This window comes from Zea mays, chromosome 2 (assembly GCF_902167145.1).
Source record: "Zea mays cultivar B73 chromosome 2, Zm-B73-REFERENCE-NAM-5.0, whole genome shotgun sequence".
NCBI classification, from domain to species: domain Eukaryota; kingdom Viridiplantae; phylum Streptophyta; class Magnoliopsida; order Poales; family Poaceae; genus Zea; species Zea mays.
Genome location: NC_050097.1, coordinates 161,958,174 through 162,030,262, shown reverse-complemented (window position 1 = coordinate 162,030,262; position 72,089 = coordinate 161,958,174). Strand labels below are relative to the sequence as shown.

Here is a 72,089-nt window from a genome sequence, read left to right as displayed (position 1 = left end):
TGACTGGCTTCGTCTGAAACCCTTGGAAACTAGTTATCAGCATATCCTTCAACTTCTGCCAAGAAGTGATTGTCCCTGGCCGAAGAGAAGAGTACCAAGTCTGGGCGACGCTCCTGATGGCCATGACGAAAGATTTTGCCATGACTGCCGTATTGCCACCATACGAAGATATGGTTGCTTCATAGCTCAATAGGAATTGCTTCGGATCTGTGTGACCGTCATACATGGGGAGCTGGGGTGGCTTGTAAGACTGTGGCCATGGTGTAGCCTGCAATTCTGTTGAGAGAGGAGAAGCATCATCAAAAGCAAAGTTTCCATGATGGAAATCTTCATACCAGTCATCCTCATTGTGGAAGCCTTCCTGATGAAGCTCTCTGCGTGGAGGCCTTCGGCTTTGATCATCTTGAACAAGATGACGAACCTCCTCAGAAGCTTCGTCTATCTGTCTCTGAAGATCAGCTAGACGAGCCATCTTCTCCTTCTTGCGTTGCACCTGTTGCTGAAGGATCTCTAGGTTTTGGATCTCCTGATCCAGGTCATCCTCCAGAGGTGTTGGACTAACAGCCTTCCTCTTCTGGCTTTGGGCCTCTCTGAGAGAAAGGACATCCTGATTGGGATCCAGCGGCTGTAAAGTACCAGCCCCTGTCGCTGAAGCTTTTTTCGGCGGCATGACGAAGGTGATGCTTGCCGAAGTTGTTCAAAACTCAAGAAATGGAAGTGAGTTCACCGGAGGTGGGCGCCAATGTTGGGGACTTGTTCTCAAATGCTATGAATTAAGAACAAGGCAACATAAAATGTTAAATGTTAATGTCCTTCGTCCGTCGAAGCATTATTTCCTCAAGGATTTAATGAACTTCGGACGAAGGTTAAAACGATACAATTACGAAGGTTGAATTTTCATAATTAAATTCTCAAAGATTATATGAAACAATGTGAGATATAAAGCATTAAAAACAAGTAAACTATAAGCAAGCAACATCATTTACATATCATATAAACCTGATGTATTCAAATATAATATTAGGGACATTTATACCTCTGCCTTGACAAGGAATAATTCACGAGTGATGCGATTGTAATTACCGGAATGCGTGAATAGTAAAGGAATACTGTTCACTATTTATAGACACAAGACACAGCCTGTGAGGAATTACAATCATGCCCCTCATAAAAGTTTACAACAATGACTCAAACACTTGTGGACTAAAAGGTCATTCTACTTTTAAGTCGGTTTGCAATTCCGAAGCTTCATGAACAGCAACCTTCGGTCATCACGTGCCGACAGCTTCAGCCGAAGTTGTTTCTTCCTGCAGGACCTTCGACGACGAAGCATGGTCCCAACAGTATACCCGCAATCTAACTTCGAAGGTACCTGTTTGCATATTTCTCTTGGAAAACATTGTTAAATCATGTTTTTGAGGACCTTCCAAAGCCGAAGGCCCCCAACAGACCCCAAGAAGAGATTATGCCCTGTAGTCTACCACCTCCCGTTATTTGTGGGCTTCACCGAGGGCGGGAAACATTTGGTGACATCAAACGACCTTCGGGCTAGGGACGTCTGCGAGCTTGTTAAGGGGCCAGACGATGGTGAGCCGGTGTACTCTGTCCGGATGTGTGGTCACAAAATTTAAAGCCGCCCCGGCTTCATCTGTGCGCTTCTCTTCTCTTATGTCGGCTACTAAGATCACTTAGCACCCCACCTAAGAGAAGAGAAGCACACACATGCAGCCGGGGCGACTTTAAATTTTGTGACCACACATCCGGACATAGTACACCGGCTCACCATCGTCTGGCCCCTTAACAAGCTCGCAGACGTCTTCAGCCCGAAGGTCGTTTGCTATCACCAAATGTTTCCAGCCATCGGTGAAGCCCACAAATAACGGGAGGTGGTAGACTACAGGGTTTAATCTCTTCTTGGGGTTCTTCAGCATTATAACATCACAGCCATGCCTTCTCTGTCTAACTGCATTGGAAAGTGCACTTCTATCTGCGAGCTTGCTTCCTGACCCGATTCAGGCATTCCGCCGATGTCATTCTCCATATAAGTCCCAAATAGAGAATAGGGATGAGGTAGTCAAGATTGTAGGCGCTAGTGCTCAACTACTAGCATCTATAGATATGGACACAAGTCCAAATTTGGTGCTACTCGGCACCATCGATATCACTAGAAAAAAAAATACATCAAAGAGATCCACTTCCCAATAGTACTTGAAGATAGTTCATTGACTTGACACTCTCTAAGAGGTTCATACAAAATACATTATCTCTAAGAGTGAAACCTACGATACTCATATCGTGTTGTTTAGGACTAAACATCAACAACCCCTTGACTGGTCGCTATCATACTCAATTCCAAAATATTTTTCCAATATGTCGGCTTGAGTAAGGAGATCTGGGCTTGGGAGTTCCTCCAAATCATCTGCAGCTTCATCATCTTCAGCATATTGCAGGGCTTCATCTTGAATAATTTTAGCACTCTTGGAGTCAGCATACTTTTTGATGGACAGAGCACACTTCTCAAGCATGTCGCATACATTTCCAATTTGAAACAAAGTGGTCTTAAGTGTGTACACTGATTCCGGTTCACTAGTATCCACAACCCCATCAGTCACTAGACTGCGAATGATGTCAACATGTGTCTCGATGACTCGAACTGAGATCTCAACCATGTCAAGTGGCTCCTTTTCCATCTCTAAAACTGAAAATGGCCAAGTCTCACAATCAAAATTGAGATCGCAACAAAGGCAGGGATCAGAGGGAAAACAAGGATGTGGCTTATAGGACAAAAAGAGGGGCCCAAATAACATTGTCATGGCTATGAACAAGTCAAAGATGAGAGATAAGAACAAGTCTTATAACATAGGGTTGGGAAGCAAAGATAGGTAGTCAAAAAACTAAGAAGGGAGATAAGAACAAGTCTTATAACATAGGGAGATAATAACATTGTCATGGCTATGTACTTCCATGATGTATGTGGCCATAAGCACATTTGCCCTAATGATTATCAAACAAAGATAGGTAGTCAAAAAACACTAAAAATAGACTTGTTGCCCCAATCACTATAGAGATTTTCTTATAACTGAATATGTAAGTGAAAAAACATTTAATCAGAAGGGATAAAAATAGATCCCAATCGATGGAGGGACACAAAATTCTTCATTCGAAGGATACTAACACCTTAATGGTATACAAACATTTAATCAGAAGGGATAAAAGAAATAAAAAAATTGATACATGAGAAGTAATTGACAACCAAGCAATAAGCATATGATTCACGGATAGCCAAACAAGTAATTGACAACCAAGCAATAAGCAATAAGCATATTGACAACCAAACAAAATATGTAAGTGAAAACACCAACAATAATTAATCTAAGAACTGATAATCAGGGATAGCCATTGATTAACACCTTAATGTGTTTGAACCATTGATTAACCTAACCATTTGATTAACCTAACCATTTGATTAACCTAAGCTATGATTCAAACACATATATATCCAGCTGTGTATTCAAACACATATATGATTCAAACACAAGTAATCTGCCATCAATTAACATATATGATTCAAACACATATATGATTCTAGAAAATTCGAGCCATGAACTTAGAAGAAATGAACCTGAACTTTGACCTTACTACGAGGACGAGGACGGCGGGGCTCGAGCTCGGGCTCGGGGACGGCGGGCGCTCGGGCTCGGTGAAGGGGACAGCGGCGCTCGGGCTCGGTCTCGGGGACGGCGGCGCTCGGGCTCGGGGACGAGGACGGCGGGGCTCGAGCTCGGTGAAGGGGACGGCGGCGCTCGGGCTCGGTGAAGGGGACGGTGTTGCTCGGGCGCTCGGGGAAGGCGGCGCTCGGGCTCGGGGACGGCGGCGCTCGGGCTCGGGGACGGGGACGGCGGCGCTCGAGCTCGGGGACAGGGACGGCGGCGCTCGGGTGCTCGGGGACGGGGACACAGCGGCAGCCTGGCGGCGCTCGGGTTCGTGCTCGGGCGGGATCAGAGTTAGGGTTCCTATCGCGAGCCTTTTATATATTGTAAAGAATTCTAGGCGGATATTTAGCAAAACCGCCTGTGATAGATAACATCACAGGCGGTTGTTAATTCCGACCGCCTGTGATAAATTAACTTCACAGGCGGTTGACGTAAAAAATCACCTGTGATGTTATCTATCACAAGCGGTTTTGCTAAATATCCGCCTGTGATGTGTGTACACTATAAAAGGGCTAGCCCCTGACGGGTTCCAGAACCCTAATTCACAGGACTAGCGGCGGCGGGTTTTTTTTTGAGATCTACAGGGAGAAGGTTTTGTTTTTGAGTTTATTGATTGATTTCAATAGTTTATGCATATATATGATCTCCATTTGTTTTCTTTCTCATTTTGATGCGATTTTTGCCTCAATTTTGTAATATAGAACAGATTTGAAGAAAAGCTTTGGGATTCAAGATTTGGACTTATAATAGTTGATCTAGTTTAAAGATTCTTTAAAAACACAATTGTCTCACCTCAAGGTATCTATTTTTGCAATGTTTGTTTTATTTTCATACATATCAATTCGTTTCATGTTTTATGGATGAAATCAATTAATTAATGATTTTATTGATGTTAATCAATTTAAGGATAGGTAATGGACCGAGGTTGGATGTACAATGTGCCAAGACCACATTCGTTGTATATTCGAAATTTGAGAAGCTTTATTGAAGCGGCCAACAAGCACGCGAATTTGCGAAAGAGCAAGGAGATATTATGTCCGTGCATCGACTGTGATAATAAGATAGCTTGGAGAGATACAGGAGTAATCCAATCATATCTGCTAAAAAGAGGGTTTAAAGACAATTACACGATATGGTCAGAACATGGTGAGTTGGATCCGTGTGAAGTGCCTGGTAATGACGAGAGAGTTGTCGGAATTTTAGATCTTAAAGTTGATGGTAAAGTGGATAATGTGGATGCTAATCAAGATTTTGAAGAATTTGATTGCGTAGAGATGTTGCGCCATATGGAACCAGAAATGTTGAGTTCTGTGGGATCGCAGAAAGGGCTATCTAAAATGGAGGGACTGGAAAGTGCTTCAAAAGAAACTTTATATGATGAATCAAAGGGTTGTGACAAAAAGTTTACTACATTGCGTACAGTTCTAGAACTTCTGAAGTTGAAGGCTAGCGCCGGATGGTCTGATACTAGCTTCACAGATCTTTTGAATTTTCTGTCCCAATTACTACCAAAACCCAACAAACTACCAACAAGCACTTATAAAGCGAAGAAGCTTATATCTCCCATAGCTCTGGGTGTGCAAAAAATTCATGCATGTCCGAACCATTGTATTCTGTATCGTGGCGATTTTGAGAACGCATCAAGATGCCCAGTTTGCGATGTCAGTCGATACAAGAAGAGCTACAATCAAGACTATGTAAAAAAGTTCCCGAAGAAAAATAAAAACAAGAAATCCACTATTGGACCTGAAAGTGACGATGACACTTTGGATGACATGGATGGGAAAAAGAAGTCAAAGAACCCAGCTTTGGTGATGTGGTATCTTCCAGTAATTGATCGCTTAAAACGTTTGTTCTCAAATCCTAGGGAGGCTGAGCTTATGCGTTGGCATGCTGAAAATCGCAAGCAGAATAACAAACAGATTCGACACCCTGCTGATGCATCACAATGGAAAAATTTCGATCTTATGTATCCTGAGTTTGCCAAAGAAACCAGAAATGTAAGATTTGCTTTGGGTACAGACAAAATGAATCCATTTGGTGAAAAAAGAAGTGTACATAGCACCTGGCCCGTGACTTTAACGATGTACAACCTTCCATCATGGCTGTGTCACAAAAGAAAGTACATTATGTTGACTATTCTTATTCAAGGTCCGAAATCAGCTGGTGTTGATATTGATGTGTTCCTAGAACCTCTTATGGAAGATATGACAAAGCTCTGGAATGAAGAAGTTAGAATATGGGATGAGTATTGCCATGAGTATTTCAACTTAAGAGCAATTATATTTGTTACCATCCATGATTCTCCCGGTGGCCCCACACTATCAGGGCAAAAGACTAAAGGAAAGAATGGTTGTGTAGTGTGCGTCGATGGAACTGCTTCCATGTACCTTAAATCATCCAAGAAGTTGGTGTTCATGGGACACAGACGGTTCTTGATGAAGCAGCATAAGTACCGAAAGATGAAAGCGGAATTTAACAATCAACTGGAAAGTGAAGGTGCACCAAAGCCTTATAGTGGGAAACTTGTTTTTGAAATTGTAAAGAACATTCATGTTGTATTCGGAAAGGGAAAAAACAAAGGAGAAAAGAGAAAGAGAACTGACCCTTCAACTTACACAACTTTCAAGAAGCAATCAATTTTTTTCAAGTACCTCCCATACTGGAAGGATATGGAAATTTGCCACAGCATTGATTTGATGCATGTAACAAAAAAATGTTTTTCACAGCATCATTGGAACCTTGTTGGGCATGCCGAGTAAGACAAAAGACGGACTCAAATCACGCAATGATCTAGTAGATTTTCAAATCAGACCGGAACTTCATCCAGTGGATAGTGGCAAAGGGAAGCCTTACCTCCCCCCAGCTAGCTACAACTTGTCAGTTGAGCAGAGAACAAAGATTTGCAAATGTTTGCGTGGGGTCAAAGTGCCCACAGGTTTCTCATCCAATATCAGCAGACTAGTCAGGATGAAGGACTTGTCTCTATTTGGCTACAACTCTCATGACTGCCATGTGATGATGACGGTGTTCCTCCCAATTGCGGTAAGAGCCCTCGAAACAGAGCATGTCAAAGTTGTCATCACACGCTTGTGTTACTTTTTCAATGCGGTTTCACAAAAAGTAATAGCTTTAGAAGACTTGGACTATCTAAAGGCATACATCATCGAGACTATGTGCAAGCTTGAAATGTGTTTTCCTCCATCATTTTTTGATATGCAAGTACACCTAATCATATATCTCGTGGATCAGATAAAAATATTAGGGCCACTATATTTACATCATATGTTTCAGTTGGAGCGATACCTGGGAGTATTAAAAGGTTATGTGCGAAATCGCGCTCACCCAGAGGGTTCAATCATGGAGGGATACACTACAGAAGAAGTGATTGAGAGCTGTATAGATTACATCAGTGACGGAACAATGATAGGTGTGCCTGTACCTAAACATGAGGGTAAACTATGTGGGAGAGGGAGAATGGGCAAGAAAACTTTTCGCGTTGAGGATTACAAGCTAGTACATTGTGCTCATGGTAGTGTACTACAATATCTCACGATAGCCGAGCCTTACATAGAGGAACACCTGGATGAGCTTCGTAAAGAAAATCAGAACCGCACAGAGGACTGGATCATGAGGGAGCACAAACATCGTTTCAGCGAATGGTTAATGGACAAAAACATCCCATTCGGAGACTCTTTGGAAGAGAAAACAATGAAGAATTTGGCTTCTGGGCCATCGTGTTTTGTGACATCATGGCAAGCATATGACATCAATGGGTACACATTCTACACTAAATCAAAATACATGAAAAGTGTTGCACAAAATAGCGATGTTCGTATCGATGCTTTTGACCTATATGGACAGAAGACCACAAATTTTGGATTCATAGAGGAAATATGGGAACTTGATTATGGCCCAAGCATGAAAATATCCTTATTTAAGTGCCAATGGGTACAACATCCCGTGGGGGTGATAGTGGATAACTACGGACTCACACTGGTAGACTTAAAGAAAGTAGGATATAAAGATGACCCGTGGGTTCTTGCCGAATGTGTTGCACAAGTGTTCTATATACTCGATCCAGCAGATGAGAAGATGCATGTAGTTATTTCTGGAAAGCAAAAAATTGTTGGAGTTGAGAATGTGGGAGACCAAGATGAGGAATACAATAAGTATGAAGAGATGTTCGTCTTTAACGTTCCAGAGAGAATCAAGCGTGTGGAAAAGAAAATTGATAAGAACTTAAAGCCATACATGCGAAAAAATGGTAGTTCATGAAAAATTGTATGAATCAAATTGTACTTGTTATCATGTATGATCGACTATGAATTGTGGTTGCCAATTAATTTAAAATCTCTCTAGTTATCTATGTGTGCTATTATAATTCATTTAAATTGTATTTGCATATTATTGTTAAAAATTAAATATTAATTCATTTAAATTGTATTTGCATATTTCTGTTAAAAATTAAATATTAATTCATTTAAATTGTATTTGCATATTTCTGTTAAAAATTAAAATTATTTTCATATTTAAATTGTATTTTCATATTTTTACAATCACAGGCGGTTTTTTCTTAGGGTCCGTTTGTGAAAAGGATAGAGCACCACAGGCGGTCCTGAACAAAAACCGCTTGTGATACTATTACATCACAAGCGTACTGAACCGCCTGGGACATCACAGGCGGTTTTCTAACCGAACCGCCTGTGATGTAAAAAGTCTACCGCTTATATAGAGTCAAATTGTACTAGTGTATTGTTAAACCATCACTGTCCAAACACAACAGGAACTGCATATTACTGCCAGGCCAGCATGGTGGAATAACCAACATTGTCATGGAGGAATAGTCAGTATTGGCATCTGCATAGTAGAACAGAAGTAGCTAGGCGATAGACTAGATTTTGTATAGGAGGGGATAGGCCACTCCCATGTTGTGCATGGTTTCATGCTAATTATTGTCACTGTTGAATGGTCTACAAGCAGCATCAGTGACCGACATGTTGTTTGTCCAAAGCATTAACAGCTATTGAATGTCAATATTCCATCTATCTAATATTTGCAGAGTGCTTGTTTATTTCAGGGTTTGTATATGTGCTAGCAAGGATTTGCCAAAGCACAAACAGCTCTGTTCACTTGGCTTTAATCCGTACCGGCTTCTGCTGCTTCTATAATGTTTTATCTCTATGGATTGCAATGCAACAGTCTGAACAGCTGGCTTTAATTCAAGTCGAACAACAATGCATCTCATTCTGTGGAATGCTTGCGGAATGCTTGTTAATTTTGAGGCCTTGTATATGTGCTAGCATGGATTTGCATTGCGTTTAGCGCCACGTCGTTGTTAGGGGTATTTAAGCTATGTGATCGAAGGTGCTAGGAACTGTTGAGCACCAAAAAGGGACCGGACGGTCCGGCCCTGGGGTCGGACGGTCTGCAGTGGTGGTGCGGACGGTTCGCGCGCGCGCAGATCCAATTAGGGTTTCGAGTTTCTTGCTACGGTTGTTAGCTAAATTCGTGGAATTAGCTCAGCAAATCTGTTTATAACGGGTCCAGCCCCCCTCCTCTATAAATACAGAGGAACACGATCGATTAATCATGATCAATCGAATCAATAACCAGTTTATCTCGTATTTATTTCTTGTACATTTAGAAGTAGTTCTAGTCTAGTTCTAGTTTAGCTTTCCAATCCCCAAATTTTCCGCTTCTCTTCGACTCTACGTCGATTAGAGGAGTCTAGGTTGGTCTGCCGAGCCTAGACAACACTTAGGATCTCTCCTCCCCGATGGGGTCCCTCCCGGGAGCGAGATTCAGGCGCCGCCGGCGACCTCCGTCGCCGCTGCGCACGCGCGGATCGTCTGGCCGTCAAGCAGGAAAACCTAAGCCCTGCTCTGAGTCGTGGACCGTCCGGCCCCTGGCCGTGGACCGTCCGCGTCTGTGCAGAGAGCACCGCCGCCGGTTCTCACGTAGTGATTGGCGCCCAAAAAGGCACCAACACACTTTTGGCGACTCCGCTGGGAAACTTTCATATAGACCTATCAAGATCGACCCTCAATGGTCGGTTCAAAGGATAGCTTTGAAGTTTCTGCCAGCAATATCATCAAGCCGACATGGGAAACCTTACCGGCTGAAGAACGGCTCCTATTCGAGGAGCACCAGGAGCAACTGATCCAGGAAGCAAAGGCGAAATTCCTGACCGACTTCAAAGTGGACAGGAACAACAAAGTCTTTCGGCAACAGGCGACAGATCTGGCTTCGCTCCGACCTACTACGAATATCCCCAATGTAAGTAATACCAATGAGCTCCAATCTCTTAAAGCTTACATAGACGAACAGCGAGAGAAAATGCAACATATCGTAGGGGGTATACAAAATAATTATAAAAGGCTAATGTGTGCATTTGATAAGTCTACTATTGCAAATTTTCCTTCACACGAGGTTAAACTGGGGGAAAACACAAGTGATTCATCGGTTACAGGTTGTCACGACCAGTCACAACCCTTTTATAGGATACCGATAGACATGTACCCTTGGCAACAACAGCCTCCCACGCACATCAACGATAAATTTACCGATCTGCGTATGTCCTCGGACCGACCGCACGTGAGCGCGGACCGTCCGGGCCAGCAACGGTCGGTCCCATTTTTAATGAGTTACCGAGATATGCGTCCGAGCCGCCACTTGCTACGCGAGCCCTAAACTACCCAGTCGGACCGTCCGCATACAACGACGGACGGTCCGCATACGATCACGGACGGTCCGGCCATATGGCCGGATAGTCCACACACGCAACCGGACGGTCCGTGTATCCGACCGCATGGTCCGGCACAGGGTTGTTTCAGGAGGATTGTTGCCTAAATTCTCATCCATCCCAGCAACACTTCCCATCGCACTATACAATGCACCAGCACCATAATTTACCATTTCAAACACATGGGGGAGAGTACTTTCCGGCCCATAGAAGGTCGGGAAGAGATGACTAGTCCTATGAACCACATAGGGCAAATATTAGTACACCACCAAACTCAAGCCAATGGGGGGAGATGACATACCAACATTCAAACAACCTCACCCATATTGGACCAAAGAGCCGGTGGTCTCCCACCGGCTGCCATCGATATAGTAAGAGAGGAAATAGCTGGGGCGTTCCGAGATAAGCTCGGAGTTAGCATAGTCCCTGGGGGCAGTCATATCGAAAACCTTATGATAGCCAATTTGACCATCTCCCATACCCACAGGGAGCACGCGTGAGTACATAGACCAGTTCTTAGCACAATTAGGAGAATTTGGCCGACACCGAAGCATTCCGTGTGCGTTTATTTTCATTATCTTTAACAGGGACTACATTTGCGTGGTATGCCACGCTCCCTTCTAATTCCATTTTGTCGTGAGGAGACTTAGAACAAAACTTTCATGACCATTTCTTCTCTGGTGATTACGAGCTAGATTTAATAGACCTAGTAACCATACGACAAGGGAAAGATGAATCGGTTAATGATTACATCCGAAGATTCTGGGATACAAGAAACCAATGTTTTCAAATTCATTTAGCAGAAAAACAATTGACGGGATTAGCCTTTGATGGATTGTACTATTATTTAAAAGAGAGATTAGAAGGCATCCAGTTCTTTACGCTAGCATAGTTACATCAAAGAGCTTTAGCTTGTGAAAGCCGAAGCAAAGAACTAGCCAAAACGGTTCGTCACGATGTCCAGATAATAGAATGCGATCTAAGTAGTTCGGACGACGAATCAAAGGAAATTTACGCTACCAAAATGGTTTGGCCCAAGCAAGCCAAATCTTCAGCTTGTTCCTCCTTGCAGCCGGTTCAAAAGAAACGGCAAGAGGAGGTTAAGTTTATATTTAATTTTGGCAAATGCGATAAGATATTCGACGAATAACTAAAAATGGCAACATTAAGATAGATTATAATGTTCCACCCGCCGATGAACTAAAACGTCGTGCATATTGCAAGTGGCACGACTCCGACTCATTTTCACATGCCACTAATGATTGTAATGTGTTTCGACGACAAATTCAATCGGCCATTAAGGAGGGACGATTGAAATTTCAGAAGGACACGAAGCCCTTCCCAATGAATGTGATCGACTTCGAGGGCAAAAAAGTCATAATTCGGCCCGGCGCGACCGATAAGGGCGAAGGCAAGGAAGTCATCATCGGCAACGCACGAAAGGACGATGAAAATAATAGAACTTTTGCAGGAAGGTGGTTGCCGAGAAGACTCCTGATGGAGGGGAGACTCTGAAGGTTACCATCACAAACGCTGGGGGCAACCGCAAACAGGTGGCTGAACGCGGGAACCTGTTCTACGCATCGCGGATGGTCCGATACAAAGACACGGACGGTCCGAGACCTCGCCGGACAGTCCGGGTCATTCCAGTAGACGGTCCGGCAACGCCAAGGAGCCACGGCAACCACGTACCATCAAACCACGACGACCAGAAATAGGTACGTGGAAAACTAACACGTTCAAGGCAGCTGGTCGGTTGGTCAAATCCAGCCCGACCTTTGATCAATTATTGTCTAAATATGTGAAAAAGGTCGGCCCCAGTGACCGGCCACCAAAGCAACCTCGCTTACCCACCCAGGAGCGATAGCAGGTTAGGCCGATTGGACCACCTCACCCATCGGAAAGGACGAGAGGTCATAATGTTCAATTAAGACCTAGCACACCTGCGTGGATCCCTCCACCTCCACATACACCCATATCATGTCATTATACATACATACCACTGCCACCATATATTCTGAATCAGATGTGGGGCGCGCCACCATATCCATTTGGGATACCACAATACCCCGCCTGGGGGCACCTCAATCATCTATTTTTGACAGGTTGAGGCCTCCAGTACAAGACCGATTGAGAGCCCCTCAATCTGGTCCACGAGCACAGGCCTAGCAAGATTGCCGGACGACTCGGCCCCAAAGGCTGACTAATCCGGCAGGGGCATATAACTACAGCCTCCAACAGTACAATAAAAGGGGACATCATTAAAATAGGAACAACAGATGTCGTCGTACAACAAAACAACGAAGGGTCGATGATTTTTGGTGAATCGGCCAACACAAACAAAAAGAAGATATGGCTGTTAACAAAACAGCCGATCCAAAATACTCCATACCCCGATGGTGCCCATCGGGATTGACACGATCGCAAAAACGAAAATTACAGCGCCTCAGAGCAAAGGAGAATCAGGAAAAGGAAGCAAAAAAATATTCAATGACACACATCCGCAGTACCCACCATCATAAACGAGATGGAGACCAAAGGCCATTGAGGAAAAGCAAACGGCCATAAAGACAGAAAATAAAACAACAACTGTGCAGCTCTCTACAGGTATGGCAGACGGTCCGGCTATAAAGGCCGAACCATCCGTACAGGGCATGGACCATCCAACCCCTAAGGCTGGACCATCCGCACTACACCAGGACACCTCCAACGACATACCGACACCCATGGAGGAAGACAACCTGCTAGGAGAAGACCTGGTCGGGTACGGAGCTACGCCAGAACACTCAGAAAATTAGGAAAGCAAGATGATGAATTGGTCAGGACCAGTATAACACTCGGCGGTGTTGGGACTGACAGTTCGATCAAAGCTAAAGGGGTCACGTCCATTGAGTTAACCATCGGGACCAAGATACTTGCGTACCATCCTAGTATGTGACAAGATGCCTAAGAAAACCGATGTGATCACATCGAGTTAGTTGCTTTTGGTTCGCTCGGCTCCACCAAAAGACAGGGGGCATATGTTGAGCACAAAAAAGGGACCAGACGGTCCGCACTGGTGGTGCGGACGGTCCGCGCGCGCCGCCAATTAGGGTTCCGAGTTTCTTGCTACGGTTGTTAGCTAAATTCGCGGAATTAGCTCAGGAAATCTGTTTGTAATGGGTCCAGCCCCCCTCCTCTATAAATACAGAGGAATACGGTCGATTAATCATGATCAATCAACTCAATAACCAGTTTATCTCGCATTTATTTCTTGTACATTTAGGAGTAGTTCTAGTCTAGTTCTAGTTTAGCCTTCCAATTCCCAAATTCCCCGCTTCTCTTCGACTCTACATCGATTAGAGGAGTATAGGTCGGCCTGTCGAACCTAGACAACACCTAGGATCTCTTCTCCCCGACGGGATCCCTCCCGGGAGCGAGATTCAGGCGCCGCCGGCGACCTCTGTCGCTCCTGCGCACGCGTGGACCGTCCGACCTGTAGGCGCGGACCGTCCAGCCGTCAGGTAGGAAAACCTAAGCCCTGCTATAGGTCGTGGACCGTCCGGCCTCTGGCCACGAACCGTCCGCGTCTGTGCAGAGACCACCGCCGCTAGTTCTCACGCAATGATTGGCGCCCAAAAAGGCACCAACAGAAACACCATGCTTTCAACACTAGCCATCCCAGTTAAGGCCAGAGAGTCCGAGTCCCTCGTGTGGACTGCTTGACTGCATAGTTGCATGTTGTTAGCGTCTCTCAGGTGGCTCGGAACCTGTTTGAATGGCACAGTTTTCAAAAACTGCAGTATCACAGAACTGTGGTTTTATAAGCTGATGAAGAGACAAAAATATGGTTTCGGAAAGAGTTGACAAAACGGGTTCCAGCGGCCTTCACAAACCAAACCAAATTATTTTGTGAAGCCGTAGTTACTTCTCCAATTCTTTATAAACACTCTGCATCCATTGCTACTGGCAGCCTGCCGGCACTGACAAGCTCGCTGGATTTTCCTCTCAAAAGTTTTGCTTCCATGTAGGATCGGCGTAAATTAAGCTTCAACGCAGTTCCTCGGCTCCAAACATTAGTTGGATTGGTGTTTCATTGATTCTGCATAACTTGGCCGGAAAAATTCAATGCCGTTGAACACAAGCTTCTACTCCAGCTCGGCAAGTCCGATCGAAATCAGACATCACAAGTGAAGTGTTGACACCTTTTTGGAGGCGCCAATTACTCAAGAGAACCAGCGGCGGTGCTCTCTGGTCAGGCACGGACGGTCCGCGGCACAGGGCCAGACGATCCACGACCTGGCGCGAGGCGGCGGTGCTCTCTGGTCAGGCGCGGACGGTCCGCGGCACAGGGCCGGACGGTCCACGACCTGGTGCAGGAGCTCGGGTTCCCTGCCTGACGGCCGGACGGTCCGCGCCCTAGGGCCGAACGGTCCGCGCGTACGCAGGGGCGGCGGAAGATCGCCGGCGGCGCCTGGATCTCGCTCCCGGGAGGAACCGGGTCGGGGAGGAGAGATCTTAGGAGTTGTCTAGGCTCGGGTAGGCCGACCTAGACTCCTCTAATCGACGTAGAGTCGAGGAGAGGCGGAGAATTTGTGGATCGAGAGGCTAAACCTAAACTAGACTAGAACTACTCCTAGGATAAAATGCGAAATAGAAGTTGTATTGATTCGATTGATGATTACAAATCGGCCGTAGACCTCTCTATTTATAGAGGAGGGGGACTGGACCCTTTACACAATTGATTCCAAGCTAATTCCGCGAATATAGCTAACAAATGTAGCACAAAACTCGGAACCCTAAACTGCTCTGCGCATGCGCGGACCGTCCAGCCCACAGGCGCGGACTGTCCGGACCGCGGACCGTCCGGCCTCAGGGCCGGACCGTTCGCCAGCTCAAAACGGCGCTCAACATATGCCCCCCTGCCTTTTGGTGGAGCTGAACAAACCAAAAGCAACTAACTCGATGTGATTACATCAGTTCTCTTAGGCATCTTGCCACATACTAGGATGGTACTGTTTGAGGAAACGCCCATTCAAAGCCTTAGGCAAATCCTTGCCTTGTAATGTTTGTAGCAAATAGGCGTTGCCAGACATTACCTGTTTTACTTTATAAGGACCCTCCCAGCTTGGCGACCATTTCCCAAACTTTCGGTCTTTATTCCTTAGAGGCAGAATGGTCTTCCACACCAGGTCCCCTACTTGAAATGATTTTGTTTTTACCTTCTTGTTGTAGGCCCTGGCTACCATGATCTTGTCCTTTTCTATTGCTCCCAAAGCTATCATCCTCTTGTCGGTCACCTCATCAATATTATCCATCATTGAATTATAATAATCAGTAGCAGTTAGATCATTTTGTCTGGCGAACCTGACAGCATTCAAACTTATTTCCACAGGCAACACTGCTTCCTGCCCATAGTCAAGCTCAAAAGGAGATACTTTAGTAGCCCTATGTTTAGATATTCTATGAGCCCATAAAGCTTCAGACAAAATCTTATGCCAATGTTTAGGATTATCAGATATCTTCTTTTTTATCAAATTAACCAATGTCCTATTACTAGACTCGGCCTGTCCATTGGCCTGAGCATAATATGGAGATGAATTAAGTAGCTTAATTCTGTATGATTCAGCAAATTCACGTACCTCCTTTGACATAAAAGAAGTACCTTGATCTGTAGTCAAGGTCTGGGGAATGCCGAATCTATGAATAATATGCTCGGTTATGAACTCAATTACCTCCTTGTGTGTCATGTTCTTCAGAGCAACGGCTTCAGTCCATTTGGTGAAATAGTCAGTGGCAACTAACACGAACCGATGCCCCTTTGATGATGAAGGATGAATTTCTCCAATAAAGTCTAATCCCCATCCTCTGAAAGGCCAAGGCTTGATGATAGGATGTAATTCAGCTGCAGGGACCAGCTGTAGGTCGCCGAATTTTTGACACACCTGGCAACCCTTGTAGTACTTGAAACAATCAGCTATCATGTTAGGCCAATAAAAACCAGACCTTTGCAACAGCCATTTCATCTTTGGAGCCGATTGGTGGGTACCACAAATTCCTTCATGTACTTCGGCCATGGCCAATATAGCATCATCCGGGCCCAAGCACTTAAGCAGGACATCGTTGACTGTTCGGCGGTAGAGTTCATCACTCATCAAGACATACTTGAAAGTTGTTCGCCGAATGTTCTTATCTGTCCTGATATTGGGATTTCTTAAATAATTAAGTATAGGTGTCCTCCAATCACCTGCATCGAATTCATTATCAGCCGAATCAATTAAGAGAACATTTCTAGTAACCCTGGACGGTCCGGCATCTCGACGCGGACGGTCCGTGACCTGGGGAATTGGCCCTGCACTGGTTATCAGATTTTCAGTGTTGTGAAATCTCCCTCGCTTTATCCGATAACCTGATGCGTCTTGTGCCAAATTGTTAGCTCTATGATTCTCAACTCTAGAGATATGCCGAATACTGAATTCGTCAAAAGAATGAATTATACCCCAACATTTTTCAAGGTAACTATTTAGAGTACCATCAAAACATTGATATTCTTCTAACACTTGTTGGACAACCAGCTGAGAATCACCAAATACCTTCACATGTTTTACTCCCATACCATTTAAAAGTTCTAAGCCGAATAGGAGGGCCTCATATTCGGCTTGATTATTAGTGCAATAAGTTTTCAATCGGCTAGAGAAGTCGAAGGAGACATTACTTGGTGAAACAAGTACGATGCCAATTCCTTGCCCTTCATTGCAAACCGATCCATCAAAATATAAAGTCCAAGGAGTAATAGTGAGGTATGACATGTCTAGTTTATGAATTCATTAATTCGATGTTCTACAATGAAATCCGCTACGACTTGGCTTTTCATAGATTTCAATGGTTCATAGGCCAAGTCATATTCTATGAGTGCATAAGCCCACTTACCAATTCTACCACTCATAATTGGGTTATGCAACATGTATTTGGTCACATCGGCTTGACCGGAAACAGTGCAATGACTAGACAGTAAATAACATCTACATTTGGTGCATGCATAAAACAAGCGTAAGCATAACTTCTCAATAAAAGTGTACCTTGTTTCAGCATCCACCAACCTTCGGCTTAGATATGTCACCACATGCTCCTTCCAGTCAGTTTCTTGTGTCAGAACAGCCCCAATGACCTTATCTTCAGCTGCAATGTATAATCAGAATGGTACTCCTGCTCGTGGTGCTTTTAATACGGGAGCCGAAGATAAATATTTTTTGATGAGATCAAATGCTTCTTGTTGTTCTGCCCCCCAAGCGAATTCGGCATCATTCTTAAGCCGAAGAATAGGGGTGAACGCATCAATCTTCCCGGCTAGGTTAGAAATAAACATTCGTAAATAATTCACCTTACCGAGAAACTTCTGTACCTCGACCTTACAGGTCGGAGGTCCCACATTCCGAATAGACTTGATTCGGTCAGGGTCTATCTCTATCCCATGTTCATGGATGACAAATCCTAAAAACTTACCAGCCGACACTCCAAAAGCACATTTACGTGGGTTTATTTTCAAACCATACCGACGCATTTTATCAAAGGCTTTGCGCAAATCAGCTATATGAGAACTAAACTCAGCCGATTTGACTACAATATCATCAATGTAAACTTCCACAGTGTTTCCTAACAATTCATGGAAGATCAAATTCATAGCCCTCTGATAAGTAGCACCAGCATTTTTCAGACCAAATGTCATGACAACCCACTCAAATAAACCAATGAAACCTGGACATATAAAGGCCGTTTTAAACGCATCTTCTTCGGCCATGAAAATCTGATTATATCCGGCATTACCATCAAGGAAGCTAATAATTCTATTTCCTGATGCATTATTGATTAATGTGTCGGCTATGGGCATGGGATATTCGTCTTTAGGAGTTGCTCTATTTAAATTGCGAAAATCAATGCATACTCTAAGCTTACCTGACTCCTTCTTCTCCACCGGCACAATATTGGAGACCCACTCTGCGTATCTACACGGTCTGATAAAATCAGCTTCTAGCAGGCAGTGGATTTCGTCCTTAATGCGTGGGAGAAGATCTGGACGAAATGTTCTAGCTCTCTGCTTGAAAGGTCTGAAACCAGATTTAATAGGCAGCCGATGCTCTACGATCTCTCGGCTTAATCCAGACATCTCAGTGTAATTCCAAGCAAAGCAATCTGAATATTCCTTCAATAGACCGATCATCTCATCTCTAGGATCGGTCTCCAGGGTCTTGTTTACAAAAGTCGGCCTTGGAGTTTTACCATCTCCTATGTCAATCTCCTCCAAAGGATCGACCGATGTAAACCCCTGTCCTAGTTTATCAAGATCTCTGAATTCCTCTATCATGTCCCCCACAGAGGAATCAGATGATCTTTGTGTGATGGCGGACTTTCCGGTCTCGGGGACCGGATCATCCGTAATACTGTCTTTTTGCTGCGGTAGATGTTCGGTATTAAAGTCCGAACTGTTTTGTGACAGACTAGACCATCCGGCTTTGAGAGCCGAACTGTCCGTGATCAAAGACTCATGAACTTTGTGTGTATTCATCATTTAAACTTTATTTAGGATTTAGCCGATTTTCCATCGGCTCTAGCATTACCGGAATGAAACCTTTCTTATCTATACTTATGAACTGATAATCAGAAAAATCTACTCCTGTGAGACATGTAGCAGTCTCATAAGTCCAGAGTACAGGGGCAGCGGCCACAGCGATGCAGGCCGATACATCAGCATGTACTTGTTCTATATCATCGCCTACCCATTGTATTAACATTTGATGTAATGTAGAAGGTATACATTGATTGGCATGAATCCAATCTCTGCCTAGAATTAAACTGTAATTTCCTTCTACATCAGCGACGAAGAATGCAGCAGCAAGGGTCTTAGTCCCGATGGTTAATTCAACGGACGTGACTCCCCTGGCTTTAATCGAACTATCCCCAACACCGCTGAGGGTCATGTTGGTCTTGACAAGTTCGTCATCTTGTTTCCTAATTTTCTGTATAATGAATAAGGCATTAGATTTACAGCCGCCCCTCCATCTACCAACATCTTAGCAATCGGTATTCCATCAATGTGATCGCGCACGAAGAGCGGCTTTAAATGATTTACCGATTCCTTTGGTTTAGTAAAGGCGGCTTCTTTAGGACCGAAATCAAACTGGGCAACAGCAGGTTCATCGTCGCCGATAATAGTACAATCGGCAGAAAATGTAATAACATTTACATCCATACCTGGGCGTTCTGGAGAAGCCTCGTAGTCGACCAAGTCTTCTCCCAGCAGGTCATCTTCTTCCATTGATGTTGGCGTGTCGTTGGAGGCTTCCTGGTGCGGTGCGGACGGTCCGGACTCCGGGGGCGGACGGTCCGCGCCTGGTGCAGATTGCCCAGTCTTGCTGGCCAGGCTCCCTGCCATACCTGCAGGGTGCTGTACAAGTGTTGTTTCATTTTCTATTTTTGTGACCGTTTGATTTTCCTCAACGGCCTTTGGTCTCCATTTCTTTTGCGGTGGCGGGTACTGTGGGTGTGTGTCATTGAATATCTTTTCCGCCTCCTTTTCCTGGCTCTGCTTCGCTCTTAGGCGCTGTAATTTCCGCTTTTGGGACCGTGTCAATCCCGCTGGGCACCATCGAGGCATGAAGTATTTTGGATCGGCTGTTTTGATGGTAGTCGTATCTTCTTTTTTGGTTATGTTGGCCGATTCACCAAAAATCATCGGCCCTTTATTATCTTCTTGCATGACGACGTCTGCAGTACCTATTTTAATAACGTCCTTCTTTGTTATCCTTTTGGTTGCTGCAGGTACATGTCCCCCTGCCAGATTGGTCGGCCTTGGAGGCCGATTAGTCCGGCAATCCTGTTGGGTCTGTGCTTGGTGACCGGATTGAGCAGTGCTCAATTGGTCTTGTACTGGTGGCGTCAACCTGTCAAAAATATATGTTTGGGGTGCCCCCCAGGCGGGGTACTGTGGCAGCCCAAATGGATATGGTGGCATGCCCCCACATTTGATTTGGGACATATGGTGGAGGTAAATATGTGTATGAATATGGCATAGGCGGATAAGGGGGTGGAGGTGCCCATGTCGGTATGTTAGGTCTCAATTGTATAGTATGACCTTTCATTTCTTCCGATTGGTGGGGTGGTCCAATCAGCCTGACCTGACGTTGCTCATGAATGGGTGAGCGGGGTCGCTTTGCTAGCCGGTCACTGGGGCCGGCCTTCTTTTTTACGTATTTAGACAATAATTGATCAAAAGTTGGGCCAGCTTTGACCAACCGACCAGCTGCCTTGAATGTATTTGTTTTTCACGTACCTATCTCTGGTCGTCGTGGTTTGAAAGTACGTGGCCGTTGTGAGTCTTGAGCACGGCCAGACCGTCCGCTGGAGTTCTCCGGACCGTCAGGCGGGGTCCCGGACCGTCCGCGCCTATGTGTCAGACCGTCTGGGATGCGCAGCACGGGTTCCTGCATCTGTCTCCCTCTCTGCGCTTGCCCCTCAGTGCTAGAGGCTGTGATGGTCACCTTCAGGGTCTCCCCTCCATCGGGAGTCTTCTCGGTCACCACTTTCCTGCAAGAAACTTTACAACCCTCATCGGCCTCTTTAGCATCGCCGATGACTGTCTCTTTGCCTTTGCCTTTATCGGCTGTGTTTGGCCGAACCAGGACTTTCTTGCCCTCGAAGTCGATCATGTTCATCGGAAAGGGCTCTGTATCTACCTGCATTTCCTGAAATTTCAATCGTCCCTCGTTAATGGCCGATTGAATCTGTCGACGGAATACATTACAATCATTAGTGGCATGAGAAAATGAGTTATGCCACTTGCAGTACGCACGACGTTTTAGCTCATCGGCTGATGGAACAGTGTGATTTATTTTAATGTTGCCATTTTTGAGTAATTCATCAAATATTTTATCACACTTACCAACATTAAACGTAAACTTAACCTCCTCTTGCCGTTTCTTTTGAACCGGCTGTAAGGAGGAACAAGCTGAAGATTTGGCCTGCTTTGGCCAAACCATTTCAGCAGCATACACTTCTGCTGATTCATCATCTGAGCTACTTTGGTCACATTCTACTATATGGACATTGTGACGAATAGTTTTGGCAGTCTCTTTGCTTCGGCTTTCACAAGCCAAAGCCCTTTGGTGTAATTGCGCTAGCGTAAAAAATTGAATGCCTTCTAATCTTTCCTTTAAATAATATCGCAATCCATTAAAAGCTAGTCCTGCTAACTGTTTTTCTGCCAAATGAATTTGGAAGCATCGGTTTCTTGTATCTCGGAATCTCCAGATGTAATCATTAACCGATTCATCTTTTGCCTGTCGCAATGACACTAAATCTACCAAATCCAACTCATAGTCACCGGAGAAAAATGATCATGAAATTTTTGTTCTAGATCCCCCCATGATGAAATGGAATTAGGAGGTAGAGTGGCATACCATGCAAACGTGGTTCCTGTTAGAGATAATGAAAATAAACGTACGCGAAATGCCTCTGTGTCGGCCAACTCTCCTAATTGTGCTAAAAACTGGCCTATGTGCTCGCGTGTGTTCTTTCCTTGATCACCCGAAAATTTTGCGAATTCAGGTATCCTGGTTCCCTGTGGGTATGGGTGGTGATCAAATCGGTTGTCATAAGGTTTCCGATATGACTGCCCCCCAGGGACCATGCTTACTCCGAGCTTATCTCGGAACGCCCTGGCTATTTCTTCCCTCACTATATCAATGGCAGCCGGTGCGAGACCACCGGCTCTTTGGTCAAACATAGGTAGGGTTGGCTGGATATTAACATGTCGTCTTTCCCCCCATTGGTTTGAGTTATGTGGTGCATTGCCACTGAAAGGGAATTAGGCTTACACCTAGTCCCTAATTAATTTTGGTGGTTGAATTGCCCAACACAAATATTTGAACTAACTAGTTTGCTCGAGTGTATAAGTTATACAGGTACCAAAGGTTCACACTTAGCCAATAAAAAGACCAAGTATTGGGTTCAAATAAAGGAGCAAGGGTCAACCGAAGGCACCTCTGGTCTGGCGCACCGGACTGTCCGGTCTGCCACCGGACATGTCCGGTGCACCAGAGGACTCCAACTCCAACTCGTCACCTTCGGTAAATTCCAGAGGCGACTCCGCTATAATTCACCGGACTGTCTGGTGTACACCGGACAGTGTCCGGTGCTCCAACGAAGAGCGGCCTCCGGAACTCGCCAGCCTCGGGAATTCATTTCGGCTGCTTCGCTATAATTCACCGGACATGTCCGGTGTACACCGGACTGTCCGGTGTAACTGCGGGGCAACGGCTACTTTGCGCCACCGGACATCAAGGCGGGCCCAGAAGTCAGAGCTCCAACGGTCGGAACCCAATGGTCTGGTGACGTGGCTGTCGCACCAGACATGTCCGGTGTGCACTGAACTGTCCGGTGCACCATTCGACAGACAGCCTTTTCCAACGGCTAGATTTTGGTTGGTGGCTATAAATACCACCCCAACCGGCCACTTCAAGGTGTGGGAGCCCAAGCAACATTCCAAGTCATCTAGTTGACATACTCAAGCCCTCCCAACCTCATATATTTATTGATCCATCCTATACACAAGATTTAGACCACTACAACCAACACAAGTGCCACAAAAGAGAGAGCAAGCAAAAGAGAGCTACTCATTTGAGTTTAGCACTAGTGCCTTGTGAGATTCATCGAGAGATAGTGTGTGCTTCATCTTTGCGTTCATTTGCGCGTGGAGTTTTGACTCCCATTGAACTTCCTCCAAAGTTTTGGAGGCTTGTAAAAGCTAGCAAGAGACACCAAAGATTGTGGTGGTCCTTGTGGGATCGAGAGTGATCCTTGAGAAGAAGAAGAGCTCACCGATCCTTGTGTGATCGGGGGAGAGAGGGAAAGGGTTGAAAAAGACCCGTCCTTAAGTGGACTCCTCAACGGGGACTAGGCTTTCGAGGGCCGAACCTCGGTAAAACAAATCACCCGTGTCCATTGTGTTTATTGCTTGTGATTTGTTTGCTTTCCCTTGCTCTAAGTTTTCTTGCACCATTATTTGCTAATATCATTTGGTGTTGCTTCAAGTTAAATTCCCATTTAGTGAAGCAACACGTTGAAAGAAAGAACTTGTCCTAGTGCTCTTCTCATCTAAGGCTTCTTGCTTTGTTATTCTATAACTTATTAGTTGTATTGATTTATCACTCCCGCATCATTTAGAAATACTCTTTTCAAGCAAGAACTTAGTTTGTATACTCCTATATTTGTATATCTTGTTCTAACCACTAATCAAGGGATCTAGTTGGGGGATAAAGTTCTAATTTTCAGGTTTCGCCTATTCATCCCCCCTCTAGGCGACTTTCAATTGGTATCAGAGCTAGGCACTTCATCTTGAGTCTAACAACTCGAAGTGATGGCTCGTAAAAGATCCCAAAAGAACAAGAAGACCCAGGAGACCAAGGAGGTAACTCTTGAGATATTACTTTCCGATTGTTCTAATTATGTTTCTTGGTCTACTAGAGTAATAAATGCTTTTAGAACAATAGATTCACAATTAGAACAAATTTTAGACAAGAGTATCTTCCCTCCTAGTTTTAATGGAAAAATTATCTCAGAGGAGGATCAAAAATGTTTTCGCTTAAACTACCTAGCTTTTGACATCTTAAGCAATTCTCTTAGCAAAGAAGATTATCGTGCCTTCATATCAAATTATGACGAATCCGTCCATGATGCGCATGATATTTGGACTAGAATTAGAAGCAAATTTAATGAGTCCAAACATGATAGTTCATTTTATGCTTCTACTTCCTTTAATATTTGTGATACTAACCCTTGCAAGGAAGAAGAAGAAAATGAACGATGGAGACCAAACGATGAATCCACCTCTTCAAAAGGTTTCCCATTTCAATTCCCACATATGTTGTATGGCTAATGAAAATGATAGCGGAAGGACAAATGAGGATGAGGAGGAAGAAAGAAGCTTCTTGCATCTCTACGCTCGCCTAAGCCAAGAAGATAAGGCGGTCATGCTCAAACTTCTAGAAAAAGCAAAAGAGCAAAGCGAAGCTCGTCAAAGGCTAGAAGATGTTCTCTCCATGAAAATGCTACACTTTGACGAGTTGACTAAAGAACATGAGGAGCTAAAGTGCTCTCATGTTGATTTGGTCCAAAGGTATGAAACTGTTTCAATTGAGCATGATAACGCTTTACATTGTATCGCTCAATTAGTAAATAGGAATACCTTGCTTAAGGACCAAGTAGAAAAGCTAAAAGTTGAAAATCTAGCTTTTCAAGAAAAATATGATATGCTTCTATGTTCTAATGAAAATCTTATGGATGATCATATCATATTAAACATTGCTCATGAGGTTGTGGTAGAAAACTTAAAATCCCAACAACCTCACTCGTGCACATGTATTCAAATTGACACTACATTACCATGTGCTAATGCTTGTTGTTTGTCGACAAGCAAATCTTCCTTTGAGCTAGAATTTGCAGGAACAAATGATGATTCATATTAAAAGCTCAAAGAAGAAAATGAGAGGCTAAAGAAGAGCTTGACACAACTAAAAGGGAAATGCATTGCCCAACCTTCTCAAGATAACTGTGATCACATGGTGAAGAAGCTTGAAACGGGAACAACCGTGGCATGCACTACATCCCTTGAAGAAAATGTCAAGGATTTGAGGATTGCCAAGAGGAAGAAACAAAAGATGAAATTCACCACCTCCTCCAAAAGCCTCAACCACGCCTCCACAAAAGGTAACATCCAAGGTAATGATCAAGCCACACTTCACATTAAGAGGTGTAGTGAGTGCTTTGAAGAGGGGCACTTGATTAGGTCATGTCCCTACATCAAAAATGGCTTGATTATTAACAAGGATGATAGACTTTGTTTTAAATGCTCCAAGAAGGGACACTTGCTTAGATCTTGTCCCCATTTAAAACAAAAAGGCATAGGGTTAGAAAAGAAAGTTTTTACTAACCATGTAGCAAGCAACAAACAAGGAAAGAAGAAAACTTCAAAACTTGAAAAACGCCTATGCTACACATGCCGAAAAAGGGACATCAATGTAAGGATTGTCCCATTGGTAACAATTCCACTCCTAGCTTGTCAATTAATTCTCATATAACTAGGCAACCCAAAATTGCAACTTGTGCTAGAAAGGTAATGAGTTTACCTAGTGCTAACACAAAGGACTTTTGGGTTCCTAGATCTTTGTTGACTAACCATGATGGACCCATCAAGCGATGGGTACCAAAATATGCTTGACAAGCTTTGTAGGAAAAAGAGATGGTATGAAGCCTTGGGGTGCTTGAGAAAGTTAATTCAAGCTATCAAATCTTCAATGATCTTTATCCGTGATTGACCCAAGGTTATTCTTCAAACTACTACATCTTAAACTCATATCATCTCGAGAAAGTTATTGATGTTGTAGGAAATAAAGAATTATCTTATGCGGAAAAATCAAGGCCTACAACATGGAGGAAAGTCAAAGGATGGTAACCTCTATGCTTTTAAGAGCAAGTATTTTATTATGTGTCTTGTGTAGTCACATAGAAAAATTGAAGCACTTCCAATGTCTTTAAATTGATATTACCATTCTTTGAAGAATTTCCTCTCATATGGTAGATTGCATACTCATCATTTCCATCCTATGGCAATCTACATGCTTTAAAATGTTGCAAGTATCTCATGGCATGTTTTTCACTAAGTTGTCTTATTATTGCCATGATTCTAGAAATAGAGAGATATTTCATATTCTTAAAAGGATGAGGTGTCATGTAAGGAATTCAAATCCTTAGGACACTTATCAAAAGAAAAATTCTCTCTATAACTAGAACAGTGAGACTAATGATTTTATCTAAGTAACCCAAATAGTCTCACTTGTAGAGAATAAGTTTCTCTTTGGAAGCATGTAATCTAACATGAAAAGAAAAATCAATCCAAATGTTTTATGATGTATTTTTACTTGCTCAAATTGGATATGATTCTTTTACATTTATCGCTTTCCAAATCATGAATTAGATTTATTCCTATAATCTCAAAGGATTATTTATGCTTGTTTTATGAGTTAGAATTGAGCATAACATCATCTATGGATAATCTAGTTCATGCTATGGAGTTTCCATGTTTTGGTAATCTAGCTTCTCATTCCTTATCAAAATGATTACAAAAAAATGGAAACTAGTGCTTGTGTTGCTACTAACATTTCTCTTGAGTTCAATTAAGAAAATCTACAAGAGAGAAAGTGCACAAGCCTCATGGGTTGATCTTCACCCAAAGGAAGAAAGGTAAAAGCAAAGGTATGGGAACTCATCTTCTTAAGTTTGGTTCCCATCTCAATGGGTATTTAATCTAAACTATCATATTCTACCCTTGTGAGGAATAGATTCTTTATTGGACCAAAATTAACTAAATGCGCTTGTCCATTAGAATCTAATTCATACCTTTGCTATATCCATTCTCATATTGATGCGCTTCTAAGTCATGATAATAAATTCAATATGAAAAAGTAGCATTCCTTTGATTGATCAAAAATGATTAAAAAGGTGCTCATTCCTCTTTTCTGTTAATGTGCACTAACATTAAGGAATTTACTTCATGTCTATGTGACTCATGGATGATGAATTATGCTTATTTCCTATCTAAAAGAAATCATCCATCATCATATACTCCCTTGTATTACTAACATTCTTCTTGAGTATTTTCAATAAGTTTGAAAGGAAAAGGAAGCCACTACAAAGGGAGGACTCTCAAATGAAAGAGGAGAACATCAAGAAGAACACCACCTACTTCTACGAAACAATCAATGGTGTGGTTGTGAGTATTCTAAACCCTTTCATATTGAGAATACTAGGCTCAAGTTGTTTATTACAAATTTAATGAGCCTTGATCAAGATGTATAATGCTTCTCTCTATTTATGCATCCATTCAATTCATTCAAATACTTGATGCATATCTTTAGGGGGAGCCTTTTATCTTGATTATGTTGAGACTATTGCTTTATCTCAGTAATTTCATATAGTCTCTTGCATGAGAATAAGTTCCTCATGAAGTATGCTACTACTTTAAATTCTTGTCTTTCACTCTAAAGTAGCATATTTGCTGGATTATCCTACTCTAAGCTTAATTGATAATCTAATGTGTATGTTGTTCTTTTGATCACATCTGTTATTTGTTTGATCATTGAATAACTTCAATCAACAATCATACTTCTTAGTGCCGTATATTCTATCAATCGATATCTCTCTTGATATGCACTAAGTCAAAAGGAGAATTCATGATACATTTATGCAACTTGTGATCCATTTGATATATGCTAACAATAACTTGAAAAGATCACTAGTTGTAGAACTCTCTCTTGTGCAAAATATTTCCATATATTGTCATTAAAAATTGGTCTTAAGCATCTAAGACTAAGGACAAGCACAATGAAGAGAGTGTCCCTATGTAAAGGTACATAAAGGTAAAACTATCTCCTTTCATTTAAACTTGTACCTAAATCTTCCTTTTCTATACATTCTTTGCATATCTTGTATAAAAGGAAGAGAAAGCATGTCCATGTATTATCCCTGCTTCATACCTAGTTTAATTTCCCAAAATTCATTCCTGCTTTAGTGCATCTTTGGTAAAACTAGATGAAGTGCTTTTATTGTCAAAGAGCTTAAAGCTTAACCTTGTAACGAGGATAAGCTGCCTCTGTTTCAAAGGTGGATGGTCCTTAAGTCTCTTTGAAATCCTTAAGGGAAAATGCTTAAATTGTTTACAACATGCTTTCATAAGTGCATAAATTGTCATGAGCATCACACTTATACTATGACACAATGCACTTCACATTCTGTATGATATAGATATGTTCTCATTAACCTAATTATGTGCAATTGGCATTTAAGGCCAAAATATGTGTTCCTCTCCATGCACATACTTAGGGGGAGAAATCTATGTTATATAGAACTATGATCATGCTTAATTTGATATATCCTCTTGATCATATCTCTTTTATATGCTATGACTAATGTGTTTTCAAGTGAATTTCAAACCAAGTCATAGGTACATTGAAAGGGAATTGGAGTCTTCGGCGAAGACAAAGCTTCCACTCTACTCTATCGGTATTATCTATCCTTCGCCATCACTCCACAATGCCTCTCCATCTTTGGTATAATCTTCACTCATATGTTTTCTTTGCCAAAGGGGAGAAAGTAGTTAGAAAAAGGGCCTATATTTCATTCTAAGTATCCGTTTTTGGCGATTCATGCCAAAGGGGGAGAAAGTATTGGCCCAAAGCAAAAGGACCGCACCACCACCCTAATTTTAAAATTAATGGTTTTCAATTGGAAAATTTCAAATTGGTATCTCTTTGTGTTCTAAAGGGGGAGCAAGTAGTATTTTTTCAAAACTTGATATCTTAAAACCCTCTTGAACTCTAAGAGGAGAATTTATTTGAGGGGGAGTTTTGTTTGGTCAAAGAAAAAGCATTTGAGCAAGGGGGCAAAATTTCATATCTTGAAAATGCTTCGCAAAAATCTTATTCATTTACCTTTGACCATTTTGCAAAAAGACTTTGAAACGGTTTTACAAAAAGAATTTGCAAAAACAAAACTTGTGGTGCAAGCGTGGTCCAAAATGCTAAAAATAAAAAAACAATCCATGCACATCTAGTAAGTAACATTTATTGGCTCAATTCCAAGCAACCTTTGCACTTACATTATGCAAACTAGTTCATTTATGCACTTTTATATTTGCTTTGGTTTGTGTTGGCATCAATCACCAAAAAGGGGGAGATTGAAAGGGAATTAGGCTTACACCTAGTCTCTAATTAATTTTGGTGGTTGAATTGCCCAACACAAATATTTGGACTAACTAGTTTGCTCGAGTGTATAAGTTATACAGGTACCAAAGGTTCACACTTAGCCAATAAAAAGACCAAGTATTAGGTTCAAATAAAGGAGTAAGGGTCAACCGAAGGCACCTCTGGTCTGGCGCACCGGACTGTCCGGTGTGCCACCGGACATGTCCGGTGCACCAGAGGACTCCAACTCCAACTCGTCACCTTCGGGAAATTCCAGAGGCGACTCCGCTATAATTCACCGGACTGTCCGGTGTACACCGGACAGTGTCCGGTGCTCCAACGAAGAGCGGCCTCCGGAACTCGCCAGCCTCGGGAATTCATTTCGGCTGCTTCGCTATAATTCACCGGACATGTCCGGTGTACACCGGACTGTCCGGTGTAACTGCGGGGCAACGGCTACTTTGCGCCACCGGACATCAAGGCGGGCCCAGAAGTCAGAGCTCCAACGGTCGGAACCCAACGGTCTGGTGACGTGGTTGTCGCACCGGACATGTCCGGTGTGCACCGGACTGTCCGGTGCACCATTCGACAGACAGCCTTTTCCAACGGCTAGATTTTGGTTGGTGGCTATAAATACCACCCCAACCGGCCACTTCAAGGTGTGGGAGCCCAAGCAACATTCCAAGTCATCTAGTTGACATACTCAAGCCCTCCCAACCTCATATATTTATTGATCCATCCTATACACAAGATTTAGACCACTACAACCAACACAAGTGCCACAAAAGAGAGAGCAAGCAAAAGAGAGCTACTCATTTGAGTTTAGCACTAGTGCCTTGTGAGATTCATCGAGAGATAGTGTGTGCTTCATCTTTGCGTTCATTTGCGCGTGGAGTTTTGACTCCCATTGAACTTCCTCCAAAGTTTTGGAGGCTTGTAAAAGCTAGCAAGAGACACCAAAGATTGTGGTGGTCCTTGTGGGATCGAGAGTGATCCTTGAGAAGAAGAAGAGCTCACTGATCCTTGTGTGATCGTGGGAGAGAGGGAAAGGGTTCAAAAAGACCCATCCTTAAGTGGACTCCTCAACGGGGACTAGGCCTTCGAGGGCCGAACCTCGGTAAAACAAATCACCCGTGTCCATTGTGTTTATTGCTTGTGATTTGTTTGCTTTCCATTGCTCTAAGTTTTCTTGCACCATTATTTGCTAATATCATTTGGTGTTGCTTCAAGTTAAATTCCCATTTAGTGAAGCAACACGTTGCAAGAAAGAACTTGTCCTAGTGCTCTTCTCATCTAAGGCTTCTTGCTTTGTTATTCTATAACTTATTAGTTGTATTGATTTATCACTCCCGCATCATTTAGCAATACTCTTTTCAAACAAGAACTTAGTTTGTATACTCCTATATTTGTATATCTTGTTCTAACCACTAATCAAGGGATCTAGTTGGGGGATAAAGTTCTAATTTTCAGGTTTCGCCTATTCACCCCCCCTCTAGGCGACTTTCAGCCACTTGCCCTATATGGTTCATATGTTTGATCGTTCCTTTCCAGCCTTCTAGGTGGGCCGGAAAGTTTTCCTGGGCTCTAGATCTCGAATTAATGAGTTGATGCATTGCATAGTGCGATGGGAAGTGTTGCTGGGACGGGTGAGGATTCAGGTAACAATTCTCCTCAAAAAGGTCATGCACGGACTGTCCGGACATTGGCCCGGACCGTCCGTGATCATATGCGGACTGTCTGTCATTGTATGCGGACCGTCCGACTGGGTAGTTTAGATTCTGTGCCGTGTGTGGCGGCTCGGGCGCATATCTAGGTAACTCATTAAGAATAGGCCCGAGTGTTGCCGGTCCGGACGGTCCGCGCTCACGTGTGGACGGTCCGGACATGTGCAGATCGGCTGATTTGCTGCCGATTTGCGGTTGCTCAGGGTATGTGTCCATCGGCATCCCATAAAGGGGTTGTGACTGGTCGTGACAACCTGTAGCCGATGTACTACGCGTGTTACCCCCTAACTCAACCTCGTGCGAAGGAAAATTTGCGATATTAGATTTATCAAATACACGTAATAGTCTCTTAAAATCGCTTTGCATACCTCCTATGATGTTCTGCATTTGTTCACGTTGCTCTTCTACATAATTTCTAAGAGATTGTAGCTCGTTGGTATTACTTACATTGGGGATATCTGGTGTGGGTTGGAGCGAAGCTGAATCCGTCGCCCGATGTCGGACGACCTTGTTGTTCCTGTCCACTTTGAAGTTGGCCAAGAATTTTGCTTTTGCCTCCTGGATCATACGCTCCTTGTGCTCCTCAAACTGGAGCTGTTCGTCAGCTGGCAAGGTTTCCCAAGTCGGCTCTATGATGTTGCTTAGGGAAATATCAGAGCTATCCCTTGAACCAGCCATTGAGGGCCGATTTGATGTGTCTATATTTGTTTTCCCCAGTGGAGTCGCCAAAAAGTATGTTGACACCTTTTTGGAGGTGCCAATTACTCAAGAGAACCAGCGGCGGTGCTCTCTGGTCAGGCGCGGACGGTCCGCAGCACAGGGCCAGACGGTCCGCGACCTGGCGCGAAGCGGCGGTGCTCTCTGGTCAGGCGCGGACGGTCCGCGACACAGGGTCGGACAGTCCGCGACCTGGTGCAGGAGCTCGGGTTCCCTGCCTAACGGCCGGACGGTCCGCGCCCTCTGCGCGTACGCAGGGGCGGCGGAAGATCGCCGGCGGCGCCTGGATCTTGCTCCCAGGAGGGACCCCGTCGGAGAGGAGAGATCCTAGAAGTTGTCTAGACTCGGACAGACCGACCTAGACTCATCTAATCGACGTAGAGTCGAGGAGAGGCGGAGAATTTGGGGATCGAGAGGCTAAACCTAAACTAGACTAGAACTACTCATAGGATAAAATGCGAAATAGAAGTTGTATTGATTCGATTGATGATTATAAATCGGCCGTAGACCTCTCTATTTATAGAGGAGGGTGACTGGACCCTTTACACAACTGATTCCGATCTAATTCCGCAAATATAGCTAACAAATGTAGCACAAAACTCGGAACCCTAAACTGCTCTGCGCATGCGCGGACCCTCCGGCCCACAGGCGCGGACTGTTCAGTCGCGCCTGTCCGGACCGCGGATCGTCCGGCCTCAGGGCTGGACCGTCCGCCAGCTCAAAACGGCGCTCAACATGAAGATAAAAAATAGCACGCGACCAAGAGGTCCAGTCCCGCTAATATATAAATTACTCACTCCTGGTAGATTTATACAGTAAAACGTCATTAGGTAAAAGTGTGTGATTGGTGCTATTCGCGCTGATGCCCAAGCAACACTTACCAAAATGGATCAAGCGCGAGCACCCATAAATACATGCCAGGCTTACTAATAATACCAAAAGAGGCATCGCCTAACTCTGCTTCTCTACCTTCCAACTCTACTTGCCTAGTCTCCCAGCTACCTCTTGTGATGGAAACGCACCTTCAGCAAGAACTGCATCTTCACCTGATGGCACACACACACAGGTTTTCACAAAAGGTCAGTGTGCACATCCCCTATGAACCCGCAGCACTGGAAAAGCAAAGGGATAGATAGGGTAAAAAGAACACTTGTGAACCTGGGATGTGTTGTAGACGATGTACTCATTGTACATGAGTTCAGAGCTCCTAATTGATGATGGCACCGGCTTGCCGCAGGGAACTACGACATCATCCCTCCACTTCACAAACTCTGACTCCAGTGGCACGGTTTTGCCTAATCCCTTGGTCGAATGCTTCCCTCTTGGAGGTTTGTCCATGGACTGCAGCAACGAGCACCAATGGTAAAATGTCACAGAGGTCATAAACATACAAAATAAAACAAATGGTGACACGCTTGAATTATGAGTAAACCATGATAAATCTTCTCTCCACATAATATCAAGTGGCATATCAAGTGTATGGAAATAATAGCATCGATGGTGTGCTTACTAGCCCCCCATAGGATAAAACAACCCTAAACTAAAGGCTTTGACATCATATGAGTGTACAAATTCAATGGTGTGCTTAACCTGAAAGTGTAGAATATAGTGAAGTGTTGCCTGTCAGAAGGCTGCAAGGTGTGACTAAGATTGCAGAGAAGACCAAAGTGCTCCCTGCCAGGGTCTGTTTGCTAACTGCGCCACAACTTGCCTAAAGTTAGTCGGCCAAATTAAAGAACTAACCTTAGGCAAAACAAAGGTTAGACAAACTATGGCAAGTTAGGCAACCAAACAGACCCTTAAATCTTTTTCTTATAACCGTTTATCACTAGTGCAACAGAGCAACAGGTGAACAAATTTTGGGCATTCGAATATAGAGATATTTATGGTAAATTCATTTCGTCAGGATCCTGTAAGAACCATGCATGATAGATAAAATGCCAGGATAAAAACCAATATGAGCAATTAGGTTTGCGTTCACCAAGATAATTGAAGCTTACCGTGGCTTTCTTTAGTTCATACATGTCTCCTAAAGCAACCTCAGAAAGAAGCATCAAACCTACAGGATTATTCCTATCCACATAACAGTATTGTGCGCTCTTGCTTACTAGATCTGCAAAGTAGAGGCCTTTGCCGAACTGTCAAAGAAACGAGGAGCATCATCACATAATTGTTTTCAACCAACACTTTGACTGATGCTACACTTGAAACAAATAGTGAATTACAACGAACCATATAGCCAGTAACAGGTGCCTCAGGAGGTGCAATTCTTAGCCCTTGACTAAGAATTCCCACAAAATTCGTCAACCTTGAACCTACAAATCGAGTTTTACCGTGAGAAGGGAATAACTTATGAAGAAATGTTCAAGACCTTAAATGCTACCAAATGAACTATACACATGCAAACTATATTTTCACCAACAAGTAATACAATTAGACTTAGACCATAGCAATGATTGTATACTGAAGGCTACACCTAACGTACTTTTCTTTATTGATTGAAGTTATTGCTTTAATGCTTACCGTGCCATAATAGCATCTTGTTATGCAGATTATTTTTATATCTTGAGTACTTATTAAGTTCTCCATCTCGATCAAGTGAAAAAACTTCCTCCAGTTCCAGCGACCAGTCCTACAAATCCAAAAAAGATATTAAAGAAAAGTTTGACAAAGGACCTCCAAAATAAACAGGAAAGAGAACAGCTATATATTTCTACATACGCAAACAAAAAAACAGATCATACCTTGTGAGTAGGAGCATGTGTGTTGAGGAGATACTGCTCAATTAACTTGTAATCTTCACTATCGTGAGCCAGCGGGGTGATGTCACAGTGAAGTTTCATATATTTATCATCAAGAGATTCATCACTGTCGCTATCGAAGCCAACTATCTTTGAAGCAATTTCAATATCCTGCAGAGCTTCAAGCATTTTCGCCTGTACAAAATAGACAGAATAATAATTAGAATATTCAAGGAAAATAATTAAAATCGAAGGCCTGGGGATAGAGAATCATGAACAGCACAAAATAGACAGAATAATAATAATCATAAATAGACCAAGGTTGCAAGGAAGAGGCATTATGTCATGAACAAAGGACAAATGTCCTTGCTGAGTTGCTGTATTATAATTCTGTACAGCCCTAGCAAGTGCACAGAGGAGGAAAAAAAGAGCAAAATTCAAGATACATTTAGAATTTGCACCAGAAATAGCTACAGTACAAACATGTGTTTAGTTAGCCTGTGGAACCATTTCCACAAGAGGTAATGCAGGACCTATTATGTAATGAGGTAATGCAGGACCTATTATGTACTCTTTTGGTTCTGTACAAGCTTTCAGGAGCATGTCTAATAGTGTAGCTATCATTACATGTCACGAAGGACCAAGAGTGGAAGACATCACAGAGCAACGAATTACTAAGGATTAATTGTATAGCTAGTTCATCTGGAATTCTGGATGCCATGTGGCATCCACATGAACTAGTTATCTAATTTTGCAAAAGTTGAGTGGCATATTTCTGATTGACCAAGTTACTAATTGGAGCATTATACTTGGACTTTTTCAGAGGAAGTATAGGTAAAATCATCTAATCCATTTGAAGAAGTTAACATGAATTAAAAAATACAATAGGAGCCATTGAATGCTTCTTCCAATTTACAGGAATACAATTAGGTAATGAGCACATACTTTGATCATCAAATCATCCTCATCCCGTATAATATGAGGATGAATAGAAGGGATAAGAGTGAAAAAGCGATTGCTCGCAGCAACAATTAAGCTTTCTCTAACAGCCAGTGCTTGATCAGCGGTGTCCTTCAATAAATTCTGTATCTCAGTTAATGCTTCAAATCCTGCAAGTAGCGCTGGTGTAACCACCTTCATATAATAATAATTTTGAAAAAAATGAAAACAAATAGTTCCACAAGGAACGATATCAGCGCACCTTTCTCAATATTTTCCTTGCTTAGCTTCCCAAGAGGCATTTCTGACATATTAATTTCAAATTCCATCATAGCAGCTCTGGCAAAAAAAAAGGCTTACTTTAATAGAGGAACAACAATAAAGCCTTTTAATCCCAAGCAAGTTGGCTAAAGTTAAAAACCCAACATAACCCATAAGTCAAGGTTCAGACACATGGATAGCTGTTTTCCATGCACTCATATTCAAGAATTCAAGGCTAAATCTTTGGATATATCTCAACCTTTCAAGTATCCTTTGATTTTCTCTTCCTATGTCAACTTCGGTCTTCCTCTTCCTTTCTTCCTATTGCTATCACACCTTGGTCATGGCTGAAAAAAACGGAGCCTAACCGACCTTGGTCATCCTTGACTATCCAAGTTCCGGACAAGGTCCAGGCCTTCTTCAGTATGGCGATGCAAACGGAAGTTGGGAATGGTGCTAATACTCTTTTTTGGAAGGATCGATGGATTCAAGGACAGAGGGTGGCAGATATTGCGCCAAGACTTCTTCAAGTTGTTCCGAAAAGAAAAATCAATACAAGGACAGTGCAAGAAGCTATTACTGGAAGAGCATGGATGTCGGATATTCGAGGGGCCCTATCTGTGGGGGCAATTGTTGATTATCTTCACCTTTGGAACTTATTGTTAACTGCTGAATTAAGGCCGAATGTTGAAGATAAGCATATTTTTAGGCTGGCTGCCAATGGAAAATATTCAGCGAAATCTGCCTACGAGGGGTTATTCATTGGCTCGATTCCTTTTGAACCGTACGAGGGGTTATTCATTGGCTCGATTCCTTTTGAACCGTACGAGAGGATATGGAAAACCTGGGCGCCTCCTAAATGTCGGTTTTTTATGTGGTTAGTTGCTCAAAAAAGGTGTTGGACAGCTGATCGTCTTGCAAAAAGAGGATTGGATCACCCTGATAGTTGCCCTCTTTGTGAACAAGAAAGTGAAACAATAGACCATCTTCTGGTCTCTTGTGTTTTCTCAAGGGAGTGTTGGTTCCTTTTGTTGAGACAATTTGGACTGCATACTCTGTCCCCTCAACCAGAAAATGACAGTTTCCTGGACTGGTGGAGGACAGTAAGTGAAATGGCAGCTGGACGGAAGTTCTGTTTCTAATCTGGAGGGTAGGATGTGTCACCCGCCCCTCTGCCCTCCTCCACCCCTTCATCCCGGCGCTCAAACCAGCCACAGCCCCACGCCGACGTCTACTCCAGGCCCGGCGGCCACAATCCTCCCCTCCCCAACGTCGGGTTCCCCCTCCCCCTCCCTTTCTCCGGCTTCGTTGCCTGCTGGCCGTTCCAAGGCCCAGCGTTGGAGCGATGGTGGTGGTAACTATGATGGTCGGCTGCCTTCTTACAAGGATGTGCTTGTCTCCTCCTCCTCCACCCCCCTCGCCACTCACCCCGTTGCTGGTGATGACTAGGTGACGGTAGTCAATCGTCGTGCTCGCTGGCGTCGTCCTCGCCCGCTGAAGCCTCTGCACAGGCCCGTCCCTGCCGACCTGCGTGGGAAGTGTTTCAATTGCTTCTCCCCCTCTCATCGCGTGGTGGTGTGTCGTCGGCCGGTGAGGTGCTTCGTCTGTAGGCTGCTGGGGCACCGTGCTCACGTGTGCCCGCGCCGGCAGACAACACCTCCCAGACCACGGCGTTCCAGGGTGTGGCGCCCTGTCTCCCTCGCTCTGCCTCCCATGGGTACCCCGGACTGCGCTGCTGGCGATCGTTCGGGTGGCAGCGGTGCTGGTCCTGGTGGTGGCATTGGCTCGGGCTCCGGTGGCGGGGGACACAGGCGCACTCGCCGGGGACATAGGCGGCGGAGGGCCAGCAGTGCGGCTGGTACTGATGGTCGTGGTGACTCTTCGGATGGGCTACCCCAGCCCCCTCGGGAGGACGTTCGCGCCATTTCTGGGCCCCCTTCCCCGCCTCGTCGTTTCATCAAGCGCACCAGGAGGATCGCCCAGGCTGAAGATGATCTTCGGCATGCTCTTCTCATCTCCGTTGTGGGGCTAAGGTGTTCTGGCCGCACCGCGGAAGTCTCTGATGCGCTCTCTCTGAAATTTAATCTTGAGGATGATGCGCTCGACCTTCGCCTGGTTGCGCCGAATACCTTCTTCGCCCTTCTTCCCAACGTGGAGCTGGCTGATCGGATGCTCAGTGAGGGTCAGTCCTTCTATGCACCTCCTCTTCGGATGCACATTAGGAGGTGGTCTCGTCAGTTCTTGGCCTCCGGTGGAAGAGAGATGCCTTTCCTGCTGGATATTGAGCTTCGCGGCCTCCCGGTTCACCTCCGGGATGTTCATTCTGCTGAGCAGCTTCTCGTTGGACACTGCCTGGTTCATGAGCTGCTTCCTGGTCCTGAGGAGGTTGTTGATTTGTCTTCATTCCGGCTGCGTGTTTGGTGTGATGATCCAGATAATCTGCCTTCATCTTTGGATCTCCATGTGGAGGAGCCACCTGTGGACGTTGAGCCGTCTTACCCACGCACGGTGACTTATCCTATTTCAATCCTGGTTTCCAGACCTGGGAGTTCGCCGGAGGTATTTCCGCCGCCTCCTCCTCCACCTTCACCGCCACCATCGGACGATCAGGATGAGGATCGTGGCCGCAATTCCGGGAATCAGCAGAGGCGTCGTTTCAACTCCCAGCCTTCAGCTGGTCGGTTATCTGTTCTTGCGCGCCTGGGGCCGCGCGTCCAAGTTAATCCGGCGGCTGGCAGGACATTTAATGCCGCATGCAAGATTGCCTCGGTTCCTGGGCGAGGGACACCAGTTGATGCGCCAGCTCTCTCCGCTGCTTCGGTTCTTGAGCCGGCGGCGCCTGTGTCTCCCCCGCCTCGAACCCCACCCCTTGAAGAGTTGTCTTGTTTGCCGCGCGCCAGTGTTAATGCGACGGCTGGTTCGCCTGTTATTGCACCGGATCTGGTGGGACATGCGCCTGCAATCTCTTCGGATTCAGCATTAATGGATGATGATGCTTTGGTTCCTGTGCGGGCGAGACCAGTTGATGCGCCAGCTACTCCTGTTGCTTCGGTTGATGAGCAGGCGACGCCTGTGTCTCCCCCGCATCCAACACTGGAGGATCCTGTTATTACGTCATTTATTTCTGATGATCCGGCTGCTGTGACTGAAGATTTGCCTGCTTCCGGTTTGGTGGATTTTTCCCTCGCGGTGTCCCAGTTTTCACCAGCTCCCCCTCAACCGCGGTTCTGCATGCCTGTGAAGGTTCATTTTAGAAGGGGCCGGAGGACGCAACATCATCGGTTGGATACCTTGTGTTGGGGCGAAGGCAAAGACGCCACCCTTCGCTCGAGGCCTTCGCTGCAGCCGCTGGTCCGACAGAGACAAAGCGGGCAGGGACACCCTTCGCAGGACTCGGCACTTTGACGAAGGCCTGCGGCGACGTCCTCCTTCGGCGCGTCCTCGTTCAGTCCCAAGGCCCACGTGCGATCTGGCCCATTGTAACGGGCCCCGCGTGGCCGCCTCTGTATTACGGGCCTAACTTGTAAAGGAATACTTGTAATTACAGTTTGTAACCCTGCTTTATGGGAATATTCTGGGGATAAAATAGGTGTCTGAGGGCACATGCGTCCTTAACACGAGACGCTGGGCACTCAGATACCTATAAATACCCCCGCACAGTGCCCGTGAGAGGCTAGATCAACAGAGCTATTGCCCCCGTGCACGTAACCCTGTTGCCACCACCGTTCACCCTTGTTGGCCTTCTTGCTGCTGAGAGCGAGTACCAACATTTGGCGCCCACCGTGGGTCTGGCTGATGAACCTCGGTCTGTTCCTTGCTGTATCTCGGACATTGGTCTGGCTGATGAACCTTCGCAGACACCTGACCTGGCCACCCCTATTCATCCTGGGTCTTCCTTCAGTTCCATGGTTATAAGGACTGCGGATCACATTTTACCGGCTCCTCCTCCTGTCAGACCGGGGAACGATAATTCTTCTGCTGCACCTCCACGCCGTAGTAGGCGCATTGCTGGTATTGGAGTGGAATTTCAGTCTGCCTTTGGTGATGGTCAGAACAGATTCAGGAAGAAGGTAATGAGAGCACTGCAGGTGATCGATGTGAACGAAGGCATCAGTCAGGAGGCCTTGCAAAAATACAGCAGACTTTTTGATCAGCCCCTTCCCCCGTCTCATGTCCAGGCACTTGCTGCCCTCTTCGGCTGGACAGCCCCTGAGCTGAATGTGTGTTGAGCCGGTTGTTCATGCCTTTTTCTTTGATCTGGCCCCGGTTGTTTACACCATAGTTATCCATGAATCCGTCAAAAATTGTGAGTTGGAATGTCCGAGGTTTAAATTCCAAAGCACGTCAGGATACTGTTCACAATCTGATAAACTCCTTCAAAGCTAATGTGGTTTGTATCCAGGAAACTAAAATGGCTGAAATTTCATTGCATACAATTTTGACTGCCCTTGGGAGTAATTTTGTGCACAGGCTAGCCCTTCCCTCAGTTGGGTCTAGCGGGGGGATTCTCGTGGCCTGGAGTAATGAGATTGGTCCGGCCAGCGCTTCTAGGGTGGATCACCATAGTGTGACAATTCAGTTCAGTCCACGTGACCAGCAGCCTTGGTGGTTAACATGTGTTTATGGGCCTCAAGGAAACAGCGACAAAATTCAGTTTATGCAAGAGCTTCGCAACGTGAGATCTGCTTGTCCTGGGCCCTGGATTTTAATGGGCGACTTCAACCTCATCTACAAGGATGATGATAAGAGCTCTGGCAATTTTAATAGGCACCTTATGGACAGATTCAGAAGGCTCATTAATGATCTGGGGGTGAAAGAATTGGACTTACATGGGAGGAAATTCACTTGGTCTAATCGTCAAGATCCACCCACTCTTGTCAAGCTTGATAGAATGTTCTGCTCGCCGGATTGGGAACAACTCTTTCCTAATTGCCTTCTGCAGAGTGCTAGCACTGACGGGTCTGACCATTGCCCTCTGCTCCTTGGGCTTCATGATTTATCTCCTGGGCGCAGGAGGTTCCATTTTGAATCTCACTGGACAAAAGCACCTGATTTTCTGTCGACGGTGGAGGCCGCTTGGAACTCTGTTTCCTCCTCCCCTTGTCCTTTTGTCACCCTCTCCAAAAAATTCAGAGCCACGGTCAAACATCTTCAGAGCTGGTCTCAAAAAAGGACGGGACACATTACCTCTCAACTAGGGATGGCAAGGGAGATTATGCATAAGTTGCAGTCTGCTCAAGATTTCAGATCCTTGCCGGTGTTAGAAAATTGGTTGGTGGACCAGCTTGATGGTCGCATTGTGGCCCTCTCATCGCTGCAGCGTTCTATGGCTCGGAGTCGCTCCAGGATCTCTTGGTTGGCTGAAGGGGATGCCAACACTGCCTTTTTCCACCTCCATGCCAAATACCGGAAAGGCAAGAATTTTGTTGGCAATCTGATTTCTGATGATGTATCGGTGAAGACCTCTCATGGGGATAAGTTGGAGGTTATCAGCGATTTTTTCCACAAGTTGCTGGGGTGTTCACCTGACCGGGCGCACACCATTGACCTGGCTCAGCTTGACATCCCTACCCATGATCTGACATCGCTGGACAACCCGTTCACTGAAGATGAAGTCTGGAAAACAGTCCTATCTCTTCCTTTAAACAAGGCGCCCGGCCCGGATGGTTTTATTGGGAATTTCTATAAGTTGTGCTGGCAGATCATAAAAGGGGATATTATGGCTGCTGCTACAGCTGCTTGGAACAGAAAATGGGTGAATTTAGATCTGCTAAACTCAGCCTACATCCTTCTTTTGCCCAAGAAGGACGATGCCTGCCAGGTCAAGGATTTTCGGCCTATAAGCTTGGTCCACTCCTTTGCTAAGCTCATCACTAAGCTTCTAGCAAATAGATTGGCTAGTCACCTTGACAATATGGTATCTCAGAATCAAAGCGCTTTTATTGGGCTTTGGGCAAATTTGGTGTGATATTATCAGCACTCTTCTTGCATCTGCTTCTTCTCAAGTTCTACTTAATGGTGCGCCAGGGCAGAAAATTCTCCATAGGAGGGGTCTTCGGCAGGGAGATCCTCTCTCCCCAATGCTTTTCATCCTGGTTATGGATGTTTTGTGCTATTTAACTAAAAAGGCAGCTGTTGTGGGATTGTTGGAGCCGTTATCAGGAAATTCAGACCACTCTCGTATATCTCTTTATGTTGATGATGTGGTAATCTTCCTTCACCCGGTAACATCTGATGTTGTGACCACCATGGATATCCTTAGGATTTTTGGAGAGGCTTCTGGGCTTAAAACAAATATGGCAAAGAGCAGCGTCTTCCCCATCCTGTGTGCTGCTGAAAATCTGGATATCATTCACAACTTGCTGCCATGCGTCGTTGCCAGCTTCCCCTGCAAATATTTGGGGGTGCCTCTTTCCTTGAAGAGGCTTGGGAAACAGCACCTCCAACCGCTCATTGATAAAATTGCGGGTCGTCTTCCCAGCTGGAAAGCTGATCTGTTAACCAAAGCTGGAAGATTGATCCTTGTCCAAGCAGTCTTGTCGTCAATGACTATTTATTTAACTATGGCCATGGATCTACCTACTTGGATGATTAAAGCAATTGACAAAATCAGAAGAAGTTTCTTGTGGAGAGGAAGGAAGAATGCTTTGGGAGGTCATTGTATGGTAGCCTGGAGCAAGGTTACTAGACCAAAAAAGCTTGGGGGGTTGGGCATCTCGGACATGCAAAAAATGAATTGGGCTCTTAGGCTGCGCTGGCTCTGGCTGCAAAAAACTGATCCTGACCGGCCTTGGGCTTCCTTTAATATAAAAGCTCACCCTTCAGTGAAGGCCTTTTTCTCGGCAGCGGTTTCCTCGGTGGTGGGCAACGGTAAAAACACTTTGTTTTGGACTGATAAATGGATTGATGGTCAGAGTCTCTATCAGTTGGCCCCTCACCTGGTCAAGACGGTCTCTTCTAGGGCTAAAAAGAGGAGTGTCCACAATGCTCTCACAACAAGGGAATGGGTGCAGGACATTCGAGGTGCTATCACCCTTAATGTTCTATCTGAATTCTTCAAAGTTTGGGATCTCACCGCTCACTGGGATTTACAACAGGATCATGAGGATAAGCACATATGGCTACTCTCTAGCTCAGGTCTTTATTCCACCAAATCGGCATACACTGGTTTCTTTTTTGGATCAACAACTTTTAACCCCTGGGAGAGGATTTGGAAGGCCTGGGCGCCTGGAAAATGCAAGTTCTTCATGTGGCTTGTGGCTCATGGTCGCTGCTGGACAGCTGACCGTCTGGCAAGAAAGGGGCTGCCTCACCCTCATCTCTGTCCGTTGTGTGATCAGGAGGAGGAGACCCTAAACCATCTGCTAGTTTCCTGCGTCTTCTCACGTGATGTTTGGTTTCAGATTCTAAAATTTGTCCGTTTGCAGCACCTGGCTCCTAACCTTGCGACCTCTTCCTTTGAGGTTTGGTGGGAAGGAGTTGTCTCGGTCCCAGGTGATCCAACGTTTAGGGGGCTGTCAAAGGGCCTCAATTCTTTGATCATTCTTGGGGCTTGGGCCATTTGGAATCACCGCAACCGTTGTGTCTTCAATGGGGAGCAGCCTTGTTCTACCATGGTCATCAAGTGGGTCAGGGAGGAGTCTCACAACTGGTGTAGGGCTGGAGCCAATGGATTAGATAGCATCCTTTCCGCTCCAGCGCACTAATCGGCGTCCTTCTTTCTTGGTCATGAGTGCTGTTGGTCATAATATCATTGTACTCCTAGCTATCCTTGAGTGCGTGTGGGTGTGTGGGTTTGTTTGGCTTGTATGAGGTTTCATATCCTCACCTTTTTTTCCTCTTAATATAATGATACGCAGCTCTCCTGCGTTTTCGAAAAAAAAATGGCAACTGGACAAATGAAGATGGGGATTAACTCCCTTGTTTTGCTTGGTGCATGGATCTTATGGAAGCACCGCAATCAGTGTGTCTTCGAGGGCGACAGTCCGAGTGTTGCTGCTGTTCTGGAGCAGGTTGGAAAAGAGCGAAGGTTGTGGGAGATGGCAGGGGCTTATTTTCCTAGCAGCTAACCTTCCTCACGGCTAATTTCTGTTCAAGGGTTTGTGTGCTTTTTATTTGTTTTTTTGAGGAGTTTAAACCTCAGTGTTATGGTTTGTAAGGGCTTCGGCCCGACTTTTTTCTTCTTCTTAAATATAATGATATGCAGCTCTCCTGCATATTCGAGAAAAAAAATTGCTATCACACCTTAGTATCTCACTATGCAGTGGCACCTCTAGAGGTCTCCGTTGGACAACCATCTCAATCGATGTTGGACAAGCTTCAATTGGTGTTGTTACGACCCCGGAGATATGGAGGTAATGGTGGAGGACTGGGCGCAGGCCCTTGGCTGCGCAGGCAGGGGCGATCGCCAGCAGAGGGCCGACGATCTATGGTGACAGCAGGGGAAAGACTAGAGGAGTAGAGGAGGGGTTAGATTAAACTTCTTGCTTGATTTTCCTTCACATCCGGTTACAACAAATAGGCCCAGGGGACCTGCGGCTACTGCTGCTTATCCCTAACTTTTCTCAACTAACCCAAATCTATCTTCTCCTATTATTTCTCTAACCTTCTGTTGGCCGGCCCAATCTATCTCTTATCCCTATTTTCTCTCAACTACTCAATTCTATCCTCTCCTATTCTTTCTCTAACCTCCTGCTGGCCGGTCTCATCTGTTGGGGCGGCTGTGGTCGGCGCTTGTACACTGCGCCCCACATAACATCTCCCCCCCAGTGAGAAGCAGCTCGTCCTCGAACTGGAACTGGGGGTATGTCTGGCCGAAGGAGTCCAGATCTTCCCAGGTGGCCGCAAAGCTTGGCAGTGACTCCCACTGGATGAGGACTTGGCGAACACTGCGAGCCAATCTGATCTTCAGAGCTTTTTGCGCCATGATGAATTGGTGGCAGGGGCGGCGATGCTGTTGGTGGAGGACCCACGTATTTCATCAGGAGGCCGACATGGAACACATCATGTAGTCGTGCACCTTCTGGAAGTTCGAGGCGGTAGGCTACTTCGTTTACTACGGCTGCCACCTTGTATGGCCCATAGTAGCACGGTCGCAGTTTGTTGCGCGTTGTCGCCGGTAGTGACGCTGGCGTAGCTTGAGCCATGCCTAGTCGCCGAGAGCAAAGGATAATGCCCTGTGGCCGCGGTCGTAAGCGCGCTTGGCGATTGCTTGAGCTTGCTCGAGCCGCGCGCGCACATCCACCAGGAATTCCTCGTGTTCCTTCATTGCTTGCGCCACTGTGGGAACTTGGCACTCGTCGATGTCGCCCGGATTGCTGGTGGATCCCGACCATAGACGACATGGAACGGAGTGTCTTTGAGGGCAGAGTGGAAGGATGTGTTGTAGACGTACTCCGCCCAGGGTAGCCACCGAAGCCACTGGTGAGGGTGATCTCCTGTCAAACACCGAAGATACATACCAATTGCTTTGTTGACCACCTCCGTTTGTCCGTCGGACTGGGGGTGGAACGCCGAGCTCATACTCAGCTTGACGCCTAGTAGCTTGAAGAGCGTTGTCCAGAATGTGGATGTAAAGACCGGATCCCGATCGGAGACGATCGAGGTTGGGAGCCCGTGTAGTCGTACAATGTCGGAGAACGCTACAGCCACGGTTTCTACCGAGTAGGGGTGGTAGCGCAATGAAGTGTGTCGACTTGGAGAATCGGTCTACTACCGAGAGTACGACCGATTTTCCACCTACTTTTGCAAGTCCTTCCACAAAATCCATGGCGATGTTGGACCATACCGAAGATGGTACTGGCAGGGGAAGGAGAAGCCCAGCTAGATGAAGGTGTTTGGTCTTGTTCAGCTAGATGAAGGTGTTTCAAACACCTGGAATGTCGGCCCAGAGATTGTGTACAGGTCGCAGTCCTCCGTGTCACAGCGGGACAAGGCGTCCGCCACCTTGTTCGTGCGCCTGGTCGGTACTCCACCCTGAAATCGAAGCCCAAAAGTTTGCTTACCCAATTGTGTTGAGGGATGGTCGCCAGCCTCTGGTCCAGGAGGTACTTTAGACTGTAGTGATCCGTCTGTATGGAGAAAGATCGTCCCCACAGGTACGACCATCAATGTCGTACTGCCTGGACGAGGCCGATGAGCTCCCACTCATATGCGGCGAGCCCTCGGTGTCGAGGTGCTAGGGCACGGCTGAAATAAGCCGCTGGCCCTGCTCCTTGATGAAGAACAGCCCCACAACCGGCACCTGAGGCGTCGCATTCTACTGTGAATGCTTGCCCAAAGTTCGGGAGCATGAGGACTAGTGCGGTTGTGAGGGTTGTCTTGAGCTTGTTGAACGCCTCAGTTGCCTGGTCCGTCCAGGCGAAGCTGTTTTTCTTAAGGAGTGTGGTCAGGGTGCTGCGATCTCGCCATAGTTGTGGACAAACTTGCGGTAGTAGCCAGCGAGGCCTAGGAAGTCTCGGAGAGCGCGTACCGACCGTGGAGTTGGCCAGTCCAGCACTGACTGGACTTTTGCTGCATCCATGGCAACGCCGGCTGCTGAGACGATGTGGCCGAGGTAGGAGACGGACAGGGCACCGAAGGAGCACTTGGAGCGCTTGAGCACCAGCGAGTTGGCCTTCAGTGCGGTGAAGACAGCCCGGAGATGGTGATGTTCGGACCAAGAGGCGTTGTAGATGAGGATTTCATCGAAGAAGACGAGCACGAATCGTCGTAGGAAAGGATGGAGCACCGAGTTCATTTGTGCCTGGAATGTCGCTGGCGCGTTGGACAAGCCGAACGGCATGACCAGGAATTCATGCAGGCCCTCGTGAGTCTAGAATGCAGTCTTATGGATGTCTTCGGCTGCCATACGAACTTGGTGGTAGCCCAAACAGAGGTCGAGCTTGGTGAAGATCTTCGCCCCCCGAAGTTCGTCGACGACGGAGATGGGGAAGGAGTCTTTGATGGTGCGCTCATTGAGGGCCCAATAGTCGACGCAAAAGCGCCATGACCCATCATGATTTTTCACCAGTAGCACCAGAGAGGAGAACGTCGAGGTGCTGCTGTGGACGAGGCCATGTTGGCTCATGTCGCGGCATTGGCGTTCAAGTTCATCCTTCTAGAGCACCGAATAGCGATAGGGCCGAATAGCGACCGGTGTTGTGTTCAGCCAGAGGTGGATCCGGTTGTTGCAGTCTCTGGCCAGGGGCAGGCCACGTGGCTCGCGGAACAGCTCGGCGAAGGTCGACAGTAGGGCGTCAAGGACGTCCTCTCCCATTGTTCCCAGCAGATAGGGGGCTGGCAGCCCGTGCCACTCCAGCCGGCGGTCATCGCGCCAGAACACCATGGAGGGCTTGGCAAAGTCCCAAACGATGGGCCCCAGCGTTGTTAACCATTGTGTGATGAGGACCATGTCAAACCCAGCTAGGGGTAGGACGATGAGGTCGGTTGTGAAGGAGTTGTTGTGGATGCAAAACAAGGCCCTGCGGAAGACCCCCAGGCATGTAGAAGTTCGTTGTTGGCGACTGTCACGCTCATGTGGTCGGGGGGCACGAAGGGCAGGCCCATTCTTTTAGCCGCATCTTCGAAGATGAAGTTGTGCGTGGATCCCGAATCGATGAGCGCGACCACCGTTATCACACCCAGATTTACGGGAACATGCATCGTCTTGTTGGCTGTCACCCCGGCTATGGCGTGGAGGGAGATGACAGGGTTCTCCGACTCTGGTTTGGTGGTGCCCACGTCCTCGGAGTCGTTGTCATGGAGTTTGAGGTAGAAGATGTGCTTGCAAACACGATTGTGTCCGCGACTCCGCACGCGTATTTCTCGTCGCAGTTGAAGCAGAGGCCCAGGCGTCGGCGTTCGTCCATCTCCGTTGGAGAAAGACAGCGAACGGGTTGTGCCGCCGTGGTTGGTTGACGTGGTGGTGTCGATGCTGGCGTAGTAGTAGATGGCGATGGTGTCGGCGATGTCGGAAGGATGCCCCTAGTCTACTGATAGGGGCAGCTGTTGCTTGTTGCAACCGCTTGCTCCCGCCGTTCGTAGGCGCGGGCCGAGTTCATGGCCACCGCCAATGTCACCGGTGTCTACATCTGGACATCAATGGACAACGACTCCTGCAGGCCCATGGTGAATAGCTGGATCTGTTGATCCGAGCTTAGTGGCCCGGTGCGTGGCAATAGCTCGAGGAAGCGTTCCGTATAGTCGGAGACGGTTCCCCTGCGACGGCAGGAGGCCAATTCTCCCAAGGGTAAGGATGGCAATTCTGCCCACGGGCACGGGTATCCGTGGGTTTCGTACCCGATAGGCACGAATACGAGTACAAATCCCACCCGCTGGTAAGGATACGGGTAAGAGTTCTCGCCCGCGGGTATTGTTCGGGCATAACCTTTCGCCCGCGGGCAAAACCTGTTATCCGTTTAATTTGGCAACCCGCAACCAACATCCATCCATACAGTAGTACACTACCCTAAATCCCTAATTCCCTAGCACGCACGGCGCACTTGACCTCGTTGGCCACCGCCCCTAGCTGCTAGCACGCACTTGACACAGGCACAACACACACAAGTCCCCACTCCGCACTAGCCACTGGATCTTGCCAGGGCGAGCGGCGGCGCCGAAGGCCTAGCCCACCTCGTTCCTCTCCACTCTCCAGGCCGAGCGGTGGCGTCGTAGGTCGATCACCGGAGGCAAGCCGGCACCACGAGGATCTGGATCTGGCTAGGTATGCCTCTGTCCATTCTCCCCAATTCTCCGGTTCTCTACTTCTCTACTCTCCCGTTAGTTGCTTGATCTCCAGTTCTCCACTCTTCAGGGCTCCAGGCGCATAGCAGTAGCAATGGCCAAGCGACCAGGCCCTACCATGCTAGCAAGGCCAGGGCAGCCTATGTAGGTATAGCATCCGCCTCTCCCTTAGATTACATGTTGCTTGATCTACTACATGTCTGACAATGACACTGAGACTTATGTTTGTGGATGATTGGTCCTGTTTGTATTATATCTGCCAACATGTTGATGTTTCTGAGTAAAATGAACATGGTCACATGGTATTTGTTGTCGGCTAATGGGTTGCCCGATATCCACGGATATCCAGCGGATACGAACACGGGTGGAGAATTTTACCCACAACCTCTCGCGGGTACGGGTACGGAGTAGAGACACGGATATCCTTGCGGGAGGGTAATTGGCTTACCAACATCGTACCCGACCCGCTGCCATCCCTACCCAAGGGGCAGGAGCGCAGGGGCGGCCCAAAGCGGAGGTTAAGGAGCTCGGAGAAGCGGTGCCAGGAAGGTGTGCCTTCTTCCTGTTGGAGCTACATGTACCATTGTTGCGTAGATTGCTCCAGTGATAGGAAGCCATCCATACCTATTCTTTCGGGATGACCCACTGTTGGAAGGACTCGCACTTGTTGGTGAATAGGCGGGGATCTGTCTTGCCGTCATACCGGGGAAAGTCCAGGTGATGGAGCCTGGGTGGACGATCGTTCGGTCTGATGTTGTTGTCGTCGGCTCCCCATAGGTTGCCGTTAGCGTGTGGATGATCTCCTGTTGGTGAAGATCCAATCTTGCGATGGCGGCTTGGTGCTCTTGCTGCTGTAGCTCCAAGCGTTGGATGGACGCCTATATGGTGTCCAGGGCTGCTAGCTTCTGGTTGATGGCTTCGAGTGCGCAAGCGACGGGGACGGTGTTCTCTGCGGATGACATGGTTGTGGTGGGTGGCTGGTGAACCTGGTCTCTAGATACTAAGGTGTTACGACCCCGGCGATAGGGAGGTAATGGTGGAGGACTAGGTGTAGGCCCTTGGCTGCGCAGGCAAGGGCGATCGCCGGTAGAGGCCGACGATCTATGGTGATAGCAGGGGAAAGACTAGAGGAGTAGAGGGGGATTAGATTAAACTTCTTGCCTGCTTTTCCTTCACATCCGATTACAATAAATAGGCCTGGGGGACCTGCGGCTACTGCTGCTTATCCCTAACTTTTCTCAACTAACCCAAATCTATCTTCTCCTATTATTTCTCTAACCTTTTGCTGACCGGCCCAATCTATCTCTTATCCCTATTTTCTCCCAACTACTCAATTCTATCCTCTCCTATTCTTTCTCTAACCTCCTACTGGTCGGTCTCATCTGTTGGGGCGGCTGTGGTCGGCGCTTATACATTGCGCCCCACATAACAGGTGTTACCTATAGCTTATCATGTATATCACATTCCAGACTATTGTTCGAAAAAATTCATTCCAGACTCCATCCCTTCTTGTATAGCTACAAATCCAACACAACATACGCATTTCCGCAACACTTATCTAGAATGGGAGTCTCTCTTCCTAAAGGTGTTAGCGATCAACAATGTTAGAATACAAGTGAATTGCACACTTCTCTCCACAAGCTTAAGCTTTTGGGTTGAACTCATTAGTGCATGCAACTTAATATGGTATCCAAGTCAGAGGTCTCAAGTTTGAATCTTAGTTAGCGCAATGCCACAATTAAATAAAATAATTGTTGCCCACTCCTATTCCACGTCTGAGGCCTGAGAGAGCCTCAACGTGAGGGGGAGTGTTAGAATACAAAGTGAATTACCCACGTCTCTACATCACCTTAAGCTTTTGAGTTGAACTAGTTGGTCAAAAGCTACCACAAAGTCCAAGAGTTCCTCTCCCTCCTAATTCCTACTACCATACCAAAAAACTTTGTGAACCGCCTCGAAACCTACACTTTTGTACCTACATGCCCATTTAGGTCTCCTAAACTTCTCGCTAATAGGTATAGATCTAACCATGTCATCTAAGTCTTCCCCTCTTAGCACTCTCATCGTGGCCTACTTGGGGAGCATATGCAGTAATTACGTTCAAGACCAAATCACCCACGACAAGTTTAACTAAGATAATCGTATCTCCTTGCCTCCCCACATCTACCACACCGTTCTTGAGACTCTTATCAATCAAAACTCCTTCATTTCTATTTGTAGTTGTCCCTGTGTACCAAAGCTTGAAGCTGGTATTGTCCACCTCCTTCACCTCTAACCCTTCCATTTTAGTCTCTAGAACACATAAGATATTTACACATCTCCTAATCGTTGTCTTAGCTACCTCCCATAACTTACCTATAAGTGACCCTACATTCCAACTACCTAAACAAATCCTAATTGGTTTGACTAGCTTCCTTACCCTTCAGCCTTCACACCCATCAATAATGCGAAGACCCTTGCACATTTTTCACTATATACAGGCGCCGATATAGCGCAGCACTAAGAAAATAGTGATCCTATCCTTGCTCACTTGACACATTGCCTAGATCGCGACACAGCGCGTCACCAGGGGGTGCCACATTGGAAATGTGAGCAAGCATGACATTGAAAAAAGAAGCAAGTATGCACCTATATGTCTCCACATTGAAAAGCATCTTCATGAGTTCTAGCAATTGAGGAGCAAGAGAACTTTTCATTTCACTGATATCTTTCCGTTTTGGTGCTTTCTTAACACCATAATCCTGCATTATATAGAACAAGTTAGAATCCACAAAATTAATGAAAAAACGTGTCATTAACCAGATTGTTTTTCACAACATACAACATCAAGTGGGTAAAATCTCCCAGGCTGCTTCCGAAAATTGGTTTTACATTCCCAAGCTTCCCATGAGTTTCCAGTCTTCTCAAGAAATAATCTTTTGAATTCCTTGATTGCCTCAGTTTTTGACATCTCCTCCAGTTTTTGCCCTCCAATTTTCTCACTCCCAACCCGTCCCCACTTACGAAATACGTAGCACTCAGACCCATCATCCTGTTCAATGATCTGGAGTACATAGTAGCTTCACAAAAGGAAAAAAAGGAAGAGCTATTGAGAAAGGGGCCAGAGCAATAGCATCAGAGTAGAATAACATAACAAATAAGCTAGCACGTAGTAAAATTATAGCATCAGATTCTAAAAGAAATTACAGCATCAAACTGAGTTCTCCTTTTTCCCTTTCACTACTGTGTTACCCTTTTTAGCACTGATCCATCTCAGACAATACAAAAGAAAAATATGTCAATTTTCAAACCTTCAGGGTAGCGATCTGACAGGAAACAAGACAACTTTATCGGATGTTTACTGCCTTTAGACATACTATATCCACCTAAAAATATTGTGAATACATCTAACCATCTATATTGATTAATTGTTGAAGAGATTGGTTACAGAGTATATAAAGGGAGACTAAGCTAGGGATTGAAGGGAGGAAAAACCAAGGCAGCACGCTGAGGGAGAACCCAGGAGCACGCTGATCATGTATAGGGAGAAGAGTACATATCTCTAACAAGTATCAATTGGTAGAACTACTACACCATGTTGGGTTTATCACTAGGCACCAAAATTAACTGCGGTTTGTGCAGAGAAAGCAAGGAGAAGAAAGATGATTGACTCATTGTATGTCTCTAACACGAAAATAAAACCATGTGGAAAACCAGGTCAGATTGTCTTCATGAGGTAAGGTGTACTGTTGCTCGGCAGGTGTACAAACAGACAGTTTAGATGTTCAGGATGAAATTTGGACTCAGGTGTTTGCCAGAGATGTATAGTTCAGGTTGTTGTCTCTTGTGGATTTGCAGCATTGTTCGCCAAATCCCACTGATCAGGTCTTCCAGAAATGATGGATGAGACCAGAACCCTTGGTGCCAAAAGAGAAAAGAGGAGGTTTCAACTCTTTGGTGGTCTTGACTGCCTGATGGATTTGGAAGCATAGGAACGACTGTGTTTTCCAGGGAGCCCCTCCTTGCTTAGCTCGGATCAGCCAGGATATTAAGGAGGAAGCAAGACTTTGGTGCCTGGCAGGAGCTAGAGGTTTAATGTCCAACTGGCCTTAGTAGTGGGGAGAGTTTTTTTTTCTTTTTAGATGGATTGTTTTGTATATTTGAAATTTTGGCCACCATAAATGGTCTTTCCTTTGTTGTACCAGTTCACTTGGAACCTCTTTCTTCTTCTTAATCTTAATATAATGATGCGCAGTTCTCCTCCACGTTCAAGAAAAACAAATTTGGACTCCAAACACAATTGATGGGGTCAAGAACTTGCTCGAAAGTCGAAACTAAAAAAGGCCTTTTAGTTCCAAACAAGTTAGGGTAGACCTGATAGGAAAAACTACAGTTATGGTTTTTTTTTCTTTTTGGTAGCAAACAGGAACTCTAAATACCCAATCAAAGTTAGCATTTAGCAAGTTGTTCACTAAAAATGCAGAATTGTAACTCTGTAAGAAAAAAAAACTCAAGTAAAGCCAATAGTCAGGGAAGCTAACTGTTAGAGCCTAAGTGCTGTGTCCCCCATGTTACACTGCATCTACCTACCATATGCGTGTTCAAGACCCCAAATGCTGAAAAAAGATAGGATGGCTTCCAAGTTCCAAGTCCCTCCAAAAGGTAAATTATGCAAAGACTACCAGAGTACCAGACATGTTTGAAGAAAATTACTAACCTGTTCACACCTAGTGCCAGGTCAGACATGTTTAAGGTTGCATTGTATATGCTTTTCCCATCTTCAAGAATGTGAGCAGTATCTTGCAAACCAGAGGACTCATGAACAGCACTTCGGCCCTTAACTTTAACAGTGACAGTACTGCCTTTTGAGGACTCTAAGGCATTCTCTAGTTTATACAAATCAAATGGCAGCATTTTGTTCTTTTTAACACATTCTCCAATGTAACCCTCCCTTACAATTGGTATCTTCAGCCTCCTGCAAGCAATTGCATATATATCTCGTGGCATTTGAACTCCAATAATGGCTAACAAAACAATATATAAACTATATTGAAGATGGATAGTAAAAAAAGGGAGACCTTGCTTTCCTGACTTCAGCATTTTCATTGTCGAGCTCACCACATGCAATTAAACAATCAATATCTGGAATGCAAGTATTTCATATAAGCATATAACGAAACATCATTTCTTTCTATATTTGTTCACCTTTACTCTTTCAAAAATTGCAAATACCACCCTACAAATCACTTCAAATTGCAAAAGACCACCCGACAACTCAGAACCTCAGTGTATTCTTCATTTACATAAAAGAAAAAACACAAATATTGGTACAGAAACCACCTTCCTTTGGTACTCACCCCCCCCCCCCCCCCCGCATTTTTTTTCCATCATGTTGAAGAGTTACTTTCGTAGCATCAGTGGCTGGTCAGACACATCAGCAACATAGCCTTTTTTAGTCCCAACTCCCAAGTTGGGGTAGACTAGAGTTCAAACCCAACAAGATGTCCCCAAAAGGGGAAAGAGAGAGAAAGGGGAGGGAAAAGCTTTTGAGAGCACTAAAAGGAAAAAGGCCTAATCACGGTTCGGGCATGTGGATGGCTTCTTTCCAAGCACTTCTATCCAAACACAACTCCGTTAGGATATTCCATTCCTTCAAGTCCCTTTTGATTGCCTCCTCCCATGTCAAGTTTGGTCGACCTCTACCTCTTCACATTATTGTCCCGTCTTATGATGCCTCTATGCATCGGTGCCTCTGGAGGTCTCCGTTGGACATGCCCAAACCATCTCAACCGGTGTTGAATAAGATTTCTTCAATTGGCACTACTCCTAGACGATCACGTATGTCATCGTTTCTCGCTCGGTCCAATCTTGTGTGCCCACATATCCAACGCAACATACTCATCTCTGCGACACTTAGTTGTTGAATGAATATGTCATCTCTTAGTAGGCCAACACTCAGCCCCACATAACATAGCAGGCCTAATCGTTGTCCTGTAGAACTTGCCTTTCAACTTATTGTAAATTTCAAGGTTTTTTCCTCCGTGTTTTTCTTATCTTCTTGGGACAGGTTGTTTTTTATTTGTTTAATATATATCCAGTAGAGGCAAAGCCACTCCTGTTTCCTCAAAAAAATGGAACAGAGGGGGTATTGTTTTTAATTTATTAATTCAATTTTAAGTCTTTAAGCATAAAAATAGGATGCTAATGAACACCAGAACAACTAATCTATTTCTGAATGTAGATCTACCAAAGATAAGGGGACAGGAGGAAAAAATAATAGAGAAAAGACAAGATGTGCTTCCATGTGCTGGCCTGCTAGCCCATCCATGGATCTAGAGACCATAAGATAACGTAAACAATCCTCTCTAGCTCACAAATGCAGCACCAGCCACCACCACCGATGTTTCTTCTACATTGCTAATCTTTCTTCTCCCCCCACACAGCCTCTTCGCTGGCATAGATAGCTGCAGCTGTAGCTAAACAGGCTTCTCTCATGTGTGGTTTGTGCCAACACAAGATATTTGTCGGCATGGAAAAAAAGAGACGATTTGGACACATAAATCCATGTATCTGCTGTGTTTGTAATTGTGGGAATGCAACTCATAAACTTGTAGGATATATTAGAACTTGGAGTGACTTCTTTGGGGGGAGGGTTATTTCCAATCCTTTTTGTTATACTCAAGAAACAATGAACTGACTAAGTCACCCATGTCTGTTTAATAAAGCAATCTCCTAGGCTCTAGCGGTAAATCTAACAAGAAACTAAGATGCCTGAGGTACAGAACAAGTCAGTTCTAGACTGAAAGGGAATAGAAATAAACCTTTGACAACCCTGGCATAGAAGTTGGCACCAGCAAGTTTGAGCTTCTCAATCCACTCATTCTGAAATAAATAAGAACAATATCAAAACCACGATGCAATAAATATACCTACCATCATGTACGATGTGGAAAGGCCCTATCCTAACAATAAACAACCTAAAGAATCGTGATTATGGTTTTTATTTAATTATTGTGGCTGGTGCAAGACAAAGCTTGCAGTGTGGCCATGGTAAGACAGGTGCTGCTTCAATTGATGCAACTCATAGAAAGACAGCTTATTGGCATGGTGGGTTCATTTGGAAAAGACATGTATGCCTTTCTTACATCAGATCAATACAGTCAGCAAGGCGCCAACTTTCCATACAACAAAAAAAGGAAAGAAGCAAATAAAAATGACTGAAGGTATTAAGGATAACTGCACCAAAAAGTAAAAGTTGATGAAGATTTACTTACTGCTGCTTCTTTTGATTGTCCTACAACAGAAAACCTTAATTTATCCAACCCTTTAGAAGACAGCAATGATGTTCTCTGAGTTGCTTTACTTCCAGATTTCTCAGGTGACATTGGTGGAAGAACCCTCTCTGGTTTCTTAACCTTTTGAGATTTGAACCACTGCAAGGTATACATATTTGTCAACCATTAACTGCAGCACACAAGCATCAAAACCAAGCTACCTTCCATTAGGCATACCTTCATAAGGTAATCATTCTTTGTTCCATGTGGAATTTGCCACTTCTTCTTAACGCGGACAGGTTCTGTGGCAGAGTATGTACACTTGGACCACTCTGACACATTACCACTGCATTGGTACTGACCATTATAATAGTACATGCCATTAGCACAGACTGGGCAAGGACCCAGCGCTCCAAATAGCATTCCATCCGCACTGTCAGAAAACAAAAAGGGGAGCTATCAAATTTAGTTGCATATATGAAAGGTTATGAAGAGTAAAGCCACTGAAATTTGTGCATGAAACACAAAATACAGAGCAATACCCCAGAAAAGTATATGTGGCCAATTATATCTGCTGCAATCAACTGCAGCATGCCACCTCTATCTGCACAAGGCCACACCTGCTCCGGTTTGTCTTTGTCCACTAGTGTTGCAGCTTGCAGTTGACAGCAGTTTTCAGAATTGGAGCAAACAACAAGATTGGGACAAGTGAAAGGACCTCTAGCGTAATGGTTAAGGCTTCCGAGTAGCATCTCCAGGTCCCAGGTCCGATTCTCCTCGGAGACGAATTTCTGGCTTGGTTAAAAAAATCCTCTCATTGTGCCCCGCCCGCTCCCGGGTTACGTCCTGCGCGCCACCCTCCGGGTGGGCCGTTGCAGTAGAGTGGGCGGTAAAGGCCCGCTAGTGATGGGGGGCCAGGGTTCAGAAATTTTCTCGACCAGGGCCATGTTTTGGTCTCTTCTTAATATAATACGGGAGGGCGGTCTTTCCCTCCCCGGACCCCGGTCGAGTTTTTTTAACAAGATTGGGACAATTTAGATAGTAGTGGTAGCTTGGATGTGGCATGAACAGTAAATGCCTTCAAGGGTCCAACAAGTTGATGGGCATAAAGTTCTGTACAACGGTTAAAGTGCTAATCTATCAAATCCGCCAGGGTAGATCCAAGGACCAGTTGGTGCTTGAACATTTCCATTCAGGTGATCCTTTGTTATGCTGCTTAACAAGTGTTTTCTTCCTTTATAGGTACTAACAATCATTTATCATTGAAACTACTTGCTTCGAGAATACTAAGGTCCATTTATGACAAGGATCCTTTCAGTATTTTTTTTTGTTTTGATGCCAACTGATCTTCCGCTATCATCAACATAGTCCAAAGAGATAAATTCTTAAATAAAAAAGGAAGGAAAAAAACAACACCAACAACAAATTCCTTATCAGAAAAGGAGGAAACAGAAAGCAAATTACCAGCGATCCAATAGGTGCCTTTCTGGTCCTGATGTATCCTGCCCATTAGCCTCAAGCATATCCCTTAATTCAGCAGCCGATACATGAGTCTTAAGTCCATCCTTTAACTTCCAAAGTGTGTCACTTTGCTCCTTAAGCTTTAGTTGGATATCAGCTGAACTAGTATTGGAACCACGTGGGTCTACAAGTTGCCCTTTGTTTCGCACTGTACCTTCAGATGTACTTTCATCTAACCTGGCGGATTTGTAGCTATCAATATCATTTTCACTTTTCTTGCGCTTGGAACCCTTATTTTGTTCTTGATGAGCAAAAAAAACAAAGTAAGATTACTGAGTAAAAAAAGTTAAGTGGGGTTATCTTATTTCCATGATTTTCTTACCATTGTTGCCAACATCTTTTTTAACAAGATCGAGCATGGTTCTCTTATCCTCATCGGACAAAGTATCCCAGCCTGAGAACTTCTCAACAGTTGCAGACGGGGATACCTCAAAGAAACAGTTGGCATGATACCATGGTATACCCTTGGGACCTTCACTCTCAAGCTTAGCTGAAAGACGGACCTAGTCAAGCATATAAAACTGTTATTGACAAAAATTGAGTCAAGTCAAAAGGCAATGTTTTACAGCATACTTTCTCAGCATTAATGGAATTAAATATTAAATATGCAATTATTGAGAGTTGAGAACCAATATTGCATGGATCGAAGTTTAAAAATTATGATACCCACTACCACCACCAAATAAATATATATAGCGCTATTCGGCATCCTAGGTGAAGCTTCACCCAGCCGGTAATTATTGAAGAACACTCAGTAATTTCTAATAATAACTGAATATCGCTCAGTCATTACCGATAATTACTGAATATCGCTCGGTAATTACCGGCTCCGGCTGGGTGAAGCTTCACATAGGGTAACGAATAGCATGTGTGTGTGTGTGATATACACATGGGAGTAGTTATATATATACACATACACACGTAAGAATGTAAATTCAATGCAATTGCTTTCGATTAAAAATCCAATTGGTATCATTCCTGCCTACATATAAATTACACTTAAGACTGCTCACTAAAGCCTAAAGAGGAGAGTTTGTTTATGAACATACTATAAAGAAATACTTAATGACATCTAGCAACAAAAAAACAATTTATTAATCAAAAAATACTTAATAACAATGAACATTCACAAAAAAAAGTGATGACATAAAAAATATTAATCAAAATATACTTACCGATCCTTTTGTAATCTTTTCACTGCATCGTCTACATGAAGTACGGGCAGATGGAGCAATCTCAATTGTACATTTCTCAGGAGGAGCAGCTGTAGAACTTGTACCAGCTGAGGCACTCCCAACGTAGTTTCGTATCTTCTCTTGATCATCCCATCTAAGTGCATCTATCCCTTCAACATCGTCAACGCTGATTGCATTACGAATCAAGTTAAAATGTCGACGATCAATGCCCAAAAGATAAAAGGAAACTGAATAAATTAAGAAACTTAAGCCAAAAATCTACTTGACAGGTAAAAGAGACAATTAATTACGATTTTATCTGGTTCTTCTTGCTGAAGATGCACCTGGCATGGTTCCACATCTGGAAAGACAAAACAGAGAGCATAAGGTTCTTTCAAAGATAATTGGCAGAAGCATCATACAATTCCACTGTTCTGAAAAACAAAACATTTCCCGTTGTTCCCGAAAGAGAATGGATATTGTTAAGTATCACCAAGACAGTTGTGCACATCCAATCCTATACTACGAGTACCACCGAGCTGCAAACTATCCTTGATTAAGAACATGATGAAATGCAGATGGCATGTATAACCAGAAATGTCAAAGCGCACCATATCCTTCCCCTAAATGCCATTTATATGGCTTTTTTCATAAGCGCAAATATATAAACTTCACAACATAAAAAATAATCCGAGAAAATGATACCGTACCAACCGAATGCACCACGAGCACAGCAGAATAGAAGGAACTACGTGTCAGCTCTCCTGGAATGGCTGAAGGGCATTCTGAAGATGGAGCAGGGGAGACAACGCTGGAAGGGCCACAAGACAAGATGGTGGGCCGACGCACTAGGAAGCCCAGCTCCAGAATTTCTGGTGCCGAATGGATTCGTTAAGGCCCGTATTAAATAGTGGTTGTAATAGAATAAATAGGAGAGTTGAGGGAAAAGACATTCAGTTTTGGAAATAACAGAATACCAAAGCTCACGCTCAATCCTCCTTCTTCGTCTCTTCTTGTCTGTAATCTCCGTTCAGTGTTCTTCCTCTAGTAAGAACGCTGACAATTGGTATCAGATTGGTGGTCCTGGCGACGACGCTGCACTACACCAGGCGCTCAAAGATGGCAGGTGCTTTTGACCCAGCCGTCGCAGCGGCGATTGCAGCCCAGTCCAAATCGATTGAGTCCCAATCAAAGACGCTGGCTACGCAATCCAAGTTGCTGCAGCAGCTGTGCGACCGGCTCGAATCGACCGACAGGCGCTGGCAGCAGTTGGAGTCTACGGTGGCTAAGAACACCGAAGACGTCGCATCCCTAGCCTCGAAGTTTGAAGGAGTGGAGGGTGTGCTTCCTCGCGCCGATCTCGGAAGGGATCTCTGGGCACAGCTCGACGCCCAGGTAGCAGAGCTGCAGGCGGTGGCGCTCGACCGCATCGACGCCGTTGCAGCCAACGCTACTGCCCGAGTGGCGGCGCTGGAGAACGCCGCATCTGTCCACGAGGCGTGGCGACCTCGGATGGAAGGATCCGTGGAAGCTATCAAATCTTCGGTCGATGATGTGAAGACAGAGCTCCTCAAGGTCTCCCGGTTGATGGAGCGCAATATGGTTGAGGAACAGGCGCCCCATGCCAGAATCCTTGGTCAGTATGAGTCGGCGATGAAGCGCCCAACTGCTTCCACGTCTTACGCCGACGGCCCAGAGCGGCACCACGTTCATCCTCAACCTCGGGAGTTTGGTTGGGGATTCCCTCGCCACCATCTCCCGAACAATGGTACGCATGAGTCTGCTCAGTTTCCTTGCCCTCAGTTTCAGTTTCAGTCGCGCGATGGGTTTGGGGGTCATACTTCTTTTCCGGATCAACAGCATATACATCCTGGCTTGTACCATCAGGACCAGGGGTCCTTGCTTAGTAAGGCATTAGGCAATTTGCCGAAGATGCATGTCCCATCGTTTGATGGCGAAAACCCCAAGTTATGGCAGTCTCGCTGTGAGGCGTATTTTCGTATGTATGAAGTCGACTATACTGTTTGGGTCCAGGTAGCTACCATGCAGTTTTTGGGTCCAGCAGCAAGGTGGTTGCAATCAGTGCAACACCAGATCCACCACATGTCGTGGGAGGGGTTCTGTGCTTTGATCCAGGAGAGATTTGCAAAAAACCAACACCAGTCGTTGCTTCGACAGTTGTTTCACATCAGGCAGACTAGTTCAGTGGCGGTGTATATTGATGAGTTTTCCCAATTAGTGGATCATCTTAATGCCTATCAGTACATGTCTGACCCCTTATATTACACGATGAAATTTGTGGATGGACTTAGAGATGACATTAAGGCGGTAGTCATGCTTCAGCGCCCCAAAGATTTCGATACTGCCGCTGTTTTGGCTCAATTGCAGGAAGAGGCGGGAGAGCTAATGCGAAAGCGCGACCACCGCAGAGGACCTACAAGTTTCACGCCTTCTTCATTTGGTTCGACATTTCAGTCTCAACAACCAACAGCCAAAGATTATAAGTCTTCTTATCCGGGAAAGTTGGACGACAAGAAGTCGGGGGCTCCATCTACAAGTGCCTCCAACGACACCCGTTTGACATCCTTATATGCTTATCGCAAGGCACAGGGATTATGCTATAAATGTGGACTGCAATATACCAAGGGTCATAAATGTGCTGATATAGTTCAGCTGCAAATGGTGGAAGAACTATGGCAATTAGTGACTCTGCCTGAAGAGGAGGAGACTGCATTGTCTGATGGAGAAGTTTACACTGAATGCCACTCTATTTTGTTGTCCAGGCTGCAGTTGAAGGCTCCAAGGCTCCTCGTACTATGAGATTTGTGGGGCATATTGCAGGAACTGATGTATTGGCTCTTTTGGACTCTGGCAGCTCACATTCGTTTGTCAGTTCCACTATTGCATCGACCAGGTCTGATGTTGTGCCACTAAGCGTACCTGTTAAAGTTCAGGTAGCCAATGGTTCTCAGATTTGTTGTTCATCTGAAATAGTGGATGCCTCGTGGTCCTTGGGAGGAGTGTCTTTTACTTCTACCCTGAAAGTGTTACCTCTGTCTACATATGATTTGATTATTGGCATGGATTGGCTTGAGGCACATAGTCCTATGATGGTTCACTGGTTGCAGAAGTGGTTAATGATTCCATTGCAAGGTGTTTATGTTATGCTCCAGGGCGTGTCTTCTTCAGTCTTGCGGGATTCAGTGGTGCAAGTGTGCAACATGTTAGAACTGTCTGACAAGGAGCAAGTGATTTTGAACAGTTTACCTGGTGCTATAAAAGACCTAATCCAACAATTTCCTTCAGTTTTCGAGATACCTAAAGGCATGCCTCCTACCAGGGACTGTGATCATCAAATTCCATTGTTACCTGGGGCTCGACCTGTGCAAATGAGGCCTTACAGATATGCTCCTGCGTTGAAAACAGAAATTGAAAACCAGGTAGCTGAGATGCTGCATTCAGGCATTATACAACCAAGTAAAAGTGCTTTTTCATCTTCAGTGATACTAGTCAAAAAGAAGGACCAAACTTACAGATTTTGTGTAGATTACAGACATCTTAATGCTCTCACAGTAAAGACTAAGTTTCCGGTGCCTGTAATTGATGAGTTTTTGGATGAGTTACATGGGGCTTCTTGGTTTTCTACATTAGATTTGAGGGCTGGTTTCCATCAGATAAGAATGAATCCACATGATCAGTATAAGACCGCATTCCAGACACACCACGGGCATTTCGAATTTCGAGTCATGGCTTTTGGCTTGTCTGGTGCCCCAGCTACCTTCCAAGGCGCTATGAACACCACATTGGCTCCAATATTGAGGAAGTTTGCATTGGTATTTTTTGATGACATCCTGGTATATAGTAGGACTTGGGAGGATCATCTAAATCATTTGAGCCAAGTGTTGCAGTTGCTGCTACAGGATCAATGGTATATTAAGCTATCAAAGTGTGCCTTTGCTCAACAGCAGATTGCTTATTTGGGACATGTGATCAGCAGTAAAGGAGTATCCACAGACCCTAATAAGGTTGAGGCTGTCAAATCTTGGCCTGTTCCTACCAATTCTAAGGAACTTAGAGGCTTCCTTGGTTTAGCTGGGTATTACAGGAAGTTTGTCAGACATTTTGGCATGATTGCTAAGCCCCTGACTACTCTATTGAAAAAAGGAGTATTATTTGTGTGGACTCATGACCACAATGTTGCCTTTGACACACTGAAGCAGTCCTTATGTTCAGCTCCAGTCTTGGCACTGCCCAATTTTGAAGTTCCATTCGCCATAGAAGCTGATGCCTCGGGGGTAGGGGTCGGTGCTGTGTTTACTACAAGAAGGTCATCCCTTGGCCTTTGTGAGCAAAGCCCTTGGGCCCAAGAATCAAGGCTTGTCTGTGTATGAGAAATTGAGAAGGAGTACTTGGCTATCATTTTAGCTGTTACTCAGTGGCGACAATACTTGTTACATGCTGAGTTTCTCATTTTCACTGACCATCGCAGTTTGTCCCATTTGACTGAGCAGAAATTGCATACACCGTGGCAGCAGCGGGTGTTTTCTAAGCTTCTGGGACTTCAGTATCGTGTGGTCTACAAAAAAGGAATTGAGAATGGGGCGGCAGATGCCTTGTCTCGACGTCCCCATATGGATGCAGTGTTATTTAGTCTGTCCACGGTTGTGCCCCAATGGATACTGCAGGTCGTTGACAGTTATCAGCAGGATACAAAGGCGCAACAATTGTTGTCTGCTTTGTCTGTTACTGGAGCAGCATCTGGACCTTATACGCTGCAATCTGGTATTATTCGATACAAAGGAAGAGTATGGGTGGGAGCAGATCCTGGTCTCCATAAGACAATTATCGCAGCCCTGCATGATAGTCCTTTAGGTGGGCATTCGGGCTTTCCTGTCACATACCGTCGAGTCAAACAAACATTTGCATGGATTGGTATGAAACTGGCAGTCAGAGATTATGTTGCTCAGTGCAAGGTGTGTCAGCAAGCCAAGCCTGACCGGAGTAAATACCCGGGGCTGCTACAACCTCTTCCTGTCCCAGAACAGGCTTGGCAAGTGGTCAGCCTAGACTTTATTGAAGGTTTGCCCCGTTCTCGTAATGCTGATACTATTCTTGTGGTGGTGGACACCTTTTCTAAATATGCTCACTTCCTACCACTGTTACATCCATTTTCGGCCCTCAAGGTGGCTCAAGTTTATCTAGATTCAGTGTATAAGCTTCATGGTTTACCACTGTCAATCATATCAGATCGAGACAGGATCTTTACTAGTCACTTGTGGCAAGAGCTCTTTCGGCTGTCAGGGACCACATTGAAGATGAGTTCATCATACCATCCACAAACCGATGGTCAGACAGAGCGTGTAAATCAATGTCTTGAGACCTTTCTTCGCAGCTTTGTACACGCCTGTCCATCCAAATGGTTGTCATGGTTATCTATAGCCGAATATTGGTACAATTCCAGTTATTATTCTTCGTTGGGACGAACGCCCTTTGAAGTCCTTTATGGCCATCTTCCCAGGCATTTTGGAATTACTCTGAATGACACGCCTGTCTCTGGAGATCTTCAGGACTGGCTGAATGATAGAGAATTGATGGTCCGTGTTGTTCGCCAACATCTTCTTCGGGCTCAACAGCGCATCAAGGCACAGGCTGACAAGAACAGAACTGACAAAGAGTTCAACGTGGGGGATTCAGTTTACCTCAAATTGCAACCATATGTTCAGACATCTGTAGCAGCTCGTGCAAATCACAAGCTTAGTTTCAAATATTTTGGGCCATATGTGGTGCTACAGAGAATTGGTAAGGCTGCTTACAAGCTTCAGTTGCCCCCAGGTGCCACTGTCCATCCCATCTTCCACGTATCACAACTCAAGCTTTCCAAAGGTGACAATCAGGTCAGTGCTACCTTGCCTGGGACTGACAGTTCTCTCCAAGTTCCTCTTCAAGTCATGGACAGACGCGTGATATCACGAGGAGGCAGCCCAGTGCAGCAGGTGCTTGTCAGGTGGTCACAGTCGGATGCCGCATTGGATTCATGGGAAGATGAAGAAGCTCTCCGTGCAAAATTTCCTAAAGCCAACGCTTGGGGACAAGCGTTCTTTCGAGGAGAAGGGAATGTCAGCTCTCCTGGAATGGCTGAAGGGCATTCTGAAGATGGAGCAGGGGAGACAACGCTGGAAGGGCCACAAGACAAGATGGTGGGCCGACGCACTAGGAAGCCCAGCTCCAGAATTTCTGGTGCCGAATGGATTCGTTAAGGCCCGTATTAAATAGTGGTTGTAATAGAATAAATAGGAGAGTTGAGGGAAAAGACATTCAGTTTTGGAAATAACAGAATACCAAAGCTCACGCTCAATCCTCCTTCTTCGTCTCTTCTTGTCTGTAATCTCCGTTCAGTGTTCTTCCTCTAGTAAGAACGCTGACACTACGTTCATTCAGACGCACCAAAATCAAGTGGCATTACCGCCATGCACGTTATATAGTCACAGATCAAGAAAAATCCCTAGCACAACATCAGACCTACAGGTTTTTCATAGCAAATGGCCCCAAAACGGCGACCACTAATCCAATCTAGCCTGCATTCCAGATACCACCCACAGAAACCACTGAGAACGGCCTGCATTCCAGACCCAACTCACAGAAACCACCAAGAACGCGACGAGGCACCTAAACCCTAACCTTCGGAACCCATCCAAGATTTAACGAAGATTCGCTAATCTATCAAGTGAAGAGTGCTGGGAGAGCTGGTAGAGAGATTACGCACCGGCATGAAGCCGTCGAACTGTGACGCCTGAACCATCTTGCCAAGACGGAGCTGGTCCTTGGCGATAGGGGACCGGCATGACTTGCACGAGGCCCGCCCAGACTTGGCATACTCCGCCTTCCACGCCTTTGGCGGCGCCGCCATTGCGCCGGCCTGCTGTGGTTCGGGTTCCCTCCTCTCCCTAGCCCCTTCGATGGAGTTGGAGGCCGGACGACAGAGGAAGCCGAAGGTGGGTTCTGACTTCTGGAGTGTCAACAGGTAAAAGCCTCTATCTTTTCACGTGTACCATCGCAAATTCGTTTGTTTTAAAAATATATATATCTGTTTCTTGGAATATTTGGGTGATCAGACTAACTGCAGCGGTATACGCTGCCCTTTCCCCTCCCCTTGCATGCGGCGCGTAGGGAGCACCCTATGGCCGCAGCGGTGCCCTCTACAGCGTCCCCTACGTGTCGGTCCCCTTCTCTCTCCCCCCAGATATAGCGTGTCACTGTTCATCACCCTAAACACTGTGCAGTGGGTCCACGAGTAATTGTTAGTAGATAAAAAATTGATAGTTGGTATAGAAAATGATATTTTATAGTGGTAGTGGGGTATAGGGGGAGTATTTAGGGGGAACCGCTGCGGGAGATGAAAAAATAGGGGGGAAAGTGATATAGGGGGAAAAATTTAGGGGTAACGGTTGCGGATAGCCTCACTTTCTCCGTTCACTTTCTCAGGTTGTGCTAAAGATTTGTGGAAGTTTGGTTTAAGAAATCATTTATCCTTGAGATATTATATCATGAGTTTGTTTTCTAAATTTGGTGAAATAATTTTATTATTAATTAGTAACTTATGAGAAATAATATGATGATGCATTAAACTACTTCCTTCCACGATATGAAATTTGAGAAATAAATTGATGGTGATCCAAATCATTTCTCAGACCGGACACCATGATATGGTCTCTTTTCAACCTTAATTTTATATACCTATCTAGATGATTGAGGCAAGTAACAATCACTTAGGCATTTAAAAGTACTTTAATTTTTAAAAATCAGTTTTTATCACCAGTTTCTAGAAACTAGTTTTAAAAAAGTTGGGTAAGAGCGTTTAGAACAAGGTTTTCAAGAAACTAGTTTATAGTTTTTTTATACACACGACTAATCTACCCTTTTATTTATTTTATAAAGAGGTGACAACAAATGTAAATTTCATAAAATCAACAAAAGGCATTGATGTAATTAAACGAATAAAAACTGGGTTTACCTAGACTTGTTGGTTTTTAAGAAATTGAAAATATAGTTTCTATAAATTAGACCATAAATTGATACCTTTGAAACCACCTTCGTCCTATAAACCAACTCGTTGCTATAATGAAGCAGTCATTATGCTAAGGATGTATTTGGTTCGGGTTTTTTAACCTTCTTCTATTTTGAAAAGGTGGAAGTTGAACTAAAGGATTCAACTTTTCTGCTACTACTTTAAAAAGTACAACTTTTATTGTACAAAATCAAAACACCTTGGATCCTACTTTTTACTCCTTATTAAAGCTCCATATACTAATAAAGTGATACGAATTAGCGTTGTAATAAATAAAATAAAAATGTTATTAATAAAAAAAAATATAAAAATGGAATTGTAAACTGATTTATCAATTTAATATATTAATAAAGAGTCATGGCGGATAGAAAATAAAATAAGATTTAAATAATTAATTATTAGAATAAATAAAATAAAATATATTTTTAGTAAAAAATAAATAGCAAGCGGTGAAAGTTCCCTTTGCCCGGAACAGGATCTAGATGTCGTCTAGAGGGGTGAATAAGCAAATAAAAGATTAACCTAAAAGTTTAGAAATTATACTCTACTCAAAGGCTAGATCACAGTGGAATGAAAATCACTTCGAGTAGGTAGCAGCAGAATCAGAGTCCATGTCGATAGCTTGCACTTCAAAAAAAATTATACCAAATATAAGTATAAAAGTGTAAAGGATAAAGCAATCAAAAAGAGACAGAGAACAACACAACAAGAGCGCACAGGGTACAAGGGTTTTTTCCTGTGGTTCGGCCAAGCCTGAAATGCTTGTCTAGGCCACGTTAAAGTTAGCCAACCTGACTTGGAGTCTATTTTAACTATTTCCTCTGTTTGCTCAAATCTGTCACCAGGTGGCAGATCGAGGTTTCCACTATGTCGATGTCGAGGCTATCACAGATGCCGGCAGCTCTCCGGTAGAGTAACGGTATGCTCAAGACCTTGCTCTAACTTGCAACAACACTCCTCTACTCTCCTTGGCTTATAACTACGCTTACACACACACTAGAGAGACACAAGAGAGGGAGACAAAAATGATTTGCAATGTGTCTACAATTTGTTGATGCATTTGGGAGACTGGGTGCTTGAATATGGGCGCCTAGGGGTCCTTTTATAACCTCAGGCCACCCATAGTCGTTGGAACAAAATCAAGAAATTTGCTCAGATCTGATTTGTTTCTTCCTTGTCTGAAAGGGCTAGCCGTTGGTGCATCGCACAGGTTATATTCACTGTCATGTGCACCGGATAAGTTACTATTTACTGTCCTATACACTGGGCATGTTATTATTCACTGTCATGTGCGTCAGCCAGCACACACTAAGTGTTTTTCTTCCATTCTTTCTCTAATTGACTTCAACTTTTTGGATGACTTTCCTGAGACTTAGATAAAAATACATTTAAAGTATAATCCAATTGATTTAGTCCTAGAAAGTTACCTCTTTCTCATTCTTCTCCCATCTTTTCTGTTTTTCCTCAAACAGAGCCAGAATGGCACTTTCTCTAAAAAAAGAGTTAGAGAGCAAACCAAAGTACCTAACATTTAGTAAAAGGTGTATTCAACATAGGCCATGTTTGTTTCAGCTTTTTCAGCTTCTAGCCACCAAAAGTTGTTGTGGATTTGCCAAACGCTAAGCTTTTTAGCTAGCTTCTATAAAAATCGAACATAAACACATAATCAGTCGAGTCGTTGCAATAGTAGGAATCCGTCACTTTTTAGATCCTGTACTCTATGGACACCTTCATCTCCACAGTCAAATTCTCTTCACAACTAGATTCTCAGAAAAGTTGGTCAGAAAAAAAAACTGAACCAAACAGGCCCATAGTTGAACACTCAAACCTTACATACTTAATATTTTTCATCGTTTTACCCATTTTGACCTATTTGAGGTCGATGTTGGACTCTAAATCATCAAGTCAACTTAACTTGATCTAGATTGATATATATGAGCTCCAACACCCTGCAAAGGTCACATAAAACATATCCAAACATAGGAACAACCCAAACTAATATATCAAAGTGAACTCAGCTCTTTTGGAATGCTTCTAGGTTCTAGATTTGAGACTACTCCTCCTTCTAGTGACCTTGTTCACTTCTTGAGCTTGATCTTAAGCCTTGTGACTTACACCACATAGCCATATGTATTATCTCATTGGTTATAAGTCACTTTCTTAAGTCGTGATCCTCGATGCACCATATCTCTTCTCAACTCGATCAACCTTGACTTTGCAAGTCTTTTTCTTCACCCCTGGCTTTGAGTTCCTCGGCCTCCTTGACCTTTTCCCGTGCAAACAGTACCTCTTAGCTCTTATCGCCTCCATCCTTGGCTTGATCAATTGTCTTTGAGTTACGCACACCAAGAGTCCATCTTACTTGTGACGTCCATTATCCATAAACATCCCAATCTATGGACCATCACACCTGTGAGCATAATTAAAGGGGTGTTTGATTTTCCTAACTAAACATTAATGTTTGCATATGGAGGACGAGGCACTTCTATACACGTAGAGATGGCAATGGGTATATACCTGTCGGGTAGTGTCGTGGTTTCCGGAACCGGGGGACAATAAGATTTGTGTTCGGCAAGGGGTGCTAGTGTGGACTCACTCCGAATGGTGAGCTATGGGGCTCGAGGGTGGATCTAAGGCAAGTCGGTTATACTGGTTCAGACCAGAGCCCTAGTCTAGTGATCGTGGTATTGCTTGGAACGTGTTACAACTAGATGCTTGTGTGAAGTCATAGAGATGGGATGATGTTTGGATGGGGCTTGTCTTGCCCTTTTATAGTCCAAGGGTAGACGTTACAATACGAACTAGTATTCTACTAAGGTGGAATTCGGCCTCCTGCTTCTGGGTCTCATAGGCCTTGTGGTTTCATTTGTTGGGTCATGCTTCTGGGCCTCGTAGCTCCTATAGAGTCGTCTATCAAGGCATGCGCTGTCGTACCCCTAGTATGGCATTGTGTCCCGTCCGCCTTCCGACGGATTCCTGTAGCTACTACGTTTTAGATGTGGTGGTGCTTGGTGGGTTCTTTTGAGGCGGCTCAAGGCGTGGTTTAGGGATGTCTTCAATACAACTTCGTCTTCCATCATCCCCCTAGCGTCATCTTTCATCATACGTAGTTGTATGCTTGGTACGACGTATTGCCCCGTCCCCTCCGGTGTATGGGTCACTATAGAGACCTCGATGTTGAGGCTTCTATGGCTGGAGTTTTCCGGTCCCACTGGTCAATAGGGATACATATCGGCGTCCTCAATGGACCAATCAAGGAAGAGGTCTATGTTGAGCAACCTCCCGGCTTTGAAGACAGTGAGTATCCTAATCATGTTTATAGACTCTCTAAGGCGCTTTATGGGCTTAAGCAAGCCCCAAGAGCATGGTATGAATGCCTAAGAGATTTTCTTATTGCTAATGGATTCAAAGTCGGAAAAGCCGATCCTACACTCTTTACTAAAACACTTGAAAATGATTTGTTTGTATGCCAAATTTATGTTGATGATATCATATTTGGGTCTACTAACGAATCTACATGTGAAGAGTTTAGTAGGATCATGACACAAAAATTCGAGATGTCTATGATGGGGGAGTTGAAGTATTTTCTAGGATTCCAAGTCAAGCAACTCCAAGAGGGCACCTTCATTAGCCAAACAAAGTACATTCAAGACATTCTAAACAAGTTTGGGATGAAGGACGCCAAGCTCATCAAGACACCCATGGGAACTAATGGGCATCTCGACCTCGACACGGGAGGTAAATCCGTAGATCAAAAGGTATACCGGTCGATGATAGGTTCCTTATTCTATTTATGTGCTTCACGACCGGATATTATGCTTTCCGTATGCATGTGTGCAAGATTCCAAGGTGATCCTAAGGAAACTCACCTTAGGGCCGTAAAACGAATCTTGAGATATTTAGTTTATACTCCTAAGTTTGGCCTTTGGTACCCCAGGGGATCCACGTTTGATTTAATTGGTTATTCCGATGCCGATTGGGTAGGGTACAAAATTAATAGAAAGAGCACATCGGGGACTTGCCAGTTCTTGGGAAGATCTCTGGTGTCTTGGGCTTCAAAGAAGCAAAATTCAGTGGCTCTTTCAACCGCCGAAGCCGAGTATATTGCCGCAGGCCATTGTTGCGCGCAATTGCTTTGTACGAGGCAAACCCTTAGGGACTATGGTTACAAATTAACCAAAGTTCCTCTTCTATGTGATAATGAGAGTGCAATCCGCATGGCGGATAATCCCGTTGAGCATAGCCGCACTAAACACATAGCCATTCAGTATCATTTTCTAAGGGATCACCAACAAAAGGGGGATGTCGAGATTGCATATGTTAGCACCAAAGAACTATTAGCTGATATCTTTACCAAGCCATTAGATGAACAAACTTTTACCAAACTTAGGCATGAGCTAAATATTCTTGATTCTAGAAACTTTTATTAATGTTTTGCACACATAGCTCATATATATACCTTTGATCATCTCTTTCATGTGCTATGACTAATGTGTTCTTTCAAGTCCATTTCATGCTAAGTCATAAATTGAAAGGGAAAAGGAGTCTTCGGCGAAGACAAGACTTCCACTCCGCTCCATCGAATCATTCATCCTTCGCCGTCGATTCGCACTAACTCTCCAACTTTGGTATAATCTTCACTCCTTTACTTCCGTCCAAAGGGAGAGAGAGTAGTTTAAAAGGGCTTATATTTCACTCAAGCATCCATTTTTGGCGATTCATGCCAAAGGGGGAGAGAGTATTAGCCCAAAGCAAAAGGACCGCACCACCAAAAATTTCAAAAAATGTAGTCTTTTAATTGGTATTAAAAGAAGTTTTTCAATTGTTATCTTATTTTGGTATAATTTCAAATTGGTATACCCTCTTTAAAATTAATATCTAAAACCCTCTTGAACACTAAGAGGAGGATTTCATTAAGGGGAAGTTTTGTTTAGTCAAAGGAAAAGCATTTGAAACAGGGGGAGAAAATTTCAAAACTTGAAAATGCTTCTCAAAATCTTATTCATTTACCCTTGACTATTTGCAAAAGAACTTTGAAAAGAATTTCCAAAACATTTTGCAAAACAAAACATGTGGTGCAAGCGTGGTCCAAAATGTTAATAAGAAGAAAAGCCATCCATGCGCATCTAGTAAGTAATATTTATTGGTTTCATTCCAAGCAACCTTTGCACTTACATTATACAAACTAGTTCAATTCTGCACTTCTATATTTGCTTTGGTTTGTGTTGACATCAATCACCAAAAAGGGGGAGATTGAAAGGGAAATAGGCTTACACCTTTTCCTAATTGATTTTGGTGGTTGAATTGCCCAACACAAATAATTGGACTAACTAGTTTGCTCTAGATCATAAGTTTTACAGGTTCCAAAGGTTCACAATCGACCAATAAAATGACCAAGAAAGGGTTCAAACAAAGAGAGCAAAAGACAACTGAAGTGTGCCCTGGTCTGGCGCACCGGACAGTGTCCGGTGCACCAGGGAACTCGACGCTGAACTCGCTACCTTCGGGAAAATGGAGGCCGCTCCACTATAATTCACCGGACCGTCCGGTGTATGCACCGGACAGTGTCCGGTGGCACACCGGACTGTCCGGTGTGTCAGCGGAGCAACGGCTACTTCGCGCGCAACGGTCGACTGCCACGCATTTAATGCGCGCCTGCGCGCGCAGAGGTCAGAGCACGCGCAGCAGGCGCACTGGACAGTCTACAGGACTTGTCCGGTGCACCACCGGACAGCCAGAAGA

At 44.8% G+C, this 72,089-nt stretch overlaps 1 protein-coding gene across 1 annotated transcript; it reads right to left on the bottom strand.

Moving 5' to 3' along the window:
• Positions 1-32,440: 32,440 nt before the first annotated feature.
• On the bottom strand, positions 32,441-65,282 carry LOC103647201 (poly (ADP-ribose) polymerase 1). The gene is made up of 20 exons (NM_001301609.2): positions 65,046-65,282; positions 58,594-58,643; positions 58,283-58,469; positions 57,430-57,610; positions 57,051-57,348; positions 55,824-56,019; positions 55,587-55,745; positions 55,134-55,194; positions 53,391-53,454; positions 53,030-53,287; positions 51,155-51,392; positions 50,962-51,074; positions 35,612-35,688; positions 35,356-35,519; positions 34,414-34,605; positions 34,193-34,301; positions 33,902-33,984; positions 33,670-33,807; positions 32,828-33,010; positions 32,441-32,715 (listed from the first exon to the last, which is right to left on the bottom strand). Exons 1-20 carry the CDS (start codon positions 65,187-65,189, stop codon positions 32,668-32,670), a joined length of 2,943 nt encoding a protein of 980 aa, NP_001288538.1. The 5' UTR covers positions 65,190-65,282; the 3' UTR covers positions 32,441-32,667.
• Between the last annotated feature and the right edge of the window lie 6,807 nt (positions 65,283-72,089).

Bases quoted from the DNA above. Each gene is read 5' to 3' on its own strand.
- LOC103647201 (NM_001301609.2), bottom strand. From the start codon at position 65,189: ATGGCGGCGCCGCCAAAGGCGTGGAAGGCGGAGTATGCCAAGTCTGGG. The intron at 58,470-58,593 runs GTAATTAATTGT...TAATGCAATCAG, and splicing joins AAGAAGAACCAGATAAAATC to CGTTGACGATGTTGAAGGGA. The intron at 53,288-53,390 runs GTCTCCCTTTTT...AATTGCTTGCAG, and splicing joins GCTGAAGTCAGGAAAGCAAG to GAGGCTGAAGATACCAATTG.